Genomic DNA, 72,089 nt, shown 5'->3' on the forward strand with positions numbered 1-72,089 from the left:
CACATTAGATCCAGTAGCCCAGGCTCTGCTTGCGTGCCTCAAGTCAGTTGCAGCCACAGCTCTAGCTATCAGACAAAGTGATTCCATAGTTTTAGGACACTCCCTGACAGTACAAGTTCCACACTCCGTGGAAGTTCTTTTAAACCGCACACAGACTCAGCACTTGACAATTGCACGTTTAACACGATATGAACTGACACTGTTTCAGCCACACATAGAAATCAGACGCTGCAACGTTTTAAATCCTGCTACACTGTTACCCTCAACTGTTCCAAACCCTGCCACACATGACTGTGTGGAAGTTATCAACATCATGACGAAGCCAAGACAAGACTTGACAGACATTGCATTACCTGATCCCGACCTGACACTTTATGTGGATGGTTCATGTATGAGAACAAGTACAGGAGAACTAGTAGCCGCGTATGCAGTGACTACTGAAACCGAAGTTATCGAAACACATCGTATTGACACCCTGTCTGCTCAAGCAGCAGAGCTCATCGCTCTGACCCAAGCCTGCATACGAGCCAAGAACCTGAAAGTAAATATATACACAGATTCACGTTATGCATTCGGAGTCGTACACGACTTTGGAGTACTCTGGCAAGAAAGAGGTTTCATGACCTCTCATGGAGCCAAGATTCAGCATGGCCCCCTCAGTCAAGCTCTGTTAGAAGCAATACATTTACCGAAAGCCATTGCCATTATGAAGTGCAAAGCACATACGAAAGCTACTGACACCATTTCCCAAGGTAACGATCTAGCAGATCGAACAGCCAAGCTTACAGCTCAATCTCTAGACATTCCAGTTAACACGACAAAGACAGATATTCTAGATCAGACTACTTGTATGACAGTTAAGGACCCTACACGAGATGTACTAGACATACAGACACATGCTACCCCAGAAGAAATCAAGAAATGGTCTGAACAAGGAGGGGTCCAGACAGATCAGGGATGGTTGACGAAGGGAAAAGCCACATGGTTTCTCCCCGACTCTATGGTTCAAGTCATTATTAACACCGCACATAGTCCAGCACATTTAGGAGAGAAAGCCATGTTAGACAGCATCCAGAATATTTGGTTTAACAAGCATTTACGAGCAGCAGCCAAACAGAAAGTACGTACTTGTATGATATGTTGTCAGTTCAATCCAGGTAAAGGTATTCCGGTGGAACAAGGTGGATTCCATCCTCCTGACCACCCTTTTGAAGTCCTCCAGATGGATTATATTCAGATGGATCGATGTCGAGGTTTCAAGTATGTCCTCGTAGTAGTATGCGCTTTATCCAGATGGACAGAAGCATATCCAGTCCCAGATTACACTGCCGTGACCACTGCCAGGCAGTTGGTTCGCGAGTACTTCCCACGCTATGGTTTACCTAGGGTCGTGTATTCAGACAACGGCCAGCCATTCTCATCCGAACTCATGAAACAAGTATCTCTTCTGTTAGGGTACCAGTGGAAGTTCCACAGTGTGCGACACCCCGAGGCAGCTGGCCTCGTCGAGAGACATAATCAGACTCTGAAAATCCGCATTGCAAAGGTTTGCGCAGAAAAAGGCGTAGATTGGATGGTAGCACTACCAGTCACCCTCTTTTACATGAGAATGGTCGCTCACTCCCGTTCAGGTCTGTCCCCTTTCGAAGTTGTTTTCGGTCGTCCCCCAAATATGTGAGGTACACCAATGCCACGTAAAATAACTGATGTTGACAGTAATATGCTGACAGATTACCTGGCTTCCTTGATGTCTGCACTACTCTCTTGTCGTTCACAGGTTGCGGCTGCCTTTCCAGACAACACCCAGGTGAAACCGCACGAGGTCATACCAGGCGACCTCGTTCTAGTGAGGAATTTCGATTGTTCAAGTCCGCTGGAGCCCCGCTGGAAGGAGCCGAAGCTCGTTTTGATGACCACAAGGACAGCAGTCAAAGTGGAGGGCCGCAAGGGCTGGCTCCACTCCAGTCACGTTAAACGTTTTCATGGACTCCGTCCAAAGACTTTTTTCAAGGACTGCCCAGATACTGACTCTAAACTCCCCCTGTTAGAGAAAACTCCGCAGCAGGAGTATAAACTTAAGTTGAGGTCTAGCAAGTCAGACAGTTTAATTGTTTAAGTCCCTCTCGGGTGAAGCGGTTAGACAGGTTCCTGACATGTATGAGATAGACCCCCATAGTGAGAGAGTTAGTCGAAACTCCAAGAAATTACGTTATTGTAAAAATCTGCGTAGCAGATGTGTGATTACCTTATTGTTTATGTTATTTCTGAGTCTTATGGTTACATGCATAAGTTATGTTTTACATGTATATTTTCCTCCTATTGATTCACATGTACATTTGTCTTCTAATGATACAGTAGAGCACACTTTTAGTGAACTTCCTCCTCACGAGTTATCCTACAGACTTGCCATGCGCAACAATAGTTTTATCCGAATGTTACACTATTCACACCAGACTAGCAATGCCACTAATTGTTGGGTGTGTGGTCGACTTCCCCCTTTCCAGACACCGAAGGGAGTTCTGCCACTTTTTCCCTATCCGTTTTCACACAATGGTTCGTGTGGAGCATGGTTTACGTTAACGTCATCCTCAGACGATAAGTCCCTTTTGAATAGAACATGTTTCCCAGACAAGGAAGGTCTGTCTCATAGAACAGGGTTAGATCTAGAAAATGAGATATATGATCTAGGTAATTATTCCTCGAATTTCATGGTTTTGAATGTTCAGTCCAAGACTACTCCAGACTTGCCTGCTATTACAGTCCTACCAGTGAAAGGCGAATTATGTGTCAAAAAGAATGGTTCAGTACATCTAGGACATAGTGATTGTACCACTGTGGTCGAGTATAGTGACAGTGGGAAATCTAATTTCAAAGCTTCACGTCATTCGTATTTTGTGTGTGGTCAGACCACATATGTACGCCTGCCCCTAGATTGGGATGGAACATGTTACATTGCCTTCCTACTGCCACCAGTTTTCCTAGCCCCATCCGATTATCACAGAAACACACATCTAGTACACGTCAGACATAGAAGGGAGATCGAGTCCCCAATTGTTGATCAAACTGAAACTGCCTTAGAACAGTATACAGACTTCAATAAAGGTTTCTTCTTCTTCATAGGTCCTGTCCAGAATAGTAAGCTAATACGTAGGCTAACTAGAACCCTTGAAGCAGTAGTGAATGAGACTACTTCCGCTCTAGGTAACTTAACTGAGGAACAATCTGCTATGAGATTTGTTGTCCTTCAAAATCGTCTTGTCCTTGACGTCATACTGGCCGATAGGGGCGGAGCTTGTAGAGTCATCGGATCTAGTTGTTGCATTTTCATTCCTGATAACGCACCGTCTGTTTATTCAGCTATAACCAGACTTCACAAAATAGCCCATCAGTTACACCAGAATCCAGGCACCTGGACATGGTCCGGTTGGCTCTGGAGTATAATATCTGCCCGGGGATGGAAAGTATTGTCATTCCTAGGAATAGTAGTAATGATCATATTCAGTTGTTGTCTATGTTTACAATGTGGCCCTGCGATTTGCGGCTTGTGCGCTACCTCTTGTATTCCAAGTCCTAAGTCCCGTTCCAAGAAGATTCGAGACGAGCAAATGATGCTCTATGAACAGATAGATGGTATCATGAATATTGATGTTTCCTGAAGGAAACGTAGGGCACAAGGAGGGAATGAGGAAAATTGAATTTTGCCTTGTCATGTGTCCCTACGTGTTCCCCATTATATGTTATATGTGCATGATCGATATGCATATGTTCCCCCTTGATCGAATAAAGACGCAATTATAGTTGTGTCCAACGTTAGTATGCCAGCTTCCATTCCTCGTGAAAGCAACGAGTATTAGGCCTATGTTGCCAACGTTTTACATTATGCACGTTAATTCATCGAGTTGTCCCCGTTTCTAGGCCTCAAAGGGCCCGGACACCAGATTCAAGCTCCAGTCTCCTGAAACCACTCCGAGGAGCGATGCAGCCCCTCCCGCATCCCTGACCCTTCGCTTACTTTCTGCCAAGCAGCGCGGTGCCCGGCCTGGCCTGCCTGCCTGTCTGCCAAGAATATGTTATGCCTCTAAGTTATCAGTTCAGCTCCCCGGCTTCACATTCCTGAGCTAACGAACCGCATAAACATCCTCAGCTATAGTCTAGTCTTCCTGTCTCCATGCAAGAGAATTACTGAATTAGTATTCATAGAAGATTCATAGCACACGCAATACATGTAGAATATATGCATGCACCAGCCTTAGTGTCAAGTAGCCTTTGCCCTGATGACTTTTAGATTCCATCAACATGTACTCCAAACACGAGATACCAGATATGCTATAGGTACATGTCGTCCTGACATCCCAGACTTTAGTCTCCTTTTCTAGTGCAGAAGTCAGAGCCCCCAGCTCTCCCTAGTTACACGTCATGGCCCGTTTGCGCGCACCAGTAGGTTAAAGGTTCCAGCTGCCCAGGTAGCCCCCTCCATGTATCCACCCATTTATGACACTTCTGTGACGTTTTCATCACATGTCCCCGTGCACGCCCTGTGCACGCCTTCTTTGTACGCCCATATGTTCTTATCTTATGTTTGTCACTTGTTACGCCTACTGTATGTAATGCAATTATACTGTTTTCCTATATATACTGTATAATGTTAATGAAACGTTGCAGCTGCCATTCTATTCCATTGCATGCCACTTTATGGTCTTTAGGCTCGAGCCATCCGATTAAATCCCATTCTGACTCAGATATCACGGATCCTGCCTCTTATTTATTGAGCTACCTGTTTTAGTTAATGCATAGAAAAATAGTACCGGTAATTAATTATTTATTTACCACACAGTTTCCAGGGAAAGGGAACAGGTTTCACCCCTAAGGCTAACCCGCCCAGAAACCCTCATCCTGGCCAAAGCCAGCAGCCAAGGATTGTCCACTGCTTTGAGTGTGGTGGTGTTGGACATTATAAGGGAGATGTCAGATGCCCAAAGAGACCACCCCCTCCCACCGGAGGAAAAGCCCCGGGAGGAGCTAGTGTAGCGCTTGGGGAGGAGTTGCCCTTAGATAAGGGGGGTGAGTGGGCGGGTGTCACCTTAGTGTCCCTGGGAGAACGGGAGATGGTTCCTAAGATCCAGGTGCCCCCAAATACTGTTAAGTATGGACAATGGATCACCATCAATGGCCAGAGAGGGGAGGCTCTGAGAGATACAGGAGCCAGTATGACTATGGTGAGAAGTCAGCTGGTGTCTCCAGAGCAGGTGGTTCCCAATGTACTCCACCCCGCCGCGATGGCTGACGGCAGAATGGGCCACTATCCCGTGGCTGAGGTTCCCTTTGACTGGGAAGGGGTTGCAGGTTCACTTCGAGTTGCCGTAAGCCCTGCCGTGCCAGTTGATTGTCTGCTGGGGAATGATATGGAGCACAATGCTTGGAGAGAGGTGGAATACCGGACGCATTCTGCGATGCTGGGTACACCTGACTGGGCCTGTGTAAGCACAAGGTCTGCGACTGCCCGGAGAGGGAGTTCGCCTGGGTTGGAGCCTGGAACAATGGTCCAACCCGCTGCCAAAAAGGGACAGACCCGAAGACAGGAGAAGCCTGCTTCGGCTTCCACACCCCATGTGACAGATCGGCTGCCTGCGGTGGTGGACCAGGAGTCCATGGAGGGGGAAGTAGTTTCTCTGGAGGACCTGCCCATCCCTGCTGAGTGGCATGTGGAGGGAGGGCCTACCAGAGAGGAGTTCTGTAAGGGCCAGAAGGAGTGCCCTACCCTTGAGGGACTGAGGCGACAGGCTGAAGCCCAGGCAGCAGGGGACGTCGCGGGACACTACCACATTTACTGGGAGGATGGACTCCTCTACAGTGAACCCAAGGTACCCTTACCTGGTTCATCAAGGGCCTTGGTAGTCCCGCAACGGTACCGAGCCTTTCTGCTGGAATTGGCTCATGCAATACCCTTGGCAGGACACTTAGGTCAGGACAAGACCTTTGCTCGGCTTGTCCCCCACTTTTACTGGCCTCAGATGAAAGTGGCGTCTAACACCTACTGTCGGACATGTGTATCCTGCCAAGCCAGTGGGAAAACAGGGGTGAAGCTGAAAGCTCCCCTGGAACCACTTCCTGTCGTTAGCACCCCCTTTGAAAGGGTGGGCATCGACATTGTAGGGCCATTGGATCCACCAACAACAGCTGGTCACAGGTTCATCCTGGTTCTGGTGGATCATGCCACACGGTACCCAGAGGCAATTCCTCTGAGGACTGTCACTGCACCTGTGGTGGCTAGGGCCCTGATGGGGATCTTTACCCGAGTGGGATTTCCCAAGGAAGTTGTGTCCGACAGGGGGACTAACTTTATGTCAGCGTACATGCGGGCAATGTGGAAGGAGTGTGGAGTGACCTACCGGTTCACCACTCCCTATCACCCCAGTCCAATGGACTGGTCGAAAGGTTCAACAAGACCTTGAAGGGCATGATCAGAAGTCTGCCTGAGAGCCTACGGAGGAAATGGGACGTCCTTCTGCCCTGTTTACTATTCTCCTACAGAGAAGTGCCACAGAAGGGAGTGGGCTTCAGCCCTTTTGAGCTGTTGTACGGGCACCCTGTGCGTGGACCTCTCAGCCTGGTGAAAGATGGATGGGAAAAGTCTCCCAGAAAGCCTTCTCAGGATGTGGTGAGCTACATGCTGGCTTTCCGGAGCCAAATGGCAAAGTTGTGGAAGCAAGCTTCTGACAACTTGGAAGCCAGTCAGGCAGTAATGAAAGAATGGTACGACCACAATGCTCACCCGGTGGAGTTGGAGCCTGGCCAGAAAGTGTGGGTGATGGAGCCTGGAGAGCTAAGTGCCCTCCAAGATCGTTGGGCCGGCCCCTTTGAGGTGTTGGAAAAGAAGGGTAAAGCCACCTACCAGGTGGATCTTAAGACCCCTCGACAGCCTTTACGGGTGCTGCATGCCAATCGCCTCAAACCCCACCATGAGAGGCCAGAGGTCATCTTGATGATGGTGACTGATGGTGCCGAGGAAGCAGAAAGCGAGCCCCTCCCTGATCTCTTTTTGTCTCAAGAGAAGGATGGGTCGGTGGAGGGAGTGATTCTCTCCCCATCCCTAACTCCTGAGCAGCGAGAGGACTGTCGCCAGGTGTTGGAGCAGTACTCCTCGTTGTTCTCCCTTGTCCCGGGAAGAACCCACCTGTGTACCCATGATGTGGACACAGGGGACAGCCCACCAGTAAAGTCAAAGACCTACCGGCTGTCCGACAAGGTGAAGGCTAGCATCCACGGTGAGGTCACCAAGATGCTGGAGCTAGGAGTAATTGAACCTTCCAGCAGCCCCTGGTCCAGTCCGGTGGTTCTAGTGCCAAAGGCAGCTCCACCAGGCACCACTCCAGAACTGAGGTTCTGTGTGGATTACCAGGGACTGAACTCAGTCACCAAGACTGATGCTCATCCGATCCCTAGGGCGGATGAATTGATTGACCGGCTGGGAGCTGCCCAATATCTGAGTACCTTTGACCTCACTTCAGGGTACTGGCAGATCTCCCTTACAGACGGAGCAAAAGAAAGGTCAGCTTTCTCCACGCCTGAGGGACACTTCCAGTTCTGCGTGATGCCCTTTGGGCTCAAGAACGCCCCTGCCACTTTTCAGCGGCTGGTGAACCAGGTCCTCTCCGGAATGGAGGGTTTCTCCGCTGCTTATCTGGATGACATTGCTGTCTTCAGTAGCAGTTGGGAGGACCATTTGCAACATTTGCAAGCAGTTCTCCAGGCCCTGAAACAAGCTGGATTGACAATCAAGGCCAGCAAATGTCAGATTGGGCAGGGGTCGGTTGTGTACCATGGACACTTGGTGGGAAGGGGGACAGTGCAGCCCCTGCAGGCAAAGATTGAGGCAATCATGGCCTGGGAACCCCCCAAGACACAGACTGAGGTCCGAGCTTTCCTGGGCCTCACAGGCTACTACCGTCGCTTTGTGAAGGGGTATGGCACTATTGTAGCGCCCCTCACAGAGCTCACCTCAAAGAAACAACCTCGACGGGTAGTTTGGACGGAGGCTTGTCAGCAAGCTTTTGAAAAACGAAAGCAGGCAATGTGTGCAGCACCGGTCCTGAGGGCCCCAGACTTCTCCAAGGAGTTCATTGTCCAGACAGATGCATCAGAACATGGCATTGGGGCAGTGTTATCGCAACTGAATGAAGAGGGCCTGGATCAGCCTGTAGTCTTCCTATCCAGGAGACTGCTTCCCCGGGAACAAAAGTGGAGTGCAATTGAGAGGGAAGCCTTTGCGGTGGTGTGGGCTCTGAAGAAGTTGCGGCCATACTTGTTTGGCTCGCACTTCCTGGTTCAGACTGACCACCGCCCCCTTCGCTGGCTGATGCAGATGAAGGGGGAGAATCCCAAGCTGTTGAGATGGTCCATCTCCCTACAGGGAATGGACTTCCGGGTGGAACATCGGCCTGGAGTGGACCACGCCAATGCAGACGGTCTCTCTAGGTACTTCCGCCTTAGTGATGAGGACTCCCAAGGGGTTGGGTAGTTCTCCCCACTTTCAGCTGGGGGGGATGCGTGTTAGACCTGTCTGGCGCTTTGCGTAGTCCCTCCAATTTATTATTTATTTTGTCCCCTTTTTGCCCGTCATGTCTTTATATATTTTGTGTCCACTAAATTTTTATGGTGTTGGTCTGGGGAATAGGTGCTCTTTCACCTTCATAATCCTTCACCTCAGGCCTAGATGCCTTTCCTGACAGGAGTTTCCTTGGAGTCACAAAATGGTGGCTACCAACTGTCACAACTGACATACCTGGGACCTGTCCCATAGGATAGAGTAGGGCATTCCAGAACCTTCTGGTCCCTTCTGGACCTCTGAGGGTCAGCCTATAAAAGGCGGAATGCTGGGCAACCATTTTGTCTTGTTAGTGAGGAGCAGCTGGAGTATAGGTCAAGGGTCTGGAAAGGGGTAGGATCTTCACAGGGTAACTTACCTCTCAAGGGTTGGCCCTCTTAGGATTCACCCCCCCTCCACCTCTGTAGGTCTGACCCAGTTAGTTCCATCCTGCTGACCCTGGACAGGGGAACCCAAGCCCAGGAGGGTGTGAGGCGTAAAACCAAGTCTTCACCCATCCTTGTCCAGTATGAAGGGATAGAACAGTTTGCAGGAGATAGAGGGTTGGAGCCTTGGGGTGTGGAACTTTACCCCTGATCCGTTCCTCCTTTGTGTCAGTGGGACCGTGGATTGACTGTGTAAAACCGGGACCCCATTGCTTGTAGGAGAAAGCACAGCCAGAGAAATCTCCTCTCACCTGTGGAATCTGAGGTGGGAGAACAGGCGCTGCCGCGAAGGTAGTGTGAAGCGGAGCGTTGTGCTGACTGAATTCTGTCAGCGCGCTTCTGCACAGACTCTCGGCGGTGATCACTGTCCTGACAGGAGGGGCCTAGGACCGACCAGGCCCAGAGGTGAGCCACTTCCCGTGTTGTCTAGGGGAGCAGCCGCCGTTTCGAGCCGCTACTCTCCCGCGCGTGCGCAGGAGCGCTGCCGGGGAGAGAGGTGTCCGAGGCTTTTCTCCAACCACTAGCTTCCTCGCCGTCTGCTCTGTCAGATTTAGCGCTGGGACGCCCTGTTGTTGGGGCTGCTATGTTCTCTACAAGTGCGTATAACATAACATAAAGTGAAAGAAGAGGAGGCAGTTTGTTCACGGTTAATGCACTAGTGATGTAGGGTTCTTTAACGAGATGCATCTTCAACGCTTTCATAATTCGGAGCAGCTTTGGTGCGTCCTGACGGATACGAGGAGGCTGTTCGAATGTGCACTGCTCACCTCTCATCCTTTATATGAACCTGGTGAAATCTTTTGAGATGAAACATATTTTTGATGGAGAGATGTTTGTTTTGAGGGCGATCTCCCTGATTTGGGGACGATTAGAGCACTCGAGGGCAGTCATGTGGGATAAGATATTGGGGCGCTCCTGACATTCTGACAGGTGAGGTCAGGGAATGTACCTGAGGGCTTTGCTTCTGTGCAGCCGCAGCACCGATGGGACTGCACTCGATGGAGAGACTAACAGGAATCGTTCAGTGTCAACCAGCAGGAAGGGTCCTATTCTGTCTGTCAGTTCTCTTGACAGGTGAGCATGTAATAACTGGATCCGGGGAACCCTCTGGTCAAGAGGGTTGGTGGGGACGCACACTGGTTTCATATAGACTGAAGGAGGGGCAAAATGAGCAACATTTCAAGGAAGTATTACCAGATAGTATATCATGCAGAGTCAGGACAGGCCTCACCGTCTACCCCTTCAGGCCAGGTTTCACCCCAGCAGAGTACAAGCCTCATCTCTGCTCTGTATCAGCTGGACAGGCCTCACCTCTTCTACAGCCCCAGGGAGAGGATCCATCTCCTAAACGCCCCAAAGCACAGGACAGGCCTAACTTCATCTGCACCCCTTGGACAGGCTCCATCTCCTCTGCAACCTCCAAGCACAGGACAGCCCTCACCTCCAACTCACGCCAAACACAGGACAGGCCTCACCTCCTCTGCATCCCTTGGACAGGATTCACCTCCTCAGCACCTGGCACTGGCAAGTTAAACGTGAACATCGACCAGCTACAATTCGAAGAAGATTGGATTACCGTTATTAGAATCAGAAGCTCCAAATCTACCAAACAAATGCTTTTGATCATCGTATATATTTCACCAAGCGCCAGGGAGAAAAGGCTCAAGTTTGATCACCTGCTCCAGATCATGTGTAACCTATTCAGTGAGTATGAATGTCTGACAACTGCTGATTACAACACAAACCTCTTTCAAGACTCTCCAGTCGAGCACGACGCAAAAAGTCCTCCCATTATGGAACAAACAAAGCCTACCAGCAACAAATACAGTAACCTTGGTGAATACGTGATACCACAGTTCAACATTCTGGGCTATATAACTTAGAATGGTCGTTTCCCCATGGACAACCCTCCAAACTGGTCAAGAACAAATGGCCGCACTTATTCTATAGACTACACTATATGCAATAAGGTGATGCTCCCACTGATCGAAAATAAATAGCACCATCGCTGCACGAGGTGATCGCGACCATCAAACCCAAGTAATCCCCTTGTCCCTTAGTATAGCTCGGCACGCCATGACAAGTCTGACAACAAAAGGAACTTTTACAAAGAACCTTAAAAAGTTAAAATGGTCAGATCCTTTGATAGCAACAATAATGACAGCATGCCGAGTCCAGTTAGCAACAAGGAGCCTTGATGACACCCCGCTCTCTACATCATGGGAGTTCTTTTCTAGCCAACTGCTTAAAAAAATGTTGTATTCCTCACAAAAAACAAAAAGATGCAACTCAACCACTACATCTGCTGAAATTAGGAAATTAAAAAATCTACATAACTCAGAATTGAGACATGTACGGAGGTGCCAGGGGAAGGACCAACTATTTAACATCTATACACAAGCCCAAAAAGTACTCGGGCAAGCAATACTCCTAGAGACACAAAAACGCTCTGACCAGTTCTGGTTAAGATTAGTCCATGAGAGTAAAAACCATAACTCAAAGACCTTTTGGTTCCTTGTGAATGGGAGAATAAACAGCGAAGGAGGTCAAAGTAGCGCTAACATCCGCAAAGATGAATGGGCAACCTTTCTAACAGCCCACTTCAAAGTGTCTGATAAGGAAGCAGGCCGATTGGCAGAACCCTTAAAATTGGTTCCTCCAATCAACCTAAGCCAACTACAGCTTTCCCTTGGCACAATACACGCCGGGACATCAGAGCAACCCATAGACATGGCCACTGGATGCCACTAGCAACTGATACTAAATCCTTGCACCAGCGGGCAGTGCCCTTCCAAAAGGCATCAAAAGCATCAGAAGCTCTGACTACTAGAACAGCACATATTATAATTAAAAGCTGCTCAGACAGGGCTCCCGAGCCAAATGGCCTTCCACAGGCAGTGTACAACCAGGGTACCGATGTCTGGGCCGAACGCCCTGCACCCCTTTTCGGTTATTGTTGGAGTAACCAGCTAATACTTGAGTCCTAGAGTCGAGCCATCATACAGCGAATTTATAAAGGTGGCCTGAGATCTGTTCAGAGAACTTACAGGATGATGGCACTTTTAGAAGTCGAATCCAAATACTATGCAGGTCTGTTGCTTCAAGATCTGTCACTGTAGCAAAAAACACCTCATACCCTTCAACCGGACGAGATTTGAGGCAAAATCAGGAACAAACTTGCTTGCGATATCAGTCCTATTGCGGCTTCAAAAATGCAAATTCACTACTGCTTTGTTGATTCCAAAGCAGCTTTCAATCGTGTGCCTGGGGGTCAATTATGGTCTAAACTGCACCCCACCTCTCTCTTAATGGCCATAATCTAGTTACATACTAATACATGGATCCGTATCCACTGGGTGACGGATCCCACATCTCCAAAAAAATACAAACAACACGTGGAGTAAAACAAGGTTGTGTGTTGGCACCTCTCCTTTTCAACCTCTTTTTCTCGGATCTATCACAGTCACTTGAAGCTGTGAAATCCCACCCTCAAAACTTGGGTGAACCAGGGTCGGTAACCCTTTGTACGCAGATGACCATGCCCTGTTCAGCCACACCAGGGTCGGCTTGGAGACGCTGCTTAATCACTTGTTCTTTTGCACCACCACAAATGATTTGGAATTAGATCAAGCCATCCTTACGTCCATGAACCAAGTTAACTAGATGCTTAACATCCGGTTCACCAGGTTTGTTACAAGAGCAGCAAAAAGGCTTACTCAATGTGAGAGCCGGTGAGTCAATAATTATCATATCGCCATTGTCTAACCCAGGGTGGTGTGGAGTGGAAAAACGATGGATTTGGGCCCAGATCTTTGGACTGGGGTGAATGTGTGACATTGATCCACATTCTGTCCATCATTGTTGTGTTTGCAGTTACCGCTCTAAGTGTACTGGGGATGCTAAGACGTGAGTCCCAGGCACTCCACACCACTGGAATCAAGCTAGCCGGGCTGAAGAGAGGTGTTACCTCGAAACCGGACCGGTCCTCGGATGCTTGTTTCCGTTCTGGGAAGGACATGGCTTTTGTAGTTCGGACTGGACTGTTCCCATGGGGCACAGGGTCAGCGCTGATTTGCATATCGCCATTGTCTAACCCAGGGTGGTGTGGAGTGGAAAAACGATGGATTTGGGCCCAGATCTTTGGACTGGGGTGAATGCGTGACATTGATCCACATTCTGTCCATCATTGTTGTGTTTGCAGTTACCGCTCTAAGTGTACTGGGGATGCTCAGACGTGAGTCCCAGGCACTCCACACCACTGGAATCAAGCTAGCCGGGCTGAAGAGAGGTGTTACCTCGAAACCGGGCCGGTCCTCGGATGCTTGTTTCCGTTCTGGGAAGGACATGGCTTTTGTAGTTCGGACTGGACTGTTCCCATGGGGCACAGGGTCAGCGCTGAATTGCATATCGCCATTGTCTAACCCAGGGTGGTGTGGAGTGGAAAAACGATGGATTTGGGCCCAGATCTTTGGACTGGGGTGAATGTGTGACATTGATCCACATTCTGTCCATCATTGTTGTGTTTGCATTTACCGCTCTAAGTGTACTGGGGATGCTCAGACGTGAGTCCCAGGCACTCCACACCACTGGAATCAAGCTAGCCGGGCTGAAGAGAGGTGTTACCTCGAAACCGGGCCGGTCCTCGGATGCTTGTTTCCGTTCTGGGAAGGACATGGCTTTTATAGTTCGGACTGGACTGTTCCCATGGGGCACAGGGTCAGCGCTGAATTGCATATCGCCATTGTCTAACCCAGGGTGGTGTGGAGTGGAAAAACGATGGATTTGGGCCCAGATATTTGGACTGGGGTGAATGTGTGACATTGATCCACATTCTGTCCATCATTGTTGTGTTTGCAGTTACAGCTCTAAGTGTACTGGGGATGCTCAGACGTGAGTCCCAGGCACTCCACACCACTGGAATCAAGCTAGCCGGGCTGAAGAGAGGTGTTACCTCGAAACCGGGCCGGTCCTCGGATGCTTGTTTCCGTTCTGGGAAGGACATGGCTTTTGTAGTTCGGACTGGACTGTTCCCATGGGGCACAGGGTCAGCGCTGATTTGCATATCGCCATTGTCTAACCCAGGGTGGTGTGGAGTGGAAAAACGATGGATTTGGGCCCAGATCTTTGGACTGGGGTGAATGTGTGACATTGATCCACATTCTGTCCATCATTGTTGTGTTTGCAGTTACCGCTCTAAGTGTACTGGGGATGCTCAGACGTGAGTCCCAGGCACTCCACACCACTGGAATCAAGCTAGCCGGGCTGAAGAGAGGTGTTACCTCGAAACCGGGCCGGTCCTCGGATGCTTGTTTCCGTTCTGGGAAGGACATGGCTTTTGTAGTTCGGACTGGACTGTTCCCATGGGGCACAGGGTCAGCGCTGAATTGCATATCGCCATTGTCTAACCCAGGGTGGTGTGGAGTGGAAAAACGATGGATTTGGGCCCACATCTTTGGACTGGGGTGAATGTGTGACATTGATCCACATTCTGTCCATCATTGTTGTGTTTGCAGTTACCGCTCTAAGTGTACTGGGGATGCTCAGACGTGAGTCCCAGGCACTCCACACCACTGGAATCAAGCTAGCCGGGCTGAAGAGAGGTGTTACCTCGAAACCGGGCCGGTCCTCGGATGCTTGTTTCCGTTCTGGGAAGGACATGGCTTTTGTAGTTCGGACTGGACTGTTCCCATGGGGCACAGGGTCAGCGCTGATTTGCATATCGCCATTGTCTAACCCAGGGTGGTGTGGAGTGGAAAAACGATGGATTTGGGCCCAGATCTTTGGACTGGGGTGAATGTGTGACATTGATCCACATTCTGTCCATCATTGTTGTGTTTGCAATAATTATCAACCAGCACTGGCCGCTCCAACACCATAAAAATGCTTATTTACCCAATTTCCCACACCCTTGAAGTTGATCTGTACAATGTAAGTGGGGTTGTTAGAAGGTGTTTAGTAAAGACGATGGACTAGCTCCCTTCTTTTGATAATGAGTTAAAATTTAACAAACGATTAGTGTATTTTGACTGTAACGTAATTGAAGTGGTCTTTGGTTCAGAACTCACCGTGTGACACAGCCCCACTTGAAGTAGAATGAACTTAGAGGGCCCACGAGATTTGAATAGGTGCTGACTAGGTTTTATGCAATGATTATTGTTGAATATCATAAGTTTCTACTATCTGCTATCACACATCACACCTTTATTGGCCCAAGGGCCGCATTTGGGATTTTATAGATTGTGAGGAAACTATGTAGCATGAATTCAGAAATTAGTGAACCTCTTTTTTATTCTTTTTATTGTGTGCAAACATCTTAACCATCAATGGATATATGCTTTAGTATCTGTACGTCATTATTGTACTGATTTTTACTAATCAAACAATAAAGTAATCTATCTATCCTCTGCACCTCTATCCAGACGTACCTCACCTTCTCCCCATCCCTATCTGGGCAGCCTTAACCTCCTCTTCAACCCCAAGCACAGGACAGGCCTCTCTTCCTCTGCACTGCCCCCCCTGGACAGGCCTCACCTCTACTGCACCCCGAGTCAGGGCAGGCAGTTAAGCTGCAACACCTGCACAGGCTTCAACCTCTCTGCAACCCTTTTGGACAGGCCTCACCTCCTCTGTACCCCCGCGGACAGGCCTCGCCTCCTCAGCACAGGACAGGCATCACCTCACCTGCACCCCCCCACCCCCAAGTACAGGACAGGCCTCACCTGCACCCCCTGAACAGGCATCTGCACTCACCCCCGGACAGGCTTTACCTGCTCTGCATTCTAGGACAGGCCTCACCTCGGGGACAGGCCTCACCTCGGGGACAGGCCGCACATCCTCTGCACCCCCGGGACAGGCATCACAGCCTCTGCAAACCCAGGACAGACATAACATCCACAGCACCCCAACTAGTGAGGAAAGGACTCACCACCTTTTCACCCCTGAACGTGTCTCCCCTCCTCTGTGCCCCCTGGACAGACCTCACCTCCTCTGCACCCCCTGGACAGACCTCACCTCCTCTGCACCCCTGGACAGGCGATGGATTCTCATTAAGGACAGAGGAGCCTAGAGTTCATTCCACCCCATACAGCGCCTCTGACTCCGCTCTGAGCTTTGGAGTCCTATGCACAGGCCCGAAGAGAGACACTGCTCCCCTGGATAGGCCTCACTTCATCTGCACCCCTGGACAGGACTCTCCTCTTCTGCACCCCAGGACAGGTCTCACGTCCTCTGCACCCCTGGACAGGCCTCACCTCCTCTGCTCCCCATGGACAGGCCTCTCCTTCTCTGCCCTCCTGGACAGGCCTCTCCTCCTCTGCACCCCTGGACAGGCCTCTCCTCCTCTGCACCCCTGGACAGGCCTCTCCTCCTCTGCACTCCTGGACAGGCCTCTCCTCCTCTGCCCTCCTGGACAGGCCTCTCCTCCTCTGCACCCCTGGACAGGCCTCACCTCCTCTGCATCCCTGGACAGGCCTCTCCTCCTCTGCACTCCTGGACAGGCCTCTCCTCCTCTGCACCCCTGGTCAGGCCTCTCCTCCTCTGCACCCCTGGAAAGGCCTCTCCTCCTCTGCACCCCTGAACAGGCCTCTCCTCCTCTGCACCCCTGGACAGGCCTCACGTCCTCTGCTCCCCTGGACAGGCCTCGCCTCCTCTGCACCCCTGGACAGGCCTCTCCTCCTCTGCACCCCTGAACAGGCCTCTCCTCCTCTGCTCCCCTGGACAGGCCTCTCCTCCTCTGCCCCTCCCCTGGACAGGCCTCTCCTCCTCTGCACCCCCTGGACAGGCCTCACTTCTGCACCCCTGGACAGGCCTCTCCTCCTCTGCACCCCTGGACAGTCCTCTCCTCCTCTGCACACCTGGACAGGCCTCTCCATCTCTGCCCCTCCCCTGGACAGGCCTCTCCTCCTCTGCACACCTGGACAGGCCTCTCCTCTTCTGCTCCCCTGGACAGGCCTCTCCTCCTCTATACCCCTGGACAGGCCTCACCTCCTCTGTACCCCTAGACAGGCCTCACCTCCTCTGCACCCCTGGACAGGCATCTCCTCCTCTGCTCCCCTGGACAGGCCTCACCTCCTCTGCACCACTGGACAGGCCTCTCCTTCTCTGCACACCTGGACAGGCCTCTCCATCTCTGCCCCTCCCCTGGACAGGCCTCTCCTCCTCTGCACCACTGGACAGGCCTCTCCTCCTCTGCACCCCACTCAGGCTCAGCAGCAGGAAGAGCGGGGGAAATCTGATCCATGGATTAATAAATTGCAGCCAAGTGAGTTAGCAACTCTCCTACCTGAGCAGAAACCTGTCCAGGCTCTCTCCTCCTGGGGGTTGCAGATCTGGGGTCTGTGAGGGTCTGTAGATGGAGGTATCTGCCCCCCAGACAGGGCTCCTTCCTCCTCTGCAGCAGGCTGGACACACCAGGAGAGCCCGGAAGTGATGTCACTGCCGCTGCTGGTGCTGTCTCTGCCACGCTGACCCGGAAGAGGAAACCCTTCTCCTTTCATACAATGTGCAGCTCAGTGGGTTTTATCAGCAGGCGAGGAGCGCCCTCTGGTGGCCGCTGATGGAACCGCCGGCTCCAGGAGTTAATACATTTCACACAAACATGCATTGGTGCCTGTAAAGACCTGGGGTTTCAGATGTCACAGACTTGAATGTTTTTAAGGGTCAGACAGTTCAAGTGAAGGCCTCACACTTGGCTGCTGCTGTAAAAAAGTATTTATAGCTTCACTTCAGATGAGCATCTTCCAAACACTGATGTAGAGGACTAAAGAGTATTTACAGAAAGGTGACAACTGGAAGTGACAGCCTGTATTTCAATGAATATATCTGTATTTCAATGAATATATCTGTATTTCAATGAATATATCTGTATTTCAATGAATATATCTGTATTTCAATGAATATATCTGTATTTCAATGAATATATCTGTATTTCAATGAATATATCTGTATTTCAATGAATACATCTGTATTTCAATGAATATATCTGTATTTCAATGAATATATCTGTATTTCAATGAATATATCTGTATTTCAATGAATATATCTGTATTTCAATGAATATATCTGTATTTCAATGAATATATCTGTATTTCAATGAATACATCTGTATTTCAATGAATATATCTGTATTTCAATGAATATATCTGTATTTCAATGAATATATCTGTATTTCAAAGAATATATCAGAATATCAGTCAGTTTTCCAATTAAACTGGGCAGCTTATTTATTCTTTTAAATAATTTATTTGCAGTTTTTCAAATCCACAACGTACTAGATAGCAAAGTAAACAGAGGTAAATACCATGGAGTTTTAAACACCAGATCAGTGACAATGAGGCATAGAACATGTGTCAAAGCGACAATTGAAGGAACAGCTTATTTCTAATTTTCCTATGTCTGTGTATTATTCCTTATATTTAATACAGTTTTATATCCTCGAACAAGAATGAATTGTAGGTTCTAATTAGGTTTTGAGTTTCTGGTTTAAGAGCACACTGTCTCCTAAAATATTAAGATAACGGCCTCTTTCAGGCTTTGTTTTTTTGTTTCCAGTAACCACCATCCTCTCTCAACAAAGATTCACTGACATAAAATAAAGCAATATATCTTTGAAACAATTAATTCTTAGGATAGGGCAACAAAGTATGAACCAGAAATTTCTCACACAGTTTGCATTGTATCATGAAAATGAGTGGGTATTACTGGTCTGAAGAACAGGGGAGGGGCATTTCATTACTCGAAAATATTCTACTCCTTCACATAGGTCCCTATATGATAGTATGCTCGTCATCAATACACCGTTGATTAGTGAGTGCGTCAACTCTTTGTAGCATTGTCATGCAAGAAGCCTTGAGTGCCTCGACAGCGGCATTAGTTGAGACGTGCATACATCAGAGTCCTCAAGCCTCACTCATCACGAGTGACACTAACACATTTGGAGGTCGGTCTGAAGTCTCACTCAAACCTGGCCCATTCTTCCAAACTATGGGGATTAACTAGAACTTCACATTTGACTATTCGGCACAGAGCAGACCCTCTGTCCCACATTTTGGTGCAAAACTTTTCTCATATTTCACCATGAGTACTGCACACAGTTCAGTAGAATGTTAAATTGAATGTCTATTTTAGTGAGACTTGGTTGTTAATATTATCACTTTACATGTGTTCTGATCATGTCTATAAATTCAGTAATGTCTCTTCCTTTGGAATTGTCAAAGTCAAATGTTAAGTGACACCACTCGCTGTGTCTTTTTTAAATACCTCAATTCTCTATTGATTTTTCATATACAATGAGCATATTACAGGGATGGAAGTTTATCGATTCAGCAGAGTCCAAGATACTGTGTAAACTAGAACTTGTTAGAAGACATTGAAAACAGGAAAAACAATCAATGAAATAACCCCTCTAGATAGAGGTGATGTGGCCCAGAAAATCCCGCAGATGATCAGGGAAGGAGGATGAGGGAGAACACGAGGGGAAGGGACTTGGGAACAGGAAAAAACAAATGTCAGGGTGCCAAGCCCCATGGTCACCCCCAAAAAGCCAACTCCCACTATGAAGGCCATAGCCAGCTAACTCTTACAGTGGTGGGTTAAATCCTGGAATACTGACATTTTGTGAAGCAAGGTCAGACGGGCCATCAATTGCGGTGCCACCCCTAGGTTGGTCATCAAGGAATCCCAAACGGAGCCCAAGTAGCACAAAGCACTGTACAGTCCGCAGGAAATGTAAAATGTCACAGGCGAGTGCACCATACCTTCAGCACCTCCAGCACTTGGAATCGTCTGCCGTATGTGCTTTATAGATCCACTCCGGTGTCCAGTTCCAGTGGTGTAGGAACTTGAAATAACTGAATTTCGACCGGACCTCCTGGAGGAAACTGCCATGGTCTTTCCAAAGGTCGTGTCCGTCCTGCTCAGAGAGTCAGAGGCACAGCCTCTGGTCCCACAAACAGCATAAAGTGCGGGCATTGGTGCTCGAAAAAAGGCTGTCCATAGTGGTAACATACAATCCCACCATAGTGTCCTTGAATCCTTTCCACATCAGGATATAATGCAACATTGGGTCAGTCTCTAGATCGTAAGGGGAGCACCCAGCATGTGTGGCAGGCTCTGCATGAGCTGTCGGTACCGTCAGTGATGCGATTGTGGCAGCCCATAATCACGCATGAGAGTAGCAAAGGGAGCCAACTCACCGTCCCCTACTATATCGTCCACAGAGCGTATCCATCTGGTCCTCCACTGTGTAATGAGAGTTCAGATCATACTTGGCCCCAAGCAGCTCCTTGAGAAGAGCAGGTGTCAGCAATGCGTTATACGTCTGAGCCAGGTGAAACGCAAGGTCAGTCAACCAACGCTGTTATGCCTCACAGTGGCACTTATAGGCAGCCAAATCATTCATCTAATTGCCTCTCAGAGGCCTTCCTGCCCTCCCACAACACCTGTGCAGAGGAGATGGACCCCGCGGTCTCCTCCAAGTACTGGCTCAGATATTGGCACCACCTGTGCTTGTCTTCAGGAGCTTTATACCGTGCTTTATACATACGCCAAAGGGCCTGAGGGGTTTGCAACAGTCGAAAATTATGGTTGAGTTGCAGAAGATCATGATCAGAGGTACTGTTTGTGAGGATAAAGGGGTAAACGTTTACAATGGACGCAGGAGGTGAAAGTATAGTCCGCGTCCCTCAGGTGCGTCAATCACCATGGATCCATCAAGGCACGATCATCAATAATGTCAGAGAGGATGAACCAGTCTCAGATCTGCCTGGTCGTATGGTTTCTGAACTTTTCAAGGTGCCATATTCCAGCACCCCCCCTCACATTACATATTATCAAATCCCTACTGAACTGTTCTCTTTTCATTGTTCTTACATATCAAAACATTTCTCTTTTATTAAATTTGTTGCTGTATGATTATATATACAGCAACTATCAATCCTTGCTCCCCAGTTCACAAAATTCTCCAACATATTAAAAACATTTATCTATTATAGTAACATTCCTCAACTTGATAAAACCCCACAAATCTGCCTAGTACATACATTTGCCTATATGGGCCCAAATATTGAGCAGTTTTACTGTTGTCTCATCATCAATAGAATACATCCAAAACAGCATTAGATAAGAGAAATGTTTTGATATGTAAGAACAATGAAAAGAGAACAGTTCAGTAGGGATTTGATAATATGTAATGTAATATTATGAATGAACATAGCTTGAACAATGGTATATAGTTAGTACATAATAGCACAGTCTGAATATTTCTAATGAGTCGACGTATAATTTTAATTTTGTTTTTATTCTGTTTTATTTTCTGTGTAGATAAAATTGTCCAATCAATTTATGGTTATGACAGAGACTGAAAATCTAGTCTTGATAAAGGTGGTACACATTGAGTTATACACCGAAACGCGTTGACGCATCTGTTAAAATTCAAACTCAAGGAACAATGTACCAGAACTGATCCACTGGATTCTGGTGTTACTTGTCTTGATTCCTATGAATTGACATATCGATGATTGTATTTGGCATCACAAACTTGGAGTCTCTTTCTTGGTTTTAATTGTGTATTGTATGCTAATGTTTATGAAATAACATTCTTGTTAGATTGTTTTTAATGTTTTTAACTTATTTTGGACACCAATAAATATACAGACTGGGATATTGAATTGCTCAGGTTTTGTAACTATTATGGAGGGGTGATTTAGATTTAGGATTTCTGAACATATAGATGACATGAGTGACAACTAAAGGGTGAGGTATGAATGTGTGAAGCTGGTATGTATAATTAGTAGTCTGATTGATTGACCCAAGGGATATTTTACTTTGTGATCTAATTTTAGGCCTAGATTTTTAACACATTGTTTAGGAACAGGAGCTGCTCCCAATTGTGAGGGCCACCATTCATCAGACCAGCTAGCTGAGGCTTTCCCCATTAGCATGACCTCGGTTTTTCCAGGATTCAATCGGAGGCAGTTCTGCGTCATCCAGCTAGAGATTACAAGCATTCTGCTGGAGAACCGCAATTTCTCTGCTTCTATCTTTGGGCCAATAGTAAATATAACCTGAGTATCATCAGCATATGAAATTATCTCAAAACCTAGCTGTTCTACAATTTTTGCCAAAGGTGCCATATATATGTTAAATAATGTCGGGCTTAGTCAGGAGCCCTGGGGTACGCCCCTGTCTAGACTAATTTTTTCTGACAGACATGGCCATGGCATGATAGTTTGTGTTCTGTCTGACAAAGTTCTGCAACCACTTCAAGGCTGTCCCTTGAATGCCACAGGAAGCTAGTCTCTCCGCGAGCACTAGTAAGTAAGTAAAACTTTATTGTTTAGTTAGTTAAAACCATAACAAACGGGCTAGTGAAAATTGTCTTTTGCAATAAGAGAGAACAGTAAAATTCATCAGAATACAATTTTAAACACAAGATTTAAAAAGAATATAGCTTTTTATCAAGCTACATGTTAGTAAGACAATTAATGATATAAAAAACCTTATTATTTTAAAAGTTCATATTGCTTTCAAGCGCTTTTCAAAGGCTATCAGGAACTTTATCAGCTTGCAGTTGATTATAGGGGCTGTTGGGTCCAGAGCACCAATAATAGCAGACCTGCAGGTACGTAGTCTTTTAATCCTGAAAAAGTTCTTTAAAAAGTACGTGCGCTCCTGGTTCAGAAACTTACAGTGGCATATAATATGGATTAAGTTCTCTTTTGAAGAGCCACATAACCGACAAGCGTATGAGACTGAACGTATCCAGGACGGTTCGTCTGCCAAGGTTGGCGATTTTCCGAGTCTCAGGGCCATCAGCCTTTTTTTTATAAAAAACGAATATGTTGTGTCAAGATACGCAGCAGGGGCGAGTTTTTTATAACGGTTAATCACAGACCAGGAGTGGGAACGGCTTGAAAAAATTGCTTTGTCTGTAATCAGCGAGTGAAATTTGGCCGCCTTATTTAATGTCTGTTTAAAGGAAGTGAATGGCAAGTTTTTTTCCCACAGGTTGGCAGTACATGTTTGCTCCAGAGCGCCAGTCAGATATTTTTTGGCTACTGAGTTTTGTTGGCTTTCTAGTTCCTGCCATAAGAATCTGTTTATAGTATTGTTTGTGGAGTTCATTTTAATTCGGTACCATACTCTGATGCATGTATAGAGTCTTCCCAGTAACTCGTTCGTTAGACCAAATTCTAGTCGCATCTGCGCTGGTGAAGATGAGCTCGGGAGTTGTAAAACCTTCTTATAGATTTTTGTAATGAGGTTATTTAACATGATTGCATCCTTGCCCTGCATTGCAATACTAGCATACGATAAAGTAGGAAGTACTTTGGTGGCCATCACTGCCAATAGGGGTTTAAATGAGGGGCCTTCCAGTTTTTTTGCCAGTGTACTTAGCGCAAACGTTAAGGCTCCAGCTCTTTGCTTCAAGTAGTTTTTTTGGGCATTTAAGGTGAGTTTGTCGTCGATATAGTATCCTAGATATTTGTAATTTGATACTCGTTCCAGCTGTTTACCTTCCAGCATGATCTTAAGATGCGCCGAACGACGGTTGGTTATTAGCATTGTTTTTGTCTTAGACAGATTTAGAGCAAGATTGTTTATCGCCAGAAATTCTGTCATTACTGCTAATAGTCTAGATAGGCCCACTTTAGTTAAACTCAGAAGCACAATGTCATCAGCGTAAGCCATGTGAGTAAGAAAGAGGTTGCCAAGTTTCGGTGCGTGAGCATTGCAATCGTTTAATTTACCCGAAAGATCAGAAATGAATAGATTAAATAGATATGGTGCTAAAACGCATCCCTGTTTTAGTCCAATTGATGTGTATACTTTTCTTGATAGATGTGAGCCGTCCCCTATCTTGATTTGTGTCCAGGTGTCTGAGTAGAATAAGAGTAGTCCCCTAAGTATGCTCTCCGGTATAGACCATGCTTTCAGCTTTGCCCATAGTATCTTGCGATCCACACTGTCAAATGCCGCTTGCAGATCAATGAAGCACAGGTTCAAGTCCTGTTTAACGCGCCGGCATTTCTCTGCTATCATGGTTATTGACAATATGTTCGACGTTGTTCCGATACCGGGTCTGAATCCAGTTTGGTTAATTGGAATGAGTGCTTTGTCTTCTGCCCAATTTACCAGGTCTTTTAGGAGGAGAGAAGCAAAATATTTAGCTTCTATGTCCTGGAGTGTTATTAGACGGTAATTTAGAGGGTTAGCTCTGTCTCCGCCTTTATATATAGGTGTAATAATTGAGCCTTTCCAGCTTTCGGGGATGTGATTACAGGTTCGAACATCTGCGAAAAGTTTTTCGAGAGGAGGGCCCCAAAATTCTGGTGCGTGTTTGAATGCCATTTGCGGGATACCGTTCGGGCCCGGCGCTCCGTTGCTTTTATCCTTTCTAATGATGGTGATTATCTCTTCAGCCGAGTAACAGCCGTCTGTGGTTTGAAGGTATGCAGTATTCCTTGGGACTAATGTTGTTAGGTGGCTACAGTGCTGTTCATCGTTGCTGTTTTTTTGGGGAACCTCAGGAGGGAATTGCTGCCCAAGAGCCTTCTTTGGATTGTCTTTAAACTTTGCCAACAAAAAAGTTGCCCATTCATTTTCTTGGATGAACGATGTTAGTACGTTTTGTGGTCTTATTAGTTGGTTTATTATTTTCCAAAATTTGCTTGAGTCCTGGAGCTTAGAGCTCGCCAACAGGTTGATCCAGAATTCATCATTCGTCTTCTTTTTATATTCCCAGATCCTTTTTTTATATAACTTTCTTTGAATAAGGAAGGTATCCAAGTATCGCCGGTCATTTGATTTTAGTTGCAGGATTTTTTGACTTCTGTGTAAAACCCTTCTTAGATCTTGTAACTCCAACGGCAATTTCTTTGTTGGGTGCTTTCTATTAACCGTTATTTTGAATGGTTTCATTTTTGTCTTCAGTTTCTCTAAAAAAAGGGACCAGGCTTGTGTCTTATCCAACCAGGCTTGTGTCTTATCCAGGACCAGGCTTGTGTCTTATCCTCCGCGAGCACTAAATGTGAGATGGTATCAAAAGCCGCCGAGAGATCTAGAAGGATCAGTACTGCCGATCCTCCAATGTCTATTTTCTGTCTGAACGAGGAAGTTACAGCGAGCATGGCAGTCTCGGTACTGAAGCCCGGTTGAAACCCGGATTGTGATTGATCCAGAATTTCCTTGGACTCCAGGCATAGACTTAGTTGCTTGTTAATTATACTTTCCAGCAGCTTGCCCAATAAGGGTACCAAAGAAATAGGGCGGTAGTTGCTGAGTTCTCGGGGATCCGCAGTCGGTTTCTTCAATATTGGACGTACGAATGCTTCCTTCCATGTTATTGGAATGATGCCTGATTGTATTGAATAATTATTGATATTTAGAATTGCTGGCATGCAACGAGTGGCTAATAGGGCCATTGTCTTTGGAGGACAAAGATCTCGGGGTGAGCCAGATTTTGAGAAGGAGAGAGCATTGGAAACCTCAAGCGTGGTTAACTCGAAACAATCTAAGGTGCTAGCTGCCATTTTTTCTAAGCCCTCTGTTCTAGTAGAGTCTTCAAGGTCTTGAGAGGTGATCGACGAAAAGTTAGCATAAATATCAATTATCTTTTCTTGAAAATAGATTGCTAACGAATTACAAAAATCTTGTGTTTCCATAGGCAATTGTCTACAGACATGAAGAGATACGAAGTCTTTTACTATATTAAAAAGGGCCTTTGGGACGCTACTGGCACGTTCAATTTGGTTAATAATAAATAGACGTCTGGCTGATTTTAAATTCAGATTGCAGCTAGACAAGAATTGTTTAAACCGTAGTTTGTTTTGTGGGTCTTTACTAACTCGCCAAAGTCTCTCTAATCTCTTGCATTTGGATTTTTCAATCTTTAGCTCCGCAGTGCACCACGGGGCTGATGGTGGACATTGGGGAGAATCCAAATCTGTCACAAAGGCGGTATTAAATTCTTCCAACGTCGTAGGAGCATCCTTATCCTTCTTTGGTGATTCCAGGTGAAAATCCTCATTAAAGGCTTCTACAGAAAGATTTCGCCAAGGTCTTGCGCCACTTGTCTTTTCCCTGCACTTAAGTCTGAGCTCTTATGGCATGGCTGTTGGATAGAGAACCTAATCATTGAATGATCGGTCCAAGTGAGAGAGTCTGGGAGGTTACAGGTTAGATGATCAATATTAGAACAGATTAGGTCTAGCGAGTGGCCAGCTGGATGAGTTGGGCATGTAACTCTTTGGGTGAGTTTAATCATGTCAAGAGTAGAGAGGAGTTTATTAACCTCAGGGTTCGTATGATTTTCACCATGAAAATTAAAATTCCCCCAACAAAAGAAATTTATTTGAGGAGAGCACATGTATAGCAATTAGATCTATCAGTTGGTCCGTGAAATTGGTCTTAGTTACTGGGGGACGGTATATTAGTGCACCGTTCCAACTATCTGTTGGTGACGTAATAATCTTGAAAATTCCCAGTTCTATACTTTCATGCATGGCACTCAGATCCGTCTTGTGAGACGTCCTGTGATTCTGGGCAAATCATTCAATTTCCCTGTGCCTAACAAAAATGAATGTGTCCATCTGTAAAGCAAAAAAAAATCCGAAAAAAATGCAGAGGATATTCCTATTCCAACTCTAATGATAACCCTATGAAGCACCCCACAACTTTAGGGCTACTTACACAAAGACGGACTGTAATCCAAGTCACAGAGTTTCAAACCCACTACTTCCTGAAGTAAGCCTAAAGGAGGTTCTGGCGGTGCCCAACCAAAAGAACCAATGGAGGCCAAGTTGCCTGAAGTTTGGGTGGATTCATAGGGTCAGCTCTAACTGCAGCGGTTTAGGGAACGCGACTCTTCCTCCTTCAAGAGTTTGACATCAGCCGCTGTCCTAGTGGTTTATGATTTAAAACAAGTTTTTATTGGTTGTTTCCAGACAAAATTACATATAGTAAATCATATAAAGACATACAAGGATATATACGGAAGGACAAACATCAACTAATCATATAAGAAAGTAACAAGTGCGATGGTATCGTAGTTAACATCAATGTGCAGAATGGTACAGTAGAAAATCATAGATAAAAACAATACTAATATGATTTGGTAGGAGAGGGTCTGATCCAATCACTTATTACGATCAGTGTGGATGATTAAGTAGCGATATACAGGCTCGACATTGAAATCCATTGGCTTTGAGTCTCTGTGACCTTCCCTTGAAGATTTGACTTTGTCACATCGAGCCCCTCACAACTCCCGATAAGGAAGACCCTAGACATTCATTTCAAGTGTTGTCTCTTCATTGTGCCAGACTCCCTGCTGACAGTGGTCACACTGTCGAGATAGGACCCCCCCTCTAATGCCACCTTTGCAAGATTCCCTGCTGACAGCAGTCACACTGTCGAGATGGGACCCCAGTTCTACTGCCACCTCTATCAGACCCCCTGCTGACAGCACAAATTATCTTGAGTTTAGGGGAGCAATCTCATTTCTTTACAATCAGCAGTCAAATGCCAAAATCCAAATCATTTTTTTAAATTCTATTACATATCAAAAAACATGCATTTCTTTTTAACATGTAAAAGCTAGTAATTATCTTGTACATTTTATAGCATCGTGATTGGTTCTAGCTATATATTATTTTTGTGCAATCAATCTTTTTGTTTTTCATTTCTTTTGTGGAACAATCATTTCAAAATGTGGCTCCATTAGCCATCTAGAAATTGTTGTCCAAGAATGTAAAATGGTGATTTTGCCTGACTATCAAACAGTGTGAGGCTCTGTGACTTTTGTTAATGAGCCCGTACTGTTCTGCAGAAAACTCTTGTGCTCAACCTGACTATCACAACAGGCGGCTCATTGACATTTATAAATGATTCCTCACTCTCCTGAAGAGAAGCTGTGTGCTCACCCGGGCTATCACACAGCATGTGGGTCGGAGAGATTCATTATTAATTTGTATCTGCTGAACAGACACCTTGTGCTCGGCCTGACAATAACTCGCTGCAGCTCCGTGGCCTTCATTATTGATCCTGCTCTCTTCTGAAGTGTGCTCGGCCTGGATATCACACAGCTGCAGCTCTGTGACCTTCATTATTGATCCTGCACTCTTCTGAAGTGAGGTACGCGGCCTGGGTATCACACAGCTGCAGCTTTGTGACCTTCATTATTGATCCTGCACTCTTCTGAAGTGAGGTACGCGGCCTGGTTATCACACAGCTGCAGCTCCGTGACCTTCATTATTGATCCTGCACTCTTCTGAAGTGTGCTCGGCCTGGCTATCACTCAGCTGCAGCTCCGTGACCTTCATTATTGATCCTGCACTCTTCTGAAGTGAGGTACGCGGCCTGGGTATCACACAGCTGCAGCTCTAGCTTTCAGAAACCTGTTAATAACCAAGGGCCTGATTTAGATCTCGGCGGACGGGTTACTCCATCACACAGGTGATGAATATCACATCCGCCGAAATATTAATCCATTTGGACATAATGGAATTCATATTTTGGCGGATGGAATATCTGTCACAATTGTGATGGAGTAACCCGTCCACCGAGATCTAAATCAGGCCTTAAATGTTTCAACTTCTCTGTCTCCTCGGATTTGATTCAATGATGGTGGAAATGATCATCATTTGTTCTACATCAGATCTTTAGAGGTAAATGTCAGCACTGCGAGGGTTAACCCGGAGAGCTGCAGCTCACATTCTCCTGCTTCAGAGGTAAATGTCATGCACTGCGAGGGTTAACCCAGAGAGCAGCTGCTCACATTCTCCTGCTTCAGAGGTAAATGTCAGCACTGCAAGCGTTAACCCGGAGAGCTGCAGCTCACATTTTCCTGCTTTCACTTCTGCTTTTCTACACAGTTCTCTGGCCACTGTCACAGAACCATTAATGATGCATAAAATGTTCAAAACCACAGCCAGCTCTGAAGAATCTTCATTTTGTGCTTGTTAAATTGTTTTGAGTCTGTTGGGTTTATATGTTTTATTACTAATCTCCAAAATTAGCTGAAAATACCCTTGTTAGTCCAAGCATTGTTCATGGTGTTGATTTTACAAGCAGCATGGTCTGGTGTGCTTGGATTTCTTTCGTTAGAACTCTCTCACAGAATAAAAACCAATAATGTGTCTTTATTTTTAGTCCACCTTGTGCTAGTCTCCCAATGGGTTTCCTGATATTTCATGTTTTTCCTAGCTGTAGGGAAATAAACAATAGCAGAGAATAGACATTTTTATAATTTTTCAAATATATGTATTTTTCTTCTTTCCTACTAGTTCAGTCTTCTATCCCCTGCTTTTTATCAGCTGGTATTTGAATGCCCCGCATTCTTGTAATTTTATCAGTTTCTATAATTCCTTAATCTCACAATAACTGCACTTTTTTGCTTCAGTGCACACCTACAGATGGCTGAGTATTATTGATGATGTAATTAAATTATTACCAAATTCACTCAGCTCTACGTTTATTTCTATGTGGGTTAAGTGATGGTGGTGTGCTCGCTGATGTCTTTGTAGGTTTGAAGATTGACTGAAGCTCTTCACACATTCACTGCACTGGAATGGCTTTTCTCCTGTGTGTGCTCGCTGATGTATTTGTAGGTTTGAAGACTGACTGAAGCTCTTCACACATTCACTGCACTGGAATGGCTTTTCCCCTGTTTGTGTTCGCTGATGTTTATGTAGGTCTGATAAGCGACAAAATCTCTTCACACAATCACTACACTGGAATGGGTTTCCCCAGTGTGTGTTTTCTGATGCCGCTTTAGGTACGATAATTTACAAAAGCTCTTCAGACATTCACTGCAATTATATGGTTTTTCCCCTGAGCGTGTTTGTTTATGATACATTAATCCTGCAGAGAAACTAAAACTACTTCCGCATTCACTGCAATGATATGTTTTTTTCCCCTGTGTGTGTTCTCTGATTTTTTTGAGGTGTGATAGTTGACTAAAACTCTTCAGACAGTCACTGCAATGATATGGTTTTCCCCCTGTGTGTGTTCTCTGATGTTTTTTTAGGTGTGATAATTGACTAAAGCTCTTCAGACATTCACTGCAATTATATGGTTTTTCGCCAGTGTGTGTTCGATGATGTTGTTTTAGGTTTGCAGATTGACTAAAGCTCTTCTTACATTTACTGCACTTGACTGGCTTTTCCCCAGTGTGTAATCTCTGATGGTATTTAAGGTCTGAATGGTATGGTTTTTCCCCAGTGTGTGTTCGCTGATGAATCCTTAATGTCGAAGATTCACTAAAGCTACTTCCACATTCACAGCAATGGTATGGTTTTTCCCTGGAGAGTGTTTTCTGATGCTGTTTTAGGTGTGATGATTGACAAGATCTCTTCACACATTTACTGCACTGGTATGGTTATCCCCTGTGTGATTTCTCTGATGGTATTGTAAGTCTGTTAATCCACTAAAACTCTTCATACATTTAGTGCACTTAAATGGTTTCCCCCCTGTGTGTGTTCTCTGATGCTGGTTTAGGCTTGGTAAATATATAAAGCTCTTCCCACAATCGCTGCACTTATGGTTTTTCCCCGTGTGTGTGTTCGCTGATGATCCCTTAATGATACTGAATTCCTAAAACTACTTCCACATTCACTGCAATGATATGGTTTTCCCCTGTGTGTGTTCTCTGATGAATTTGTAGGACTGACAATTGACTAAAGCTCTTCAGACATTCACTGCAATGATATGTTTTTTCTTCAGTGTGTTCTCTGATGGAGTTTTAGGTGTGATACATATATAAAGCTCTTCCCACATTCATTGCACTTTAAATGGGCTTCCCCAGTGTGTGTTTTCTGATGCTGTTTTAGGTGTGATAATTGACTAAAGCTCTTCAGACATTCGCTGCAATGATATGGTTTTTCGCCAGTGTGTGTTCGATGATGTTGTTTTAGGTGTGCAGATTGACTAAAGCTCTTCCCACATTTACTGCACTTGAATGGCTTTTCCCCTGTGTGTGTTCGCTGATGACGTCTGAGGTTACATGATTCAGTAAAACTACTTCCACATTTACTGCAATGGTATGGTTTTTCCCCAGTGTGTGTTCGCTGATGTTTCCTTAATGTTGAAGATTCACTAAAGCTACTGCCACATTCACTGCAGTGGTATGGTTTTTCCCCGGTGTGTGTTTTCTGATGCTGTTTTAGGTTATATGAATGACAATAGCTCTTCACACATTCACTGCACTTGTATGGTTTTTCCCCTCTGTGATTACTCTGATGGTATTTTAAACCTGCTAATAGACTAAAGCTCTTCACACATTCACTGCACTTAAATGGTTTGTCCCCTGTGTGTGTTCGCTGATGATTCCTTAATGTTGTAGAGTTCCTAAAACGACTTCCACATTCACTGCACTTAAATGGTTTTTCTCCAGTGTGTGTTCGCTGATGTTTCCTTAATGTTGAAGATTCACTAAAGCTACTTCCACATTCACTGCAATGATATGGTTTTTCCCCTGTGTGTGTTCTCTGATGAATTTTTAGGACTGATAATTGACTAAAGCTCTTGAGACATTCACTGCAATGATATGGTTTTTCTCCAGTGTGTGTTCTCTGATGGAGTTTTAGTTGTGATGATCGACAAAAGCTCTTCACACATTCACTGCACTTGTATGGTTTTTCCCCTGTGTGAATTCGCTGATGGTATTTTAAGCCTGATAATCGACTAAAGCTCTTTAAACATTCACTGCACTCAAATGGTTTTTCCCCTGTGTGTGTTCGCTGATGATTCCTTAATGTTGCCGAACTCCTAAAACTACTTCCACATTCACTGCACTTGAATGGTTTTTCTCCAGTGTGTGTTCGCTGATGAATCCTTAATGTTGAAGATTCACTAAAGCTACTTCCACATTCACTGCAATGGTATGGTTTTTCCCCGGTGTGTGTTTTCTGATGCTGTTTTAGGTGTGATGATTGACAAAAGCTCTTCACACATTCACTGCACTCGTATGGTTTTTCCCCTGTGTGATTTCTCTGATGGTACTTTAAGTCTGTTAATTGACTAAATCTCTTCACACATTCACTGCACTTAAATGGTTTTTCACCTGTGTGTGTTCGCTGATGAATCCTTAATGTTGAAGATTCACTAAAGCTACTTCCACATTCACTGCAATGGTATGGTGTTTCTCCTGTGTGTGTTTGTTGATGATGCATTAATCCTGAAGAGGAAATAAAACTACTTCCACATTCACTGCAAGTGTATGTTTTTTCCTTCTTGGTTAGTGTCCCTGAGTCGGGTATGTATTTTTCTACATCTCTTGACTGTGCTGTCTGAAGGGCCAACATGACCGATAAAGCACTTGTGTTATTTTCACACTCCATGTATGTGTGTGGTATTTTGCTCGTTTGCTTTCTGAATAAACTTTAAAGTGCAAAGGTCACCAAATACTCGCCACACTCATAACATGTGCAAGGCTTCTTTGTGGTTGATTGTGTCTTTAGAAAGGATAATGACTCTGCAAGCTTGCGAGTAAAGATCCATCGTCCTTCCGGTCGGTGCACACTGGGACAGTGCTCTGTGTTTTATATAGCAGAACCCACAATTCTTTTAACTTTCAGTTAACTGTGCTTTTCGCTGGTTGCTATGGAATATCCCAAAAGAGTTTACAGTACACTTCTAGCACTGCATGGTGATCTGATATCACTTTAGGAAGCAGAGCACTGCTGTAACCACCTCATGATCAGAGCTGGTATTGGACATATTTACACAAGAAGTGGTTGTTCAGTGTTGCCTTAATTTTCTAGAGGTCATTTCTTCATCTTGAGGCACGGAGGTGCACCGCTGAGACTCGTAGAACCACCGAATTGCCCTGGACTGTACTTCCAAGATCTGTCAGTTTTTTGTTCAGGTTCGGCTGCCTCTGTCAGCACTTATGTTTTCCTGAATACTGGAACTCAATGTTTTGGACTTTGCTTTTTCAGATTTACAGTATTATCTTCATTATTCTTAAGTATTTTGTGCAATCAAGGATTGTTTTCTGTCAGATGTAAAGAGATTTAAATTACTTAAACGGAAAATACTGGAATGTGCATATACAATTTTTAATTGATTGTAAAAGCATTGCATTTATTACTATTGTTGAAACTAATGAAGACATATTTAAGACATATTTAATCATACAGAGATATTTACATAAAAGTTCCTTTGAACATGCCACAATCTTATTTATTTCAGCAAAGGTGTTCATAGAGTAACTTAGCAAAAAAAAGGCACTCGCATAGCACACATATACTAGTTATAGCTTTGGGTAGATGCATATGGTCAAGGTTTTGTTAAAACAAGAACAGCTCTTGGAGTATGCAATGGATCAGGAAGACGCAAGACAGCACGGTGGACACAAGGATGTTGTGCCATACATCAAATCATATTGTTCATGGAGGCGACTGGTTTCATTCACTACTAACTTTTATTCAGGAGGATTCCCGTCGCTGTTTTCTCAAGACCTGATTACGGGGGCCTTTTGTGCGCTGATTGTGTTTGGGGCCCATGTGGAGTAAAGGGGCTCTATCTGGCCCTTGTAGGCCCTGCATCATGTATCGACCCTCTCCCCATATAATGTTCCTGCCCAATCTAAAATGGCGCCGCCTCTAGAAATCTAGATATTGACATAGGACTTAGCATGTCCTTCTTATGGACATGAAAGAAGGATTATCATGTTCTATAGCTTCTAAATATTTCCAAGGTGGCAGCCATCTTAGAATGATGTTGTTTACTAATTCCAGACTTCATCCTAGGTCACTGTTCATCTCATCCCCCCTATCCCTCTAATCAGGATTCTATCTTCCTAATTGTAAAATCTAGTTTGACCTAATGTATTTCAACTTCCCTTTTTTATATTCGCAGCTGGGCACTCCCTTTAGGATTTGCTGATTTCCACCTAGAAATCGCATGCAAATAACGCCGGGAAGCCCAAAACAGAAAGAGTACCAACTTCTCTCTGGATATCTTCTGTCATGATGCTGCAGGTTTAATGGGCTGTCTTTGTAGAACGGTGTCATGGAACTTTCCTCCAGCTACCCCATGATTTGCTCCATCCCTTCCTTCCTTCATCTGACCATACCCCCTTCTCACCGACTCCCCTCAGCTTCCCCCCACGTGAGAATGTAGTACTCCAGTCCCTCCCCTCTTTCCACTCTGGAAATTTGGTGTCCTTAGCCTCGGATTCTCTTTCTCGAAGATCACTAGTCTCCAAACTGGTTCCAGACGGCTGTAATGCCTACACTATCATATACCCCCTAAACTACCTAAAAGCGTTTTCAAGAACTTCAAACACAGGCTTCTCAAATTTCACCCTGAAACCCTTATTTCCAACCTCTATGTCTGCACGAATAAAGAAGCTACCATAAGTGACCTTATCTTTTACACTAAAAGACCAGCTCAATGAAGGAAAGCCCTTTGCTATCTGCTCCGGATCACTGCATCCACTAAAGCCCCCCACGGTCTCAGACTCTCTGTAACACCCTCTATCGTTTTCCGAGCAGAGGCAACCATCTACCTTTATAATAATTGGATTATCCTCATCCAAACATCTGAACGCAGCCTAGAATTACTTGATGAAATTTTCCTCTCAAACTCTCTGTGATGAAGTAGGTTTCCTCCCTGACCCAAGCTCATCCTAGCCCTTTAGCCATCCCACGGGTACCTCATTCTCTACCCTCTCCTAACCCCACTACTTGTATTGCTCCACCCCTTTCCCCTCCTCCCTATCCACCTTCATCAGATTACCCAACAGCATTCATTTACCATTACCCTTGCAGCTTCTTTCAACCGGCATTTTTTGTCATAATAGCCTGAGCCTTCATCACACCCCTAGAGCAGCGACCATTGAAATACACTGACTCAATACTAACACCTTCACCTCATCTCTGCTCCTGACCTCTGAACATGCCCCCGCTGTCAGCACAGATGCATCTGTGACACCCTTTCTGGACCAAACCATGACACTTGCTATCTTGGAACCCCCTAACATGACCAACAATATGGCGCCTATCTACTCAGCAACCAGTTTATGAGACCCACACCCCCACTCCTCAATCATGACTCCAGCTCTATTCCACCCTCCCCTGGTTCTCCCAACTCAGCTTCTCCCTAACACCATAAATCGGAGCACCCTCTCTCCTGGCCTCCTGGCCCACATCACGACCTCCTGTTCCCACATTACTATTGACACCAAACTCACTGAGATCTCTCAGGAGCTTCATCAACTTACGGCTGAGGTTTAAAGCCTAATATCCCTCACCTCTGAGCTCGCTAATTGTTGGTGTCCTACCAGGCCGATGGGTAAGAATAGACACTCCCTTTAGCAATCCAATAGTCAAGTCAAGTCAAAACAGCTTCATTCGGTGTAAAATATACAACCATAAAGTATACTAGACAGAAGGTACTATATACACATAAATAAAAACAGTTCTCAAATATTTACATCTTTAAAAATACAGTATTTCATAACAGGCATTACATCTTTAATTAATAGATAGTACTCTGATAATTATCAGTGCAAAAATCGCATATGTACAAAAGGAGCGTTTTTGTGCAAAATCCTAACATATAACAAAAGGGGAAGAAAAAAATGATTCATAAACATATTTGAGATTAAGATGATAGATGATATCAACATTACGGAATAATGACACAACTAGATTTTGGGCACTGAGGCCAGGGCGAGGGCAAGATCCAAGCGTATCTGGCCACCAGGCCCTGGACCAAATCTCCTGATTGTCTCCGAAAAGTAAAATCTGAGTGTTATCCTCATTGAGTCTAAGATAGTTCTCTACCATCCATGCAGCTACCGCTTGCATGCAGCTTTTAAAATTAGCTGCTGAAGCTTCAACACTCTCAGTGATGGTAATCATGATCTGAGTGTCATCAGCATAGGATAACACTTCTAGGCCAAAAGATCTTACAACCCTGGCAAGCGGGGCTACATAAAGGTTAAAAGGGTGGTGCTCAATGAGGATCCCTGGGGGACTCCGCAGAACAGCCGTTTAGGAGCAGAAAGGAATTCACCCATCGTAACTCTTTGAGCCTGTTCCGTAAGGAAAGATGTAAGCAAATTAAGGGCGGAGCACTCAACCCCTATTACCCGGAGCCTCCCAGCCAATCTAAGGGGAGAGATGGTATCGAAGGCTGCCGTTAGGTCCAGAAGGGTCAGTAAGGTGGTGTGACCTGCATCGACCTGTTGTCGAAAGTTGTTAAAAACAACGGTTAACGCCGTCTCGGTACTGTGCTCACTTCTGAACCCATGTTGCAAGCCATCGAGCAACTGATGATCCTCCAGATAGGTGCTAAGATGGAGGTTCAGGTGTTTCTCCAAGATTTTAGCTGGGACGGGCAACAGGAAATTGAACTGTAGTTCTTTAGTTCCGCCGGATCCAGAGAGGGCTTCTTTAAGAGAGGTTTAACCACGGCTGTTTTCCAGGCTGTGGGATACTGGCCAGAAGTAATAACGGCATTAAGAACTACGGTCAAAGTAGGAACAATAGCCTCCATTCCTAGTTTCAGGATCTTCAGGGGACAGGGCTCCATAGGGGAGCCGGATCTAATTCCCCTTAACATCCGCTCTGTGTCTTCTTGAAGTATAGGGGAAAGGCGCTCAAGCGGCAATCCTTTGGAGGAGCTACCAGAGAATCCGAAGGACGATCGGCCTTTGACCCTCCGACATTGGATATCTCCAGGGAGGAATATATGTTCTTGATTTTGTCAGTATAAAAGCATGCCTTTTTATCACATAGCTCCTGGGAGACCTCGGTGTTGGCAGAGGCTGAGGGGGCTAGGAGGGAATTAATCACAGTGAAGAGTTCCCTCTGGGATTTGATGGATTCCATCATCTTGGAATAGTAGATAACCTTTTCCTCATTAATAGCTAGCCTATATTCCTTCAATCTGAGTTTATGCAGGTCCCTTTCGGCTGGGATAAGCTCACGGCGCCATATTTTTTCCTGCTGTCGGCATACCTGCCTAAGGTTTCTTAACCTTTCGGTGAACCAGGGCGCTGAAGGGCATTTTCTGGCCACATAATGCTCCTTAAGAGGGGCAAGAGAGTCCAGAGCCGCCAAGAGCCAGTTGGAAAAATCATCATAGATTGAGTTAACATCCAGGTGGGGGAGACAGCAATAATTACTAAGCTTAATTAGAAGACCCTCCTTATTTATGCGGCTACGGTTTCTCTTCATCTCCACCCTGTTCTTAAAATTGGGATCTAGGTGGGATTCTGCAATTCGCATAAAAAAATGGAATGGCGTTTGATCAGACCAAGAGAGTGGGATGGGATCTTTCACCTCCATCCTCGGATCGTTAGAGAAGATCCCGTCCAGAATGTGTCCACCGTATGAGAGGGGCTCCTCACCAGCTGAGGAAGGCCACAGGAGTCCATAGTTTCCAGGAAAACCTGCGTTTCAGAGCACAGAGTTTTCTCCAAATGGAAGTTAAAATCACCCAAAGGAGTGACATTGGAACTAGCCAAATAAGGCTCAATCCTGATTAAACATTCCACTGGGTCTGGGAGGCCGGTAGCTGACCACTCCCACAAAACTATCATCTTCAAGGAGAAATATAGGTCCTGATAGGGATCTGAGGGAGTGGTGAGGGCCTCAGTGAAGCATGAGAAGGTGTCTTTATAAAGTACTCCAAACCCCCCCTATCAAGTCTGGACAGAGCATACCCTGAGGGGATGGCCTCCACCAGGTCAGGCCCTAGGCAATCTCTAGCCCAGGTTTCAGTAATAAATACCCAATCTGGCCTACGGGAGGAGACAAAATCATTAAATTCTGCTCTATGTTTAATCAGAGATCTGGCATTCAGGAGATGCCCCGAAAAGGACTGTTTCATGGGTAAGGGTAGGGCTGACACGTTTCCCCTTGTTTTTTTTAGCTACCCCCAATGGAATGACTGTCTTACAGTTAACACACTCATATTGCCCAATGCTCACAGTTCATCGACCTGCAGTGCACATCCTTCTACCCTTCTGTCCTTGAAACTCCTAGAGCTGCCCTCTCGGGTAAACAAGGGGCTTACCATGGTCTACAACATAAAGGACAGCGTCCCTGGCACAAGGCATAAACTTGACACAGACAGGCGTGCCTTTGGCGCGCCTGCTGCGTGCGTTCACTGCTCGTCCGGCCCGGCATTCAGATTAAATAGCTGGGCCAGTCAGGAACAACTAGAGCGCTGCCCATCGATCTGGGACAGGAAGTGGAATAGAGCAGCAAGAGTGAAACACTCACTTCCCTCCATACAATTGGCGAGCCGTGGTGAACCGGGCAAGGAGCAAAAGACCCCCACAAGCCCCCCACCCCCCTCCCCGAGATGAAGAAAAAAGCAGAAGAGTGCCTGGAAAGAATGCAGGAACCCCACACAAGTAAGCAATTATAATCGTTTTTAAAACATTCCCCCCATTAGAACGCACACAATGATTCAATGAAATTTTAAAATCACAGTCACTGTCTAAACGCAGTAGCAACGCAACAGCGTGGCACCTCTAATCAGGGTGAACCCCCATCACGTGGTGTAGAGGAGGAGACAAATGTGATAACAGTTAAGGAACTGCTGGGCAAAACTGACCTAAAAAGGAACTGGGCCTGCACTGCACCCCCCAACATGTTCCAAGAATGCAATGTGGCTTCATCATATTATTATCAGAAGTTTGATAACACCAAGAATAGTGCACAGAGAGAGTCAAAAGTTGAAGTAAAGAGACTAAAAAAAACAGAGATCAAGAAAAGGAAGAGCGAATGTAGAAACAGAGGAAAAGGAAACATAAAGTTATAGGAATCCTTACCTGACAATTATTTTTTTGTTCCCCAAAGGGTGGCAGCCACGCTGCACTGCCTGTCATCCCAGAATACCTTGAAAGGAAGTAAAGAAATAATTTTGCATCAGACGACAATCACACTTCATCACGTTTTACAAATAACCGTCCTGGATTTACAAAACAACCGAGCCCAGGGAGAACCAGAGTCTGACTTCAGCCTCCTTTAACAGCTATTGCTGTGAATGTTCAACAATTAACCACCGTGGTCCCGCATGCGGCTGTTAACTGTTCAAGTTTCACAGCAACAGCTTTGAAACATAGGTTTCAGAGTACCGGAGGTGTTTCAACCCCCTCCGTCTCTGGGACACCGTTGTTTTATTAATTAACACATTCTGCCCTCATGGGGCAAACAGTGTAATGACCTTATAGTCAGCCATAGCAGGCAGTACAGCCCCTTAACCCGTTCAGCGTGGCGCGAATTTTCGCACTGTGCTGTACGTTCTGAAAAACGGGTGTGGTCATGACGGAACGGTTCCGTCATGAGCACAGCTCAACCGACGCTCATGACGGAACCGCTCCGTCATGAGCACCGAAGGGGTTAAAGGACCGCTCCCTTGGTAAAGGCCCTTGCCTTTGGAGCTACAACAAGCTTCAAAGCTATATTAAAGGTTTCAAATAATTACTGAAGGAGAATCACATAAAGGGAACCTCTAAAGTATATGAAAAGCCAGAATCAGAAATAACTCTAGCTGTAAAGTCAATAGACAGACCACCACAACAAATGTGTGCTAAGATATAAGACATTTTTTTATAGTATCAAATAGCAAACTGACATAGAATCTGCTCAGTTAGGAATCAAGAAAAGTTCTTAAGTTTTTAGACAGAGAGAACACATTATTGACATGGTTCACGATGAGGTAAAAATGACAGCAATCAATGAATGTTCATGAAAACATGGCACAACAATATGTAATTTAATAAACCACACCTACAAAATGAATAATTAATTGTGACTCTTCCCCAAAAAGCCACAAGTCATTTTACAAGGCAATTCCCTAACATAATAACTGGATACGTATACGTTTCTGGCCATTCATCATTGACACAATTTGTACGGGAACATTTGCTGACAGCTTATTAGTTGTTTATTAGAAATGCCTACAACTTGGACTCCTTTCCCAAGAGGGGTGGGTTGGGCGCTCCCGTCAGTCTGACTGTGGAACGGGAGGCACATTTATTGATTAAAAGTGATGCTAGATTCCCATTTACTTCTTCTATAAAAGAGCCACTCTGGGTGACCTCTAGGACTGCACCAAGAATGCAACCCTTCTCCCGTCTCAGGCACCGTTATTGTGTCTGATTCAGCCCAGTAGAAACTCCTAGTGTAGGAGGAAGTTGTGGAAAATCCTTATTAATCACTGAAGGATTTTGTTGAAATACTGAAATTGTTGAGAGTTTGGCGTTCTATTCTGCACTGGGCTGTGGGACAATCGAACTGAAGGCATGTTCCAATATATCTGCCTTTGATTCTGCATGCTCGGCACAGAGGCCAGTTGGGCTGGGACCATTGACTGTGACATCCCATTCTGGCCATCTGATTCATGTTCCAGTTTCACAGGTTCCTGCAAACATCGCAAGGAGCGTGTCTTATTCTGCACACTATTAAATTGCCACTGTCAGTAAAACCGATATCCTAAGCGGGGCCGCACTGGCCGTAACGGGCTTCGGGTGTTTCCCCGGGGGGCTGAAAGAGTCGGGGCTGATTCTTCAGTGCTGGGAAACGTATTTGTTACTGGGGGCTGGTTTTGCTCTGGTGCTGCTATATCACCCCCAGCAGCAAAAGAGGCAGGGAGCTGGTCCGTCAAAATAGTCAGGCCTGGTTTGGGTTCCCAGTCTGGCCCTGACCCAGAGGAACAACATTTCCTCCTTGCACAGACTGAACATCATTACTCTGCACACTAACGCCGTGCATATCCAAATTCACAGCAGCAACAAACACAGAATCAAAACGAGAATACAATCCATGAGAACTACTTTCGTCACCCGTTATTTTTTCTTTGATATGTTTCTGCTTAGTAACAACATTCTCACTACAGTACTTTGCGTAAAACAAAATCTCTTCCAGAATGTTAGTCTGCATCCCCTCACATTTTGCTTGATATGTGAACTAACCTCTGGATGCAACGCTAAAAGATGCGACCTCTTTTACCCGGTCTTTGCCTTTGCAATATTGTCTGTAACTCTGCATTAATCTCTTGTACTATATAATAAAATATTTTGAGGCGCTTCACTCTGTGGCTCTTCAATTGGCCAGTTTACAGGCAACTTACACTCATTCCACAAATCTCTTGGGACAAGAATTAACAAACTTAAACTCAGCTCTCGACTACCCCGCCTGGACGAACAGGCCTCATCTCCACTGCATCCCTCCTGGAGAAGCCCCACCTCCTTTGAACCACCCAAACACAGGACAGGCCTCACCTCCTCTACACCCTCCTGAACAGGCCTCTCCCCCTCTGCACCCCTGGACAGGCCTCACCTCCTCTACACCCCCCTGAACAGGCTTCACTCACCTCCTCTGAGCCCCCTGGACAGGCCTTGCTTCCTCTGCATCCCCCTGACAGGTCTCACCTCCTCTGCACCTACCTCCAAACAGGCCTCACTCCATCTACATCCCATGGACAGTCCTCCCCTCCTCTGCACCTGCTGCACAGGCTTCACCTTCTTTGTGCCTCCCCCTGTACAGGCTTCACCTCTTCTAACCTCCCCCCGACAGGACAGGTTCTCACCTCCTCTGCCCCTCCCCCCTATCTACAGGTCTCACCTCCTTTGCCCCTCACCCCCTCTCCACAGGTCTCACCTTCTCTGTACCACGTGGACAGGTCTCACCTAGGATGCACCCCCCTGGACGGAACAGGCCTTACCTCCTCTGCACCCCTGGACCGGTCTCTTCTCCTCTGCACCCCTGGACAGGACTTGCCTCCTCTGCACCCCTGGACAGTCCTCGCCTCCTCTGCACCCCTGGACAGACCTCCCCTCCACTGCACCCCCCTGGACAGGCCTCCCGTCCACTGCGCCCCCCTGGACAGACCTCACCTACAATGCAGCTCCCAGGACAGGCCCCACCTCCTCTTCACCCCTGGACAGACCTCACCTCCTTTGCACCCCTTGGACATTCCTAACCTCCTCTGCACCCCACTAAACAGGCCTCACTTCCTCTGCACCCCCCTGGACAGGCCTCACCTATTCTGCACCCCCAGCTCTGGACAGCCCTCACCTCCTCTGCACTACCTTGGACAGGCCTTGCCTGCAACACCCCCCTTCCCTGACTGGCCTCACCTCCTCTGCACGGCACCACTCCACAGAACAGGCCTCTTCTGCAACCCCCCACCAGAAAAGCATCACCTCCTCTGCACCCATGGACAGGACTCACCTCCTCTGCACCCATGGACAGGCCTCACCTCCGCTGCACCACTGGACAGGCCTCTCCTCCTCTGCCCCCTGGACATGCCTCTCCTCCTCTGCACCCCTGGACAGGCATCACCTCCTCTGCACCCCCTCAGGACAGACCTCACCTCCTCTGCACCCCCTGGACAGGCCTCTCCTCCTCTGCCCCTGGACAGGCCTCTCCTCCTCTGCACCCCTGGACAGGCCTCTCCTTTTCTGCTCACCTGGACAGGGCTCACCTGCTCTGCACCACTGGACAGGCCTCGGAGCGGTCTCATCTCCTCCGAACCCCCCAGAAGGGCCACACCTGCTTTGTAATCCCCTGGACAGGCCTCACCTCCTCTGCACCCCTGAACAGGCCTCTCCTCCTCTGCGCCCCTGGCCAGGCCTCTCCTCCTCTGCGCCCCTGGCCAGGCCTCTCCTCCTCTGCACCCCTGGACAGGCCTCGCCTCCTCTGCTCCCCTGGACAGGCCTCACCTCCTCTCCACCCCTGGACAGGCCTCACCTCCTCTGCACCCCTGGACAGGCCTCACATCCTCTGCACCCCTGGACAGGCCTCTCCTCTTCTGTAACCCTAGACAGGCATCACCTCCTCTGCACCACTGGACAGGCCTCACCTCCTCTGCACCCCTGGACAGGCCTCTCCTCCTCTGTCCCTGGACAGGCCTCTCCTCCTCTGTCCCTGGACAGGCCTCACCTCCTCTGCACCCCTGGACAGGCCTCACCTCCTCTGCCCCCCTGGACAGGCCTCACCTCCTCTGCCCCCCTGGACAGGCCTCACCTCCTCTGCACCCCCGGGACAGGCCTCTCCTCCTCTGCCCCCTGGACATGCCTCTCCTCCTCTGCACCCCTGGACAGGCATCACCTCCTCTGCACCCCCTCAGGACAGACCTCACCTCCTCTGCACCCCCTGGACAGGCCTCTCCTCCTCTGCCCCTGGACAGGCCTCTCCTCCTCTGCACCCCTGGACAGGCCTCTCCTTTTTTGCTCACCTGGACAGGGCTCACCTGCTCTGCACCACTGGACAGGCCTCGGAGCGGTCTCATCTCCTCCGCACCCCCCAGAAGAGCCACACCTGCTTTGTAATCCCCTGGACAGGCCTCACCTCCTCTGCACCCCTAAACAGGCCTCTCCTCCTCTGCGCCCCTGGCCAGGCCTCTCCTCCTCTGCGCCCCTGGCCAGGCCTCTCCTCCTCTGCACCCCTGGACAGGCCTCGCCTCCTCTGCTCCCCTGGACAGGCCTCACCTCCTCTCCACCCCTGGACAGGCCTCACCTCCTCTGCACCCCTGGACAGGCCTCACATCCTCTGCACCCCTGGACAGGCCTCTCCTCTTCTGTACCCCTAGACAGGCATCACCTCCTCTGCACCCCTGGACAGGCCTCACCTCCTCTGCACCCCTGGACAGGCCTCTCCTCCTCTGTCCCTGGACAGGCCTCTCCTCCTCTGTCCCTGGACAGGCCTCACCTCCTCTGCCCCCCTGGACAGGCCTCACCTCCTCTGCACCCCCGGGACAGGCCTCTCCTCCTCTGCACCCCCTGGACAGGCCTCTCCTCTTCTGTACCCCTAGACAGGCATCACCTCCTCTGCACCCCTGGACAGGCCTCACCTCCTCTGTACCCCTGGACAGGCCTCTCCTCCTCTGTCCCTGGACAGGCCTCTCCTCCTCGGTCCCTGGACAGGCCTCACCTCCTCTGCACCCCTGGACAGGCCTCACCTCCTCTGCACCCCTGGACAGGCCTCACCTCCTCTGCCCCCCTGGACAGGCCTCGCCTCCTCTGCACCCCTGGACAGGCCTCACCTCCTCCACTCCCCACTCAGCCTCAGCAGCAGGAATAGCTGAGCTCTCCTGACGTCACCATGAATGCCAGGGGGGGGAGGGGGAGGAAATAGGTATGGCCCGCAACTACTATTGCTCCCCTTCAGAAAAAAATCACCTCCCTATCGCTGTACAGTATCAGTGAATGGACACCCCGTGACAGCTCTGGCTGATATGGGATGCCTACACAGCATAGTCCGAACTCAAGACCTGGGATCCCGCCTTGGCCTGATTGATGGAACGGTAGCTATATGTTGTGTTCATGGTGACACCAAACCGTACCACACGGCACAAGTACAAATACAACACCCCCATGACCCAGGAACCACTTAAACTGTTGGACTTACACCCCGGTTACTAGAACAAGCTATTCTCGGAAACGATTCCCCAAAGTTATCTCAGTTGTTGCACGGCACTAAACTCAAAGATGAAGAATGGTGGGCCACAGCACCTTTTTCACAGGAATACAGACAAGGAGTGACCACCATCAAAAACTAGGAAGAGTAGAAAACAAAGGAGGGCAGAAAAAGGCAGGAATCCATTGGTTTTGCCCGTTCCACAAGATGAGAACCCCTGGGAAACCAATAGAAATTTCCTTCCGGCACAAAGGGAAGATCCGGTGTCGGAACAAGGCCCTATAGGACAAAGACCCACACCACGTAGGTCCATATTTCTTTAAGAAAAAGCGGTTGTTGTATAGAAAAGGGAGCCCCACTCAGAACCCCCAGCTATTGATCCCTGGTCCATTCAGGGAAAAAATTATGTATCTAGCCCACACCCACTTATTGGGGGACATTTTGGGGCAGACAAAACTGAAAAACAGATCATGGAACGGTTTTATTGGCCTGGCATATACCAGCATGTAAAAATATACTGCAGAGAATGCCCGGTACGCCAAAAAAATAACAGATACCATCCTCCCACAGCACCCCTTCAACCACTTCCCATAATAAAACCACCCACAAGAAATCTTACGATCCTCAACTGCCAACCTCCTCATGATTTTACGCACAAATAAGGTCTTCTGGGGCGACAAAAGTTTCACTGTTGCCCCGGCCAGACTGTGGAACACCCTACCTCAGCAAATTAAATCTTGCCCAACGCTACCGGCCTTCAGGAAGCTTATAAAAACCTGGCTTTTCAACCAATGTGCAGCACACCATTTGACTACTGCCTCTTCCGTCCATAGCGCCAAGACACCCACGGGTATTTGCACACTCAACAAATTGCTTAAATAAATTAAATAAATAAATATAACCCTTCAGTCGAATAGGTATGGACATAATAGGTCCTTTGTTACCTTCCCGCAGTGGATGTTGTTATGTTCTTGTTATGGTAGACTACACCACCCGTTTTCCAGAAGCCATACCCTTACGCAGACTGGATGCCTCTAACATAGCCAAGGCCATGATAAAGTTTTTTTCAAGGGTGGGATTCACAAAAGAGATCTTGACCGATCAAGGGACTCCCTTTGTGTCCCAATTTATGAAGCAAGTCTGTGTGCAGTTAGGGGTAAAAAAAATCAGGACAGCTGCCTATCATCCCCAGACGGATGTGTTAGTTGAAAGATACAATGCCACTATTAAAACCACCCTCAAGAAACTCCTAGCTTTGGAGTCCAGGAAATGCGAGGACATGTTGCCCCTGTCATTATTCGCCATTAGGTGCAAAGAACAGGGTACTCTCCCTTTGAGCTGTTACATGGTCATAAACCACGTAGCTTTCTAGAGATGGCCCAAGAGAGATGGGAAACAGAACCAAATGATACCAAGCCACTGACAAAATGTCTCTAATTTACGTACCCACCTGGGACAAATCAGGGCTATCGTGAGGAAGCTCAGATAGCACAGAAGGGCCAATACGACAAGGGGACTAAGGAAAGGTCTTTTGAAGTTGGTGACTCAGTGTTACTAATGATGGCTTCATCAGATCATCAGTTGTTGGAGCAGAGGCAGGGTCCCTATACTATCATTGAGAAGGTCACTCCTGTGACCTACCGTGTTGAAACTGATCCGGCCAGACATACCTCTCAAATCTATCATGTGAATTTGCTAAAGAAATGAGAGGGACCCTTGCCAGCAGATGTGAATACGACGGAAGCACACACTCCCTTGTTTAGCCAGTGTATAGACCCCTTTCTTCCACCTGTACTACGATGTAATCTGCCAAAAGTACAAAATCCTTTTCAAGATACTTTCTCTTCATCTCCTGGTAGGACCACGCTCTTTGAACATTCTATAAAAACTCCCACTGGGAAACGGGTACACCTTAGGCCCTACCGTATCCCTGAGGCTCGTCGCCAGACCATTAGAGATGAAATCCAAAAGATGTTGCAGATGGACATAATCGAACCCTCTGTGAGTGAATGGAACTCACCCATTGTCCTTGTGCCGAAGCCAGATGTCTGGATACGATTGTGTATTGATTTCAGAGAAGTCAACAAGATCTCTGAATTGATACATACCCACTTCCCAGGGTGGATGAAATGGTTGAGAGAATCATGCAGGCTAAATATATCAGTACACTGGATTTGTGTAAAGGGTATTGGCAGATACCCCTGAGGGAGCAGGGTAGAGAAAAGATAACCTTCTCTACCCCAGATGGGTTATATCAGTTTAAAGTGCTACCCTTTGGGTTGCACGGGGCTTCAGACACATTTCAGAGAGCTATGAATATAGCACTACAACCCCATGAGAGATATGCTGGGGCATATATTGATGACATAATTATTTATAGTGATACCTGGTAACAACACTTATTACATCTCTCCCAGGTGGTACAGACCTTAGGGTAATATGGTCTCAAAATTAATCCAGCTAAAAGTCATCTAGCAGCCCAGACCGTTCGATACCTCTGGTATCTATTAGGGGAAGGAGTAATAAGACCACAAAACTCTAAACGGTCTGCCATTTTCTAGATACCTTTACCACAAACCAAGAAAGATCTTGGGCTTTCCTGGGGTTGCTCGGGTACTATCGCCGGTTTATTCAAATTGCAGCTCCTTTGACTAACCTGCTCCAAAAAACTGTCAAAACAGAGGAAATGCTAAGACACCCAACTCCGAAATAGTACAGGCTTTTGAGTCCCTGAAAACATCTCTTACATCTGATACTGTATTAGCTAGTCCTGACTATTCTCTTCCCTTTGTCCTTCAAACCTACGCCTCAGATCAGGGATTAGGGGCTGTCCTTTCACAAGAAACACCCCAGGGTGAAAGGACCATACTATATATAAAACGTAAGCTTTTTCAAAGAAAAAAGAATTATGCCACCAGAGAAAAAGAAGCTCTAGCCATCAAGTGGGCCACATACATTCTGAGATATTATCTTGAGGGTCGGGAATTTACCTTATACACAGATCATGCCCCTCTAGAATGGCTAGCCAGGAATAAAGGCAACAATGAGAGAGTCCTGAGATGGTTTTTGACGGTACAACCATATTGATTCCAAACAAAACAGCGGAAAGGAAGCAAACAGGGGAATGTAGATCACCAGCCTAGATTTCCCCCAAAACAGACCCCTAGTAGAAAGACAGCAAGGGAAAGGGGATGTGAGAAACAGAACGCAGGGCTCACCTTCGGCTCTCCATGGAAAGAACATTCCGACTTCCAAAATCTGCGAAGTGCATTTCGGAACCTGAGGGCCAACTCGAATAGCCAACAACCATCCCCGTATACTGTCTCTTCACAGAGGGTCTACGAAACGAGGCCGTCAGTGGGCGAAGTCGAACCCGGAAGCTGTTTCCACGCTCCAATGAAAGGAGGGCGAGACAAGAAGGAGGCATCTTGGACCAATTGCGGAGAGGAAGCGAGATTGAAGGCGGAGGAAGACAGAGACTGTGGAGGACCCGACGAGGACGACGTGGAAGACGAGGACGCCAGTGGAAGAGACGAAGATCCTGACGAGCGGTGGAGTGAGGAGTAGTGGTGCCCACCGGAGTACGCTGGAGAGCAGCCGCAACTCAGGAGAGTTGCGGCAGGGCTGGTGAGTGCTAGCGTCTCGGGGGCTAAGGGGAGGGTAAGCGGGAGGAGGGAGGCATACACAATGGAGGGCACGGGTAGTGAAATTGAGGACACAGCCTCAGAAGTACTCTGTGTGGAACGTCACTTACATTCCCTGCAGAATCAACACTTTACCGTGTGGGCACTGAGTGTTGTTGTCACCTTCTTTTCCCTTTCTGAGCATGTTTCCAACTAAGGACCGTTATGGCACGATATTCCCTATTGTTTAAAGCACTTTTCCTTAGTGAGACTGAATCTGAGGAAACCCTTGCATCGGACCCCTACGCACTCCAAGGTGTGGTGACTGGTAGAACCATAATACCTCCCTAAACAGAGTGATTGACGGCTCTCTTTTCTCTCCTCTCCTATGAGCCTCCGGGGAGACACCAGCAAGACCGAGGAGGAGCCGGGAACATCTCCCTCAGAATCCCCGTCCAGCTCAACCAAGAGCAAATTTGGAGAAGAACAGGAGGAAATACACTCTGAGCAAATTACCAAACCCATCCCTGATAATAAAAAACGTACTTTTGGAAAATATATTCAGCCTCCTCACCTGTTTATCAAACCTGCCCTCCCAAATGGGGATATCTTCGACCTCTATTGGGCGGGGAGGACGCGTAGCAGTACTGTTTCCTAGTGCGCCATAGCCTTGTGCTCCTGCTGCGGAAACACAAAACTTGCGGCCTAGCGGTGATACCTTGCAGACTTATTTCCTGGGTACCGGACACTCACGCTGCGTGGAGAGCTTTGGATTACCCCGCAGACCAACACCGCGATGTGGAGGCAAATGTAGGTGTTGCCGCTGCGCTGGGGCACTACATGGTGGCTGGATGGTCACGCTGCAGCGGTGGCAAAGAGTAAGGCTGTGTCACTGTTGGCTGTGAAACTCAATGCGGTGAGGTGACTGTCAGAACCCCATGCAGGCCCCGCGAAGGTGATACAAAGAGGAACTGTCCCTGCATCGCCACTGCGCAACAACTAGCTGCTAATATCGCCTTCAAGATCTGACGAGGTGGCCAACAGCAAACAGTTCTGGGGCCCGGGTGCACCAGTTTGTACCGGAGGAGGTCTTCTGACTGCGCTGTTGCCCTGCGAGCGCATGCCACCGCACCATCACTGTACGCAAGACTGTCTCCAACACATGGGTGTATCTACAGGGACTTGGTGCGGCTCCTGTGTGTGCGGCCATCAGTTATCTGACGCCTCCCTGGTGCAGCGTCCTAGAATATAGCTGGGATTGTGACCCCCAGGCCTGCATACATTCCAGTGCAGTCTGGCTTGGATGGTCAGTGCTGCTGCCCGACTCTAAGCTACGGTAAGTAGAGCTAGGGTAGGATTCCCCGCTTGTGGTTCCGGAGGGAGTTGTTGTATGGGGTCGCCGCTCCTCTACATCATGGGTCGCTCCAGGGTCAGACAGGCAACCCCCCTACATCTGATGACACACATACTACAATGAGCGCGGATCAGTCACATGGCTTCGATACTGCTGTGGTACCGCTCATGGGAGCTGAACAACACACTGATAAGCTGGGCTTAATACTATTAGAAATCAGAGATTCACGTACGGCGATTGAAATGCAAATAGGGTCGCTATCTACTAGCCTCAATCTCGGACCACAACAAACTGGCAGATGAGGTAAAATCCAACAAACTTGCTCTAGATGATTTGATCCCGTAACAAACTATGCATACTTCCCAAATGGAACAACTACAACGTCACCTATGGGGGCATCAAGACAGGGTGGATGATGCCGAAGGGAGATCATGCAGAAATAATGTCCGCATACTGGGAATTCAGGAAAAGAGTGAGGGGTTTAATCCCACCCAATCTGTGGAAAACTGGCTGCGAGAACATGGAGCGAAGGAGGGTCTGACGGATCTCTGTAGTGTGGGAGCGCCACCTAGACCACTAATAGCATGCATTCTGAATTATGAGGACCGGGACACGATACTACGTGCTGCAAGGGAGAATGCCCCTATCCGCTTCGAGAACAAAACGATCTCCCTATACTCTGAATTTTACACTAGTGGTTCAGAAAGTGAGAGCTACTTTTCAGGATGTTAAAAAGAAACTGAGAGCACACAATCTGAAGTACGCCTTACTTTTTCCAGCCCCATTTGAAAGTCATTTCTGGCCAGAAAACAATTTTTTTTGATAACCCTGAGGAAGTGGCGGACTGGTTGGAGATCACCTTCACACCTCCTGTCTCCCAGAACTCGATCCTGCCGAGCAACTCTGCATGATCCTTGTCACAATGTGAATATGCAATCAACATGGAGGAGAATCGACGCCGTGGCGATGGGCCTGGTGTGAGCCCATCTGGAACAGATCTCGGGCAGCCAGAAGGAAGCTCTTCTGACATCAGCAGCCCTGGCGGAGCATGATGCCCAGTCCCGTGCGGTGTCTATCCGCTCCTCGGACGAGGTCACAGTTCGTTCAGACTCTGAAACCAGTCTAACATTATTTCCATTAGTTACTCCACAGACTGCGAATAAGTATTGAGGTGGTATGATAGGCCCTCCGGAAGTTGTTATAGTATGAAGTATTGATTAGTATGACTCAATGTTCAGAATGACACTTGGCAACCCCGTTCTTTATGCTTATTTCACGATGATGGGGCTTGTGCTGGAGCGATGAGAATAATGTAACTAAATATGGGGTAATGTGTGTTACGACTGTGGTGGTTGCCAATGCCCCCTACGGTGACTGCACTATGGTATTGTTTATGTAGAGTTCCTGGTGAGCTTTTTGTTATGGTTTGGTCCTCGGCTGTTCTCTGGGGGAACCTAGTATTGGGGAGTTTTTATAGCTCTGCCGACTCAGCTTCAGTTTCTAAGACACCAGATTGGCCTAGTATCCTCTTTGTTTACAATACATCACCTTACATAGGACCTGATGACACATCCTAGCACATATAAGTACAGATCTTGGAATGTAAGGGGGCTGCATTTCGCTTGATTTACGCCAGGCCTTTGATTCCCTAAATTGGAATTATATGTTCTACGCCCTGTCAAGATTTAACATACCAGAGGGCTACATAAAGTGGGTGAGGCTGTTATACATAAACCCCACAGCACGGGTACGTATGGCACGACATATTTCACAGCAGTACAGTGTTGCACAACCACTGACTCATTGTCAGTGAAATTGCTCTCCCTCCCTCGCAGCTCCACCATTAAGTGAGGCTTTGCCCCGGGCCCCTACATTCTCAAGTGTTGGTGTTCGAGGCCCTCCTCCACCCGCAGGTTTCACCTGCGCCTCATCCCTGGTGGTCCAGTGGACCTCTGTCTCCATTCTCTTGCTCTGCTTTTTCTCTCCTATTTCTCTTGTTTTCTCCCTCACTTCTATCTTCCCCTTCACTCTACTGCTGGGTCTTTCCTACATTTTCTGTCATTTTCCCCTCATTTCAAGCTTCCCCCTTCACTCTCCTTCTGTGTCTTTCCTCCATTTTTCACTCGCTTTTTAGTCACGTCTCAATCTCCCCTTTCACTCTCCTGTGTCCTCTGTGTCTTTCCTCCACTCTTTCTTGCACTTTTTCTATTGTTTTCCCCACATTTCAAGCTCCCCCTTCACTCTCCTTCTGTGTCTTTCCTCAGTTTTTCACTTGTTTTTTACCCTCATCTCAATCTCCCCCTTTCACTCTCCAGTGTCCTTTGTGTCTTTCCTCCACTCTCTCTTGCACTTTTGCTGCCTCATTTGCACTTTTCTCTCTTTTTTTGCCTTTTTCCTTTTGCCTTTTTCAGCCCGTTTTTCCCCGCCGCTGCTGCCAACGCGGCCCCTCACCCAGCACGACCAGTGCGACCGGCCCAATCTAACTCCCCTCCCCGTTCCTGCCTCCCAGCTGTCCAGCCCTCCCCGACCCCTACTTAATGGCGTGCGCGCCGCCGGAGCGAGAAAGGCAAGCCCGTATGCGCTCATCCGCGACCCGACTGCGAACAGCGCCAGGAAACCTGGATCTCTGCACCGCCAATGCTACGACCCGGTGGCACTCCACGCTCTCAACCCAGGCCAAAACAAAAACTGCAAGCTAGCATCACCATCCAACACCCACGGACCCTTCAGCTGTCACCGCTACCAGCACAACCGAACCGAAGACCCGGCGATGCATCCTCCTCAATGTCCGTTCCCACCACAAACACCCCACCGAAATCTGGGACCTCCTCGACAGCACTACCCTAGACATAGCATTCTTTACCGAAACCTGGACCAACACCACCTCGGGACCGGACATCGCCATTGCCATTCCCCAAGGATACAAGATCTCCAGGAAGGACCGCCCCACCCGCCCGGGTGGAGGAATCACAATAGTCCACAAATCCACCCTCCGCCTGAGCACACTTCCCGACGAGTCCACAGACCTGATGGAACAACTTCACTTCAAGATACTGGCCAGCCCTACCTCCACCCTCTGAGGAACCCTCATCTACCGACCTCCTGTACCCTGCCGACTTTTCGCCAACTCCATCACGGATATCATCTCCCCACATGTCATCGAATCCACCAATTACACCCAACTGGGAGACCTCAACTTCCACCTCGACAACTAACTGGACCCCAGCACCACATCCCTCCTGAACAACCTCCACAACATTGGACTCCGCCAGATCGCGACCGAACCCACGCGCTCAGCAGGACACACTCTCAACCCCCTCTTCACCTTCAGCCACACCACCGAACTCCCATGGACTGACCATCAATGTGTCCACTTCACCTTCAGAACATCCAGCATACACAGACACCAGCACCTGCTCCCATGAAGAAACTGGACCAGAATCACCGACGACCAGCTAACCTCATCACTCAGCAACTCCACCCCAATCATCGTGGAAAACCGATGCAGACGACACCGCAGCCCAAACCCTGCACAGATGGATCCCCGACAGCACCAACACCATAGCCCCCCTCTAGAAAAACAACAACACCCATGGTAAGAAAGCTAGCTGGTTCACCACCGAACTTCGAGAGTCCAAACGCACTTACCGCCACCTGGAAAAGGCCTGGAGAAACACCAAATCCACAGAAGCCCACAACAACTTCAGAGCCGCCACCAACGCCCACCACCAACTAATCAGAAAAACGAGGAAAAAAGCGATTGAAGACAGAATTTCCACTCATGCACACAACAACAAAGAACTCTTCAACATCATCAACGAGTTCGCCCAACCCACCAGCGAGTCCACCGACATCCCTCCCTCACAAGACCTCTGCGACAAACTCAGCACCTTTTTCCACCACAAAATCAAGAGCATCTATGACAACTTCAACGAAGACAACCGACACACTGAACCCTCACCAACCACCCCTGAAACCCAGAAGCCAGCTATCAACAACGGGACAACCCTCACCACCAAAGACATACTGAAGACAATGCAGTCAATCCACTCCGGGGCCACCACGGGCCCCTGCCCCCACCACATTTTCAACATCGCACCCATGCTCTGCCACACCATCCACCACTACCTGGCAACCGCCTCATTCCCTGATGACTGGAAACACACTGAGATCAACCTCCTCCTGAAGAAACCCTCGGCGGACCCCACCGACTTCAAACACTACAGACCCATCTCCCTGCTCACGTTCCCAGTGAAAGTAATCGAAAAAAGCCATCAACAGCCAACTCACCACATTCATTGAAGAGTACAACATCCTCGACTCCTGCCAATTCGGCTTCAGAAAAACCCACAGTACGGAAACCGCCCTCCTTGCCGCAACAGACTGTACCTTAGTGAAAAAAGGAGAAACAGCAGCCCTCATCCTCCTCAACCTCTCAGCGCCGTTCGACGCAGTCTCTCACCGCACCCTGAGACGCTGGGATCCAAGACAAGGCCCTCGACTGGATCCGCTCCTTCTTCTCCAGCAGAATGTAGCGTGTCAGACTTCCACCTTTCCTCTCGGACCCTACACCTACCACCTGTGGGGTCCCCCAGAGGTCCTCCCTCAGCCCTACGTTCTTCAACGTCTACATGGCTACGCTAGTCCCCATTGTCAGAACCTATGGACTCAACATTGTGTCATACGCAGAGGACACCCAACTCATCCTCTCCCTATCTAACGAACCCAACACCGCCAGACACAACGTTCGAGAAGGCATGGAAGCCGTCGCCAAATGGATGAAAAACAGCTGCCTACAACTAAACACCAACAAAACAGAAGTACTCATCATGGGCCCAACTCCAGATACCTGGAACGACACCTGGTGGCCCCCTGCCCTCGGAAGCCCGCCCACCCCCACTGACCATGCACACAACCTGGGAATCATCCTGGACTCAGAGCTCAAAATGGACCGCCAGATCAACTCCGTCTCATCCTCCTGCACCCACACCCTCCGCCTCCTACGTAAGACCGTCAAATGGATCCCCCTCGAACACAGAAAGACCGTCACTCACGCCCTGGTCACCAGCAGGCTCGACCACGGCAATGAACTCTATGCCGGAATAAACAAACAAAAACCTCACCGGTAGGCCTTCAATGCTGTGGTAAGAGGGGCTTGTATCACAAAGCATTCTTGGGTGCTAAAAGCAATCCATTCCAGACTTGCTGGAAAAAGATCTGCGGGAACTCGAAACGCTATTCTGTGACATGAGATCCCCTGCTACTCTAGCATCAATACGAGAGAAACTCACCGAATACGAGGGAGAAGCAAACCGCTAACTTCACTATTTATCCACAAATCCCAGGCGAGACAGTACAGGGAAGGTGTGTGTGTCTGTGTGTTTGTATTTATATAGCGCACTTCTACCCAGAGGTCTCGTAGCACTGTATTCATACCGCTGTGGAACCCATTCTAGCTTTCCTGTGAAATGTCCACTCCTTAGCACCCCCCAAGGTGAAGCCAGGCATCCAAGCGCTGCTGGGGCCATTGTGGAGATTAAGCAAGCTATTGCCCAGAGTCACAGAGTGGGACCCATGATTAGACTAGGCACCGAGGCGAGAATTATCAGTTCCGGGGAAATTGAGTCGAAGAACTGCAGAGGCGGGAATTGAACCCTGGTCCCGGGCCAGACCTCTGCATCAGGGTCTGCCGCTCTAACCATTGAGCCACGCTTCTCCAGGTGAAGGTGCTAGCAAACTCCTGGGAGATATGCTACGCAGGCCTAGAGCTCAACACTATATTACGGAATGCCAGGATGAGCAATCAATAAACCAGACTTCCCCACTGGCCATACTCGACACGATTACCTCCTTCTACTCTAATCTCTACCATACTACAGAAGAGATACCTGAGGAAGTGCTAATAGAATACTTTGATTCCATTGAACTGCTGTGCCATGACGATGTGAGGTGACAGTATATGGACTAACCCTTCACTGAAGAGGAAGTCAACCGCAGTCTCCAGAACGCGCCCAATTCATCTGCCTCATAACTTTGCTATATCAGTCCCTGATGGCACCCTTACGCCTTAATGGAATGACATTGATGGCGTGAGGAGTTACCTGCTCAATTACCATAATCACCTGGGCCCATAAACATACACACTTTGAACAGGTAACCCTGACTTTTTACTCTCTTGCCTATCAGGATTTTATTCTCTTCAGGACCTTTACCTTTGATTCCGTCACCTACAGATAAAAATCCTAAGGGATCGAATAGGGTGTTAGAATAATGAGTAGCATATATCATTACCATCATAAAATAACCACAGACTCGGAAAAAGTTTAAACTCTTTATCTATGTAAATTCTTATTTAGAGTCCACAAAAGTTCAGTTAAAGACTTTTCAAGCAAGAAAATAATAATCAAAGTGATGATCTGTAGGAATAATGCGAGATTTCTATTAGATATTGATACCTGGGAAGGGTGAGAAAGGGAAATAGCACAAGGACATACCCACACAGATTATATTTACCTAGAATGGTGTGAAGACCAACCCTGGCACTGACTGGGACAAGATACAGGACTCCCCAAGGTTCAGATGAAACAAACAAGGCAGGTGAAGATCAGGACAGGACAGGTGCAGGTCAAGACAGGTACCCTCAGCTAAGTCCATGCCAGCGTCACACCCCTCTCTGCGCTATGAGTCGGACCCCGATTGGGTTATCGATTCTTCTCCCTCAGCAATTTCCTGATTCTTCTGTCAGAGTGCTCCGCCAGCACCATTGCTCTCGATCTCCTACAGCATACGTTGGATCAGTGACAGGTCAGCTATTCGGACAAGTCGGACAAACAAACTAGCTAAGCCTACCTTAGTTATACCATTTTCCAGGGCAATGTACCACCCCGCAGTGTTGCAAATTCATGTTTTCCCTTGATTTGATTGGACAAAAGGCAAGGAGAGGTCATCACACCATACCAGTATGAGATCATTTAAATTCAAAATATAAATCAATGTTCCCGCCCATATTTTACTTTCCCATGTTTTTATTCCACCCAGCATTACTGTAGCAATATGATATACAAAATATAACAAATCATATTTTCTCTTCCTCTGGAGAGTTCACGAGGTCGGGTTCCCAGGCGCATTGCAGGCAAGACTGTCACTGGCAGAGGTTCAATGCCATTGCTTGAGGACTCTCGGAATTCTGGCACCTGCGCGTTGTGGGTTTCAATATGGCGTTACAATCCATTCTCCAGGCCCAAATATGAGCTAACAGCAAAGTCAAAGAGAAACAATTTAGAACAAAGAAATAAATGAATGCACTGTATCCCACTCATCTCTACTCTATTCCCATTACTTTATTTTAACTATAGCATTAATAGTTAAGCAGAATGAACATGGTTTAATTAAAGCAGCAGCAGGTGATTTAGTATGTAAAACATGAAGCGGCCATCTTTAATACTAGTGCGCAGCTGCAAAGATTTCCCACCAAAGTGAAAGACGTCACACCACGTGAGTGTGGCAGACGCATGCGCAGAAGAGTTCCCGCATTTTTGCCGGCCATTTTAATGCACTCGGGTTACTGTTAGTAAAAGCACATTGAAAAGCTTCCCCTAGATACTAAAATGTTGTGTGGTGCAATTATTAGTAAGACGAAACATTGATTAATACTGTTAGAACTGGGGGTCTCTAGTTGGCAATGGTGTACACCTTTGACCAAATAGGGACCCTTGCTTCTAAGTCAGGACAAGGTGTGGTACTGAAAATTCTGGACCCGTGTTATAAACATCGTCGTACCATGACGATTTTGGCATCGGCAGACCGGAAATGACGAGTACGCTACATACGTGCATTTTCGGCGTGTTCGAGTGTTGGGATCACCCTTAAACCAGAGTTTCCGTCTCGAACCCTCGGGTTCCATTTTGTGAACGGCAGCCATTTTGTGATTGCCCTCACATAGCCAAATGACTAAAAGCCAAACCCGAGTCCGAAGGACACGTACATCTTTGCTGACTCCTCTGCGACTCGGGCAAGCTGACTCCACTACCCGAAGCCAAACCTGTTCGGCCAGGTCCTCTCCCAGTGGCCGAGCGAGATTGGTATCAAGGCACAACATATCATAAACCTTTTCACCGCACACAAACCATGTCTAATCTTACACACGCCTGTCCCTGTTTCTTGCTTTATGACTTGCTTTACGAGGAGGAGGTGCCCGATTTTATTAGGGGTCCGTCGATATCTGATGAAAATACTGGGCCTTGCCGGGTAATTGATTATGGGTTGGACAAACTGAAATGTGGACTTGTCATCATGACTCTGCTTTTTCTTTGTAGTGAAAATGTGTGAATGATCAACTGTAAAATAAGGAATGTTTGCCTGAAGCTTATTATTGTGTATAAAAGAAGAAGACTGACTTTGTAATTTTGAGCAGTCTCCTGAGAACCTACATGCTGTTGTACTTCTAGGATATACTGTCACTGGCTGCAGCCAATAAATACGATCTTTGACTTCACCAAGAAGACTCGTGTTTCTGTAGTCTGAAACAGGAAGAACTCGAGGTCATAAGGGTGTGTCCCTGACACCACTGGGTTCCGAAAAACCCAGTACCTCTAAGGGGATTACACTCCTAGATAACCCCTTGCTCCCCCCCTTGGTAGCTTGACACAAGCAGACAGACCTATCTCAGAGGCAGTGTGTTAAGCATTTATGAATATACACAGTAATACAGTGGAAACACTACAGATGGACACCACACAGGTTTTATAAAAATAAGTATTTTTATATAGATTTAATACAAGACCACAAACGACAAACACCCACAATACTGTAATTAAAGTTGACTTAAAGATGATAACAGTTGCTTAGTTCAAGTTGATGATAAATGCGACACAGTTCTCAACAAAGTACCTGGATGCGTCATGCACAACAAACAAAAGGCTCGCAGAGTGGGAGATGCGTTGGTTCCGTGATCTGGGGGAGATGATGCGTCGTGCCTCAATGCTTGCGCAGAGTAGGGGAAGCGTAGTTATCCTTAAGGGTGCGGAGGTGATGCGTACATTCTTGTCCTGCAGCCTGGTTGCGATGCACAAGATGGCGCCTCAATGTGATGCGATACTCCGGGTGCGATGCGAGAAGATGGCGTCCTTGATGCGACGATGCGATGACGATGTGATCACGCCCTGGCAGCCTTGCGATGACTCTGTACTTTGGAGCTGTGACAGGCCCTGCGACACGCTTCTCCGGTGATGTGACAGCAGGCAGCTTCGACGAAGACACCCTTTCTGGGAGATGTGGCGGCGGCGCGCTTCTCCGGCGATGTAACGACTTTAGCTGCAGTGGCGTCACGCTTCTTCTCGTTGCGTCGTGCTTCCAGCTCCCAGCGACACGCAGGCTTTTGTAGACAGAATTCCCAGCAAGGAAACTCGGCGGGGAGCTGGAGATGAAGTCTATTGTCCCTGAGACTTCAGCAGGAGGCGTTGCAGGGATTCAGCTCCTACACAGAACTGTGCACAAGAGACGTAGGACCTTAGTGAATTAGGGTGTGCCAAAACTCACCTTAGGGCCCAGCAGCCCCTACCTGACTAGCATCAGAGTCTCATTGGCTCTTCGTCCTATAGCAAAATTACCAATGATTAGACAACCCAGAACATGCGACTTAGGGTACCTCAGGAGTTGTGGAAAACAAGAACACTCTTTCGTTACACTTTCATACCAGTCCAAAACAGGGAGTAAAAAGAGACACGTGCAAGTTTGAAATATTTATTTCTAACGCCGTGATCTCAAGTGCAGCATTTTAGCAAGTACAAGCAAACATACTAATAACAACAAGGTTGTCAGCATAGTTACTATTCCATAAAATACAAAGGGAGAAAGCATGTTATAATGCTAAATGGAAACAGGTTTAAAACATACCTATATTTCAGCCTCCCTTGCTTGTAGGTTATTTTATATCTACAGCAGGCCTCATAGGATTACATGGGCTGCCCCATACCTCTGGTATGAGCAGAAGTGGAGCACATTGAGTTCTGCACAAGCTCTCAGCATGCAAATGTTCTCCAAGTGTGTGTGATCATGCCTGCACAGTGCACTGTTAAACGCGCCAGTATCAGACCTGGCCACAGTTGCATGTGTGTTATGTCTAGAACGTGCGGTGGTCATACCGAACAACAGACACGGTGTCCAAGACGACCTTCACTGTCACGGCACTAACTGTACAGACTAAACTCACGAAACAGTTTATAAGTGCATAAAAACAAGTTATTCTCGTGTGAAGTAAAATACTCAGCTTCTCTAAACAATAGCGCCAGTGCGTGCCGTGTGCAAAGTAAAGCAGGAAAGTAAAAATGGCGTTTAAACTTCTAATTGGCCATGCTAACTTAACACTGTGTGAAATGCAAAGCTCAGCTCCACTACAGAGGCAAGCACAAGTTCAATCCCTTGGAGAATATTCTGTAAGATGATGAAAGTCCTTAAAAAGTTCCTTCTCCTTTCCTTGGCAATAAATAATCCACTGCAGGCCAACCCAGCAAACAGCACACTGCAGAGGGGCAGTCCAAACTCCTGCAGATTCCTTGGTTCTTCTCTTTGGCAAAAGGTTTGTCTTGTTCCCAGAGGTGATCTAAAGTTCTTGGGTCTGGGTCCCAATATTTATACCCCTAAATTTGTTGTCCTCTGAAGGCAGAGAGGCCTCTGCCTAGTCCAAACCAGTTCCTGAGCACTTTGTTTACAGGACTCCTTCTTTCCTTTCACAGTGCAGGACAGAAACATCAGACGCCCCACAGGAGGTAGAGCCAGCACTGTAGAGGGAAAGCACAGCCCTGGAGCACTTTGTTGACATGATTCCTTCTCTCCTTTCATATTGTAGGGCAGAGAAATCAGACACACCACAGGAAGTGGAGCCAGCATTGTGGAGGGAAGGCCCAGCCCTATTCAGGTCCCTGGTGCAACTCCTCCCTCCCATCTAGATGCAGATCTCTCTATTCACCACTAGGCTGTCCCAGCCTGTCTCCTCGAATCCCCCTGCCCTGTCACTCAAACTCCAGACAAGGAATACACATCCTAGCAGAGGCAGGCCTGGACAGTTAGGCAAAAAAATAACTTTTTTCTAAAAGTGGTATTTTCAAACACAGAATGTTAAAACCAACCTTACTAAAAGATGTATTTTATCATTCTAAGTTCAGGCATACTAAATTCGAATTTCTACCATGTTTCCTGAGTCAGTTAGGATTATAAGATGTAATAATCAAACTGCCCGTTCTGGCCTATGGAGAACGGGTAGCCTTGCAATAGAGAAAAATGAAAATGGCTGTAATTCACTTTTAGGACATGCTACACACACCAGGGCATGTCCTACCTTATACTTACAATGCACCCTGCCCTTGGGCCTACCATAGGCGTGTCTGATATGTAGAAAAGGGAAGGTTTATGGAATGGCATGTGGGTGAACTTGCCAAGTCAACGTGGCAGTCACAGACTGAACACAGGCCTTGCAATGGCAGGTTTGAGACACACTTTACAAGCTGCTTCTGTGGGTGGCACAATGAGTACTGTGAGCCCACCAGCAGCCTTTGATTTACAAGCCCTGGGCACACATGGTGCACTGTACTATGGTCTGACAAGTAAATCAAATAACTCAATCATGGAGTCACTAATCAGTATATCAATTTAAAATAGGGAACACTTGCACTATGGCACTGAATAGCAGTGGCACAGTGTCCAAAGCATATAACCAGCAAAACATATCAAAAACCGAGGAGGCAATCAGTAAAAATGGAAGGTAGACTCACGCCAATGATGCCAAGTCTAACAAATACATTATATGTTATTTTGAGAGGATTGAATCAGAGCAAGTCTCTTTACTTATGAAACCTTGCTCCATCAACATCAGCCCCATCTCCCAGTCCAAGAGGTACCCGACAGTGATGTCCTCTTTCTCCAATTCTGTTCGCCATGGCAATGGAACCACTAGCAGCCCAACTACGACAACACCACGTGCACAGAGGACTTAACTTCAGACTCAGCAGAGTGCTGGTCTCCAAGTATGCAGATGACATAGCACTTTACGTCCTAGAACCCCATATTAACCTTGATGCGATTATCTGAGAGGTCATACACTTCGGGGAATTGTCAGGTGTCAAAATTAACTGCACTAAGTCCATTATCTTCCCCCTCATGGAAAATACCCCGCAAATAAAATCGGAATACTCACTAACATGGGTGACGGAACCAGTCAAATATCTGGGGGTATGGCTTAGCCACGACAGCGGAGACCTCTGGACAGCAAACTATGGTAGTGCAATCACCTATCTAGAGGACAGATTCCCAATATCTACCGCTCCCCCTCTCGGGGATGTTGGCAATAGCCAAGATGTTGGTTCTGCCAAAATTCCAGTATCAATTTGTCAACCTGACTCTATCCTCCAAATTCCCAAAGCGACTAAGATCACTATTAATAACACTTGCGTGGGCTTGGAAACAGTCCATGATAGCATGAGAAGTCCTCACCTGCAGGGTGGATTAAACGTACCAGATATGATATTATGGGGCATATTATCAATGACGGGCGATACATTATCACCGCTTTTATCGGCAGGAAATTGCAGATAAAGCGGCGATAATGGCCTTGATAATATGCTCTATGGAATTCCTATAGAAGCCCATGTAAGGCGGTGGTGCTTCTTCTGACGATTACTATTTTGTCTCGGCTGTGAGTTATTGCCATCCCTCCTTCTTTTTTTAGGTCAAGCCTAGACAGCGCAGCTGTCAGGTGATCTGCTGTATGTACTTTGTGGGGTCTGACCCATCCCACCGGTTTGGATTGGCTTATGTCGGTGTCATTCCAAAATCATAGCCTACAATTGGTTAATGGTTGGTACATGCCCCACCTTTTCTTGCAAGTTAACTCCCATGGAGTATTGCCTCTGGATCGAGCAGCGCCGTGGTTGCTGCTTGAATGCCTTTATCTCCTTTCCTTTCTTTCTTCCTTGGAAGAGCTTATGTTTTAAAGTGTTTTATTGTTATCCTAGCCACGAATCCCCAAAGCTTTCTTTGCTATTTGGAGACTTGGAACCCCTTTTTTGTCTCTTGTTATTTTCTGTGCGCATGTTTTGGGAATAGCACTTTAAGCACATATGCAAACATGCAGTTTAATGCTTTTCTGAACATCATGTTGTGGATAATTAGCTTTGATGCTACTTAAAACAGTGTTTTCCAAACTAGGGTCCGCGGATCCAAGGGGTCCGTGACACATTCCCAGGGGGTCCATAGGCATCAGTTTTAAAAGCACAGCAACGTTTCTTGTATAATTAGCAGCTTTCGAGCAACATTAAATGTGTCACGATAATGCCAGTGATTAATGTACCTGCTGGAGAGAGATGAGAGTTTTGTTCAGTGGCAACTTTGACTTAACTAATGTAGCACAGAGGGTTAATATGTCTCCTGCAAAGAACGTGTAACATGCATTTTTAAATGCACTATTTTATGTGCATAGGTCCGTGGTTACTGCTTTTGTCACAGAGATTCTTTTGTTACTGTGCACTTCATAAGTGACACTAGTAATCCAACAGAGGGACCTACAAACTGTCATCAAAGAGCTGCTTGCAAACTGATTGGTACCAGTTAGTTACTTATGTTTTTTTCCCAGTCATTCATTATCCTGATGCTGCTAAAAAGGTTTATTTGGGTGGAAATACATTTTTTGATGTTAAAGTCAGTGCTAGCGACTGTGTTATGTTCTGAATCCTGAGATTGTGCTTTTCTAGAACAAGCACTCTTTAAAAATGCCCACCAGTATGAATGACATGTGAATTCGACACATCTTAGTCTCCTTTACCTTATGTATTATTTTCTATACACTGATTTACCTGTATGATTCATTGCCTCTGTATGTGTGTGATGTGAAGTGCTCTGACATCCTACAATGGTATGAGAGATGCTATAAAACAAATGAAATACACGTGACAGATCAGCTACGGAAAGATGAGAGGCACTGTTGAAGGGTGATAATAAGGGAATCATTGAAGTACCCCAACAAAGATTGTTGCACCCTGGTGCATAGTAAGGCCTTCATTTACTATTCTTTAAAAGTTAAGACAATCCAATATATGATGAAACATGTGTTGTAGAATGCACCATGGTTTCCTAAATATTTTGAGGGGAGAGTCTCCGAAGCCCCATTGTAGTGGTCAGGCTCACTCCACGCACATGGGTGCACCCTATGGGGACTGGTCTGAAAAAATTTGCAGGGCTGCTTTGGGTGTCCAGTCTGGCCCTGGCAGGAGCAAGAGCCTCGTACTGCAAAATAAAACCAACAATGTAAAAGTTAGTCACGGAGATGCAGCACCAACCTTCCCATTACATTGTTTCCTTTTTTGCAAATTCCTTCAATATAAAATACTAGGGGCCAGATGTACAACCCATTTATATATGCGGAAACGGGTTCACGAACCCGTTTGCGAATGCAAACACCTATTGGGCCATGTACACAGCCTATTTTGCGAGTCGCAATTTTTTTGCGACTCGCTAAAGAGGTTTTGCGACTTGCTATTTGGAAGAGCCATTCCCTTTCAAATAGCGAGTCTCAAAACCAAGTGGGACCACTGCCTGCCCTTAAAAAGTGAACCGAAAACGTTTGATTTCTTTTTTTTTTTAAATGCATGGAAAACGGGCTGCATTTAAAAAAAAAAAATGCCCAGACATGGTGGTCTGCTGAGCCCAGCAGGCCACCATCCCTGGGAGGGCAGGCATTCCAAATGGGCTCGCAAATTGTGAAAGGCTCATTAATATTAATGAGCCTCGCAATTTGCGAGCCAATTGGGAATCCCAAACAGTGTTAAACACACTGTTGTACATTTCATTTAGCGACTCGCAATGTGTCACCAATTGTGAGGCGCTAAATGAAATGGTCGTACATCTGGCTCCAAAATCCTTAGTAATTTGAGTATTTGTTTTGTGTGCACACGTGTGTTTTTTTTCGAAGGACTGTTTTAATATTTGAAATTTAAATCACACAAATTGCTTGGGGGTCCCCGGCTTCCAGCGGTGACTCAATGGGGGTCCTCAGGAGTTAAAAGTTTAGGAACCACTGACTTAAAACACTCTCAAAGGGCTTGTCGGAAATCACACAGGTCAAGCCTCAGTTTTATAGCTTTAGAAGACCAAGGGCCACATGCATCAAGCATTTTTGCCCACGTGAGGGCAAAAAGGACTTTTCTGAAGCATGAAAAGCTTTGCATTTGCAAATTAGGTAATGCAATTTTTTGCGATCACCTATACTGCGAATGCATTAGGGGAATTGCAATTTGTCATTCCCTAAAGCCGATGCACGTAGCCTAAATGCGAACTGTGCATTAAGAAAACGCTGATTACCTTAACCTTCAAGTTGATGGTAATTTGGGCATTCATTGAAAAATGCACAAAAATGCATTTTTCAAAGTGACCTTAGGGCATGTGTGTTATCAACATGTGCACACTTACTTTTTTGAGGGGAGCATCAGGGGAGCCTTAGGACCCCGGGCACCCTTGGAAATGTATTCGAAATTTGGATTAACAATTTGGTAATCACAATTTGCGAATGTATTGCCATTCATTCCTATGGGCCAATAGGCCCATAGGAATCAATGGAGGAACAATACCTAATAGCGAGTGGCAATTTGTGAATCGCTATTAGGTAATATTGAGGAATCGCTATTTTGCGATTCCTACATGCTTAAGGATTTGTGATTCTCAAATAGCCATTCCTTAAAAATCGCTATTTAGGAATCGCAAATCTTAATGTTGATGCATGTGGCAGCAAGTTTAAAAAAAAAGAAGAAAAAAATATGTAAAATCTTTCAGAAGCATTTTAAGTTTCCTTTTGAGCGAGCATTAAGGCGCAGAAAGAAAGACAAGAGGCGTTTTTAGATAATTTCAGAAATGTGTTGCTTTTTCTTTGAGGAGGCCAATGTGAGAATTGTCAAACATAAGACCACCAGCAAGTTTCTCCGAAAATGCAATATTATATTGAATAGCGTTGACTAATGTCCCATCTTTTTTTCTGTTTTTTTTTTTATCAGACTGGAAAACATGATAAAACTGATTTGACTCCGTTTGACTTTATTGCCCCAAAAAGTTTCCCGGGGTGGGGCTTCCCACTGCCTTCACACTTCCGTCCACTTTAGAGAATTCACGCTGCTTGTTCCCCTTTGAACCCTTTTAAGTGGAATGGGGGAGCAGCTTCACTGGGTATTACTTTTGAGCCTTGGCTCAGTGAAGGCTTTTAAGCGTGTGCCGCTGTGTTGCGTGTTATGAGGTGATGCCTCTGCTGCTTCTTGTAACGTCCTTGAGGCCTGGATAGTCGTTGCTTGTTTGATTTTACTCTACAGTGGGATGGGGAGGTTTATTCGTTTTACTGGGAGACTCGCACCTTAGCTCCGTTTCTCTTCTGCATCTCTTGGGTTACTGTGTGAGAGTGATGGGAGAAGAGGTTAAACTGCTGCGGCCCTAACACAAGCCCCAGTGGCTCATGGGGTCCCACATTCCTGCAGGACACTCAACTGTCACGGAGGCCCCCGCTGAATAGCTGTGAAATCTGGTTTACTCAGGGGCACTTCATTACATTCTGCAGGGGGTGGCCCTCCTGCAGCCTGCTTAGCCTGTGCATACTTCCTGTTTGACTCAATGCATACTTCCTGTCTCACGCAGTGCATACTCCCTGTCTCACTCAGTGCATACTTCTCGTCTCACTCAGTGCATACTTCCTGTGTCACTCAGTGCATACTTCCCGTCTCAGGCAGTGCATAATTCCTGTCTCACTCAGTGCATGTTTCCCGTCACACTCAGTCCATACTTCCCATCTCAGGCAGTGCATACTTCCTGTGTCACTTAGTGCATACTTCCCGTCTAAGGCAGTGCATAATTCCCGTCTCACTCAGTGCATAATTCCAGTCTCACTCAGTGCATACTTCCCGTCTCACTCAGTACATACTTCCCGTCTCACTCAGTGCATACTTCCCTTCTCACTCAGTGCATACTTCCTGTCTCACTCAGTGCATACTTCCCGTCTCACTCAGTGCATACTTCCCGTCTCACTCAGTGCATATTTCCCATCTCATTCAGTGCATACTTCCTGTCTCACTCAATGCATACTTCCTGTCTCACTCTGTGCATACTTCCCGTCTCACTCAGTGCATACTTCCTGTCTCACTCAGTGCATATTTCCCATCTCACTCAGTGCATACTTCCTGTCTCACTCAGTGCATACTTCCTGTCTCACTCAGTGCATACTTCCCGTCTCACTCAGTGCATACTTCCCGTCTCACTCAGTGCATATTTCCCATCTCACTCAGTGCATACTTCCCGTCTCACTCAGTGCATACTTCCCGTCTCACTCAGTGCATATTTCCCATCTCACTCAGTGCATACTTCCTGTCTCACTCAGTGCATACTTCCTGTCTCACTCAGTGCATACTTCCTGTCTCACTCAAGGACATAAGCACATCAAAGGAAGCAGCGACTGAAGCAAAAATCAATTCTCCAGTTTTATAATCTTGTCTCTAAAATGGCCTCAACAGTTCCTGTGTTTGATAAAGAAAGGAAGGTCCTGATTATCCTCTGCAACCAAGGTTGTTTCTTGGCAGCTCTTTCCTTTCCCTGAGACCTTAGTATTCCCTAGTGGTGCAGAGTCCTGAGGCAGGTGTGAGGCGTTGAGACATTTCCATCAATGCCAAGCCTTAAGGTACAGGAAGGTCTTGTGATCATCATATCAAACGACACCAAGAGGGCACGAAGTGCATTTTCTCAAGATTAGTTTGATCAGTGCGCACCTATCTAGCTCTTATTACACTCGTCTTTCATATTATTCTTGTCAGTGTGGAGGAGTGCCTTGTGCATACTACAGTTACGGATGTGTGTTGTATCCTTACCTTGTCACGCCAGTCCTAAACAAGAGAACTCAAGATGCTATTGAGGCTTATAATCCCCCCTTCGCATACACACATTCTTTTTCCAGTTGGGGCCCGAGGCACCATCCAGTTCTGTGCCATTGGGGTCCCAGTTCAGTCCATCCCTAATTCCCATACTAAGCCCTGAACAGCATTTAATTATTGATGTCAGAAATGCTTCTGTTATCTAAGGTTGTAATATCTGACATTAGTTTTTGTCCATTTTAACCTGGAAAATCCTAGCCACTGGCAGTCGTTGGATTACTCCTGAGTCTCCAAAACTCAGGGGTATATTCACAAGAACATGTGCTAAATATCACCCAAAAATGCTAACGCAACTTTACACATCGCGGGAAAATAATCCTGTGTCAACATGGAATTCACAAAACGGCGGTACCATGTCATAGTCACCAGAGAACGCAGCAAATGTCCGTGATAAAATCAACGAGACACCCCAAAAAATGCGATGCACGAATACCCAAAAAGCTGCGATGAGACCAAGCGCGATACAAAAAGCAGCGAAAATCAGTGGTAGCCCTGCAAATCCCACACCTCTGCCAGGAAAAGTCCAAGGAGAAGAGGGAGAGGAAGACGGGGTGCAGTCTGCAGGAAAACAAGACCAGCGTCACGGAGGTCACAGAACACTACCAGCAACTGACACACAATCCGACAATCATGAATGTGGATGGAGTGCCGAAGAGGACAATAGAGGAGGCCAAGAGGCGCTGGCATGCCATGGAACTACAAACCAGGCACAAAGCTGCTGCCAACAGGAAGGCAGCAATGGCGGCAGGAGGTGGGAGTCCTGCGCCACAGGAGGAGCTAGAGGAAATGGAGGGCACTCCTTAGTGTGGAGACGGTGCAAGGCAGGACTACGGACATAGCTCGATAGGACCTGACACAACAACAGGGTGAGGACCCAACAGGGACTCGGGAGACCGGGAGAGATGGGCACAATGGCACACATGCACAACGATGTGTAGCACACTAAACACCCACAATTACCCAGGGACATGTTCCCCATCCCCGTGGCACACTGCAGAACACACACATAGCAATCACAGCACATCCCATGACAATGTGGCACAAAGTGCAACACCCACACTGCAGAACAGGGGACACAACTGGGTCCGCCCATGCGCAGAAACAGGCCAATCACATTGGACAGAGCAGGGAACAGCGAAATGCATATGTACGGGTACAACCTCACATTCCTCATTTAGGCCAAATGTCCACTGAAGCAAATCAAATTGACAGCACCGCCCAGTCACAATGTACATTGTCACACTGTCTGCATGTCTACAAGGAAAATGTGCAAACATTAATGCCAACACCATGTCAACATGCATCTCCCCTTCACATTTCAGAGGGACAAACAACACCTCCAGCAGGTCAGAACAGACAACCCATCAGTGATGCCGGAGACGACCACCAGACCATCGACACCGACGCCCTACAACAGCCTTTGGACATCCCAAGCAACCCACCACCAGGACCAGGGCAGACCAGCTACTCAGAGGAGAACACAGCCCCTGCAACAGACCACACAGCATGAAGCCTCCGCAAGCACGGCTGGCTCGCAACACTTCACTGACCCACACATGGCACCCCAATGCCAGGTGTCAGAACGCCAAGAGGAGGTGGCCGAACAGGTGCGGGTGTGGTCCAAAACCATGGAAGGCGAACCAGAACACACAAGTGGGTATCCATTACCCTTCAGGGATCACCTACCACTAACAAAGGACATTCACTCATGTTGACGGCTTTGGCCTAGTGGCGGAGTGAGAGGTGCCGCCCTGGCAGAGACGTTGAGCACCGTTCAGATCTGCAGCCACGGAAGTCATCTGCGGCGTTCCTCAGGGCTCCTCGCTCAGCCCCACCCTCTTCAACGTCTACATGAGCCCCCTTGCGGCCATCGCACGCCAACACAACCTCAACATCATCTCCTACACCGACGACACCCAGCTGATCCTCTCCCTGACCAACGACCCCGCCGCCGCCAGAACCAACCTCCACGAAGGGATGAAAGACGTAGCCGAGTGGATGACGACCAGCCGCCTGAAACTGAACTCAGACAAGACGGAAGTCCTCATCCTGGGCTCCTCACCCTCTGCCTGGGACGACTCCTGGTGGCCCCCCGCCCTGGGCACCGCACCCAAACCAACAGATCACGCACGCAACCTGGGCTTCATCCTGGACTCCTCCCTCTCCATGACCAGACAAGTCAACGCCGTCTCCGCGTCCCGTTTCAACATCCTGCGCATGCTACGGAAGATCTTCCGGTGGATCCCCACCGAGACCAGGAAGACGGTCACCCAGGCCCTCGTCACCAGCCGACTGGACTACGGCAACGCCCTCTACGCCGGAACCACCGCCAAGCTCCAGAAGAGACTCCAGCGGATCCAGAACGCCTCAGCCAGACTCATCCTCGACATCCCCCGACGCAGCCACATCTCCGGACATCTGAGAGACCTGCACTGGCTCCCCGTCAACAAGAGAATCACCTTCCGTCTCCTCACCCACGCACACAAAGCCCTACACGACCAAGGCCCGAGCTACCTCAACAACCGCCTCAACTTCTACGCTCCCAAACGCCACCTCCGATCGACCAACCACGCCCTCTCCACCGTCCCCCGCATCCGAAGAGTGACAACAGGAGGAAGGTCCTTCTCCTACCTGGCCGCCAAGACCTGGAACACCCTCCCGACCGACCTTCGCCTGACCCAAGACCACCTCTCCTTCAGGAAGAAGCTCAAGACCTGGCTGTTCGAGCAGTAGCGGCACTCCACCCCCCCCCCAAGCGCCTTGAGACCCTCCGGGTGAGTAGTGCGCTTTATAAATGCCTGATTGATTGATTGATTGATTCCCGAAGAGAACTACGCCCAGGGCTACGTGCTTTTTATTCACACCCCTGCGCTGGCCTGGCGTACGCAGGGCCATCCCACTCCACTCAAGCTTAGGGGGGTGTCACAGGCAACATTTCTGCGAACTCCCCCACTGGCTGGTGTGACATGGTTGCGTCCACTGTCCACTACACTCCATACACCTTACCTGCTCCAAAGCACCTTACCTGCTCTTTCATCAAAGAACCACTCCCAGACTGCGAATGTGCCCAATTTAAAATCAGCATTAGCCCTCAGTCTACGCTATCCGGCCTATACATATATCGCCCACCAGGCCAGGCCTCAAGGTTCATTGACGCCCTCCTTGAGACATCCATGGCGCTCATCACCAAATCTGCTAATTTCACCATCCTAGGTGATCTTAATCTGCATTTTGATTTAACTAACGACCACACAATCGCTAATCTTCTTGCAGATCTCTCGGCACTACAACTTAACCCTCTGGTCCATGCTCCCACACACACAGCTGGCCATACACTAGACCCGATTTTTACTAACATCAGAGAAGCAGTCACTGAGATCCCCACCCCAATGGGATGGACGGACCACTACCTCGTCAAACTTATGGTTCCTGTACCACAACGTCAGTACATAACTGAATCCAACCGGCGCTTAAAAAGACCTTGGCACAAACTCTCCATTCCCGCTCTCCATGAAACCCTAGGAGATTTCCACTACGAAGCTAATCAGGAGATTGATGCGACCTACTCCTCGTTCACTACCTGGATTACTAAGGGCCTTGACACTCTCATCCCTGCCAAGCTGACTAAAGGACGCAACACACCCTCTAATCCATGGTATGATGATACCCTTAAAGCGTTGCGTAAGGACTGTAAAAAAGCCGAGCGTCAATGGAGGAAGCACCTTGACAACCAGGATAAGGTTAAATACTTATCCAAGCTTAAAATCTATCACAAAGCCATTAGATCTTCCCGCGCCTCTTTTTACGCTAACAAAATCAGCTCCAATCCGAACCCTTCTAAAGTGATCTTTAAATTAGTCAAAGAACTCCAAAATCCTAGGGCGCCTCCTCCAAAAATTTCATCCAACGAACAATGCGAGCAGTTAGCAGCATATTTCGTTGAAAAGGTCCAGAAAATGTATGCGACCTTTCTGCAGAACCCCTCTCATTCTGAAGAACTTAAGACCCCAGTTTCCACCTTCATTCCTCTTACCCAAATCCCTGCTATCACGGCCGCTGACCTGACTAAACTATGCAAGAAAGTGAAGTCTGGCTCCCCAGCTGATCCTATGAGTCCTTCCCACTTCCTGGACTCAATTGATTTTTTTCTACCCCCCATGTTGAATATCCTCAATCTTTCCTTTACCTCTGGATCGGTACCCATAGCCTGGAAGCAAGCATGGGTATCACCGATAATTAAAAAACCTGCCCTCGACCCTTCCAAACCGGAAAACTTTCGGCCAATTTCCCTCCTCCCCTGGATATCCAAGATAGCAGAGGCCCATGTCAATGGCATCCTCTCGAAACATGTGGACCGTCACGGAATCCTGGATCCCTCCCAAAATGGCTTTCGAGCGGGCCATAGCACTGAGTCCGCCTTATTGGCCACCACCGAACATCTCCGGACGATTTTAGACTCCGGTCAAAGTGCTGCACTGATCCTCTTAGATCTCAGCGCAGCCTTTGACACGGTATCCCATGACATTCTCTTGAAACGTCTGGAGATGGCCGGTGTGACGGGCCTTGCTTTGCTATGGTTCCAATCCTTTCTTAAGGACAGGTCTTTCAAGGTGTCAGCCCCTCCATTCCTCTCTAAAACCCATCCCATAGCACAAGGAGTCCCCCAGGGCTCAGCGCTGAGTGCCTCCCTCTTTAACTTATATGTTCAGCCACTTGCGGACGTGGCCAAAGAGTGGGGGCTCACGCTGGTCTCATA

At 47.3% G+C, this 72,089-nt stretch overlaps 1 protein-coding gene across 1 annotated transcript; it reads right to left on the reverse strand.

Moving 5' to 3' along the window:
• Positions 1 to 30,387: 30,387 nt before the first annotated feature.
• On the reverse strand, positions 30,388 to 33,008 carry LOC144806573 (uncharacterized). The gene has a single exon (XM_078672908.1). The coding sequence runs from the start codon at positions 32,361 to 32,363 to the stop codon at positions 30,744 to 30,746; it is 1,620 nt and encodes a 539-aa protein (XP_078529034.1). The 5' UTR covers positions 32,364 to 33,008; the 3' UTR covers positions 30,388 to 30,743.
• Between the last annotated feature and the right edge of the window lie 39,081 nt (positions 33,009 to 72,089).

Source organism: Lissotriton helveticus (genome assembly GCF_964261635.1).
Source record: "Lissotriton helveticus chromosome 1_1 unlocalized genomic scaffold, aLisHel1.1 SUPER_1_unloc_89, whole genome shotgun sequence".
Classification (NCBI taxonomy): Eukaryota; Metazoa; Chordata; class Amphibia; order Caudata; family Salamandridae; genus Lissotriton; species Lissotriton helveticus.

Coding starts and splice junctions, on each gene's coding strand:
- LOC144806573 (XM_078672908.1), bottom strand. CDS start 32,363: ATGGAGTGTGAAAATAACACAAGTGCTTTATCGGTCATGTTGGCCCTT.